Raw genomic sequence first — 72,089 nt, 5'->3', positions numbered from 1 at the left:
GGCAGATATGTAAATACGGGATTTACATACCATTTCTTGCGCATTACGGTTCGAACACTCGAACACCTATACGGATTCTCTTGCACAGTGGCAGATATGTAAATACGGGGTTTCCACACCATTTCTAGCGCATTACGGTTCGAACACTCGAACACCTATACGGATTCTCCTGCACAGTGGCAGATATGTAAATACGGGGTTTACATACCATTTCTTGCGCAATACGGTTCGAACACTCGAACACCTACACGGATTCTCCTGCAAAGTGGCAGATATGTAAATACAGGATTTACATACCATTTCTTGCGCATTACGGTTCGAACACTCGAACACCAGTACGGATTCTCCTGCACAGTGGCAGATACGTAAATACGGGGTTTACTTACCATTTCTCACGCATTACGGTTCGAACACTCGAACACCTATACGGATTCTCCTGCAGAGCGGCAGATATGTAAATACGGGGTTTCCACACCATTTCTCGCGCATTACGGTTCGAACACTCGAACACCTATACGGATTCTCCTGCACAGTGGCAGATATGTAAATACGGGGTTTACATACCATTTCTTGCGCAATACGGTTCGAACACTCGAACACCTACACGGATTCTCCTGCATATTGGCAGATATGTAAATACGGGATTTACATACCATTTCTTGCGCATTACGGTTCGAACACTTGAACACCAGTACGGATTCTCCTGCACAGTGGCAGAGATGTAAATACGGGGTTTCCATACCATTTCTTGCGCATTACGGTTCGAACACTCGAACACCTATACGGATTCTCCTGCACAGTGGCAGATATGTAAATACGGGGTTTACATACCATTTCTTGCGCATTACGGTTCGAACACTCGAACACCTATACGGATTCTCCTGCACAGTGGCAGATATGTAAATACGGGGTTTCCATACCATTTCTTGCGCATTACGGTTCGAACACTCGAACACCTATACGGATTCTCCTGCACAGTGGCAGATATGTAAATACGGGGTTTACATACCATTTCTTGCGCATTACGGTTCGAACACTCGAACACCTATACGGATTCTCCTGCACAGTGGCAGATATGTGACTACGGGGTTTCCATACCATTTCTTGCGCATTACGGTTCGAACGCTCGAACATCTATACGGATTCTCCTGCACAGTGGCAGATATGTAAATACGGGGTTTCCACACCATTTCTTGCGCATTACGGTTCGAACACTCGAACACCTATACGGATTCTCCTGCACAGTGGCAGATTTGTAAATACGGGGTTTACATACCATTTCTTGCGCAGTATGGTTTGAACACTCGAACACCTATACGGATTCTCCTGCATGGTGGCAGATATGTAAATACGGGGTTTACATACCATTTCTTGCGCATTACGGTTCGAACACTCGAACACCTATACGGATTCTCCTGCACAGTGGCAGATATGTAAATACGGGGTTTCCACACCATTTCTAGTGCATTACGGTTCAAACACTCGAACACCTATACGGATTCTCTTGCACAGTGGCAGATATGTAAATACGGCGTTTACATACCATTTCTTCGCATTACAATTCGAACACTCGAACACCTATACGGATTCTCCTGCACAGTGGCAGATATGTAAATACGGGGTTTACATACCATTTCTTGCGCAATACGGTTCGAACACTCGAACACCTACACGGATTCTCCTGCAAAGTGGCAGATATGTAAATACGGGATTTACATACCATTTCTTGCGCATTACGGTTCGAACACTCGAACACCAGTACGGATTCTCCTGCACAGTGGCAGATACGTAAATACGGGGTTTACTTACCATTTCTCACGCATTACGGTTCGAACACTCGAACACTTATACGGATTCTCCTGCACAGCGGCAGATATGTAAATACGGGGTTTCCACACCATTTCTCGCGCATTACGGTTCGAACACTCGAACACCTATACGGATTCTCCTGCACAGTGGCAGATATGTAAATACGGGGTTTACATACCATTTCTTGCGCAATACGGTTCGAACACTCGAACACCTACACGGATTCTCCTGCATATTGGCAGATATGTAAATACGGGATTTACATACCATTTCTTGCGCATTACGGTTCGAACACTTGAACACCAGTACGGATTCTCCTGCACAGTGGCAGAGATGTAAATACGGGGTTTCCATACCATTTCTTGCGCATTACGGTTCGAACACTCGAACACCTATACGGATTCTCCTGCACAGTGGCAGATATGTAAATACGGGGTTTACATACCATTTCTTGCGCATTACGGTTCGAACACTCGAACACCTATACGGATTCTCCTGCACAGTGGCAGATATGTAAATACGGGGTTTCCATACCATTTCTTGCGCATTACGGTTCGAAGACTCGAACACCTATACGGATTCTCCTGCACAGTGGCAGATATGTAAATATGGGGTTTCCATACCATTTCTTGCGCAATACGGTTCGAACACTCGAACACCTATACGGATTCTCCTGCAGAGTGGCAGATATGTAAATACGGGGTTTACACACCATTTCTTGCGCATTACGGTTCGAACACTCGAACACCTATACGGATTCTCCTGGACAGTGGCAGATACGTAAATACGGGGTTTACTTACCATTTCTCACGCATTACGGTTCGAACACTCGAACACCTATACGGATTCTCCTGCACAGTGGCAGATATGTAAATACTGCGTTTACTTACCATTTCTCACGCATTAGGGTTCGAAGACTCGAACACCTATACGGATTCTCCGGCACAGTGGCAGATATGTAAATACGGGGTTTACATACCATTTCTTGCGCAATACGGTTCGAACACTCGAACACCTACACGGATTCTCCTGCATAGTGGCAGATATGTAAATACGGGATTTACATACCATTTCTTGCGCATTACGGTTCGAACACTCGAACACCAGTACGGATTCTCCTGCACAGTGGCAGATATGTAAATACGGGGTTTCCATACCATTTCTTGCGCATTACGGTTCGAACACTCGAACACCAATACAGATTCTCCTGCACAGTGGCAGATATGTAAATACGGGGTTTACATACCATTTCTTGCGCATTACGGTTGGAACACTCGAACACCTAAACGGATTCTCCTGCACAGTGGCAGATATGTAAATACGGGGTTTCCGAACCATTTCTTGCGCATTACGGTTCGAACACACGAACACCTATACGGATTCTCCTACACAGTGGCAGATATGTAAATACGGGGTTTACATACCATTTCTTGCGCATTACGGTTCGAACACTCGAACACCTATACGGATTTTCCTGCACAGTGGCAGATATGTAACTACGGGGTTTCCATACCATTTCTTGCGCATTACGGTTCGAACACTCGAACACCTATACGGATTCTCCTGCATAGTGGCAGATATGTAAATATGGGGTTTACATACCATTTCTTGCGCATTACGGTTCGAACACTCGAACACCTATACGGATTCTCCAGCACAGTGGCAGATATGTAAATACGGGGTTTACATACCATTTCTTGCGCATTACGGTTCGAACACTCGAACACCTATACGGATTCTCCTGTACAGTGGCAGATATGTAAATACGGGGTTTCCATACCATTTCTTGCGCATTACGGTTCGAAGACTCGAACACCTATACGGATTCTCCTGCACAGTGGCAGATATGTAAATACGGGATTTACATACCATTTCTTGCGCATTACGGTTCGAACACTCGAACACCTATACGGATTCTCTTGCACAGTGGCAGATATGTAAATACGGGGTTTCCACACCATTTCTAGCGCATTACGGTTCGAACACTCGAACACCTATACGGATTCTCCTGCACAGTGGCAGATATGTAAATACGGGGTTTACATACCATTTCTTGCGCAATACGGTTCGAACACTCGAACACCTACACGGATTCTCCTGCAAAGTGGCAGATATGTAAATACGGGATTTACATACCATTTCTTGCGCATTACGGTTCGAACACTCGAACACCAGTACGGATTCTCCTGCACAGTGGCAGATACGTAAATACGGGGTTTACTTACCATTTCTCACGCATTACGGTTCGAACACTCGAACACCTATACGGATTCTCCTGCAGAGCGGCAGATATGTAAATACGGGGTTTCCACACCATTTCTCGCGCATTACGGTTCGAACACTCGAACACCTATACGGATTCTCCTGCATAGTGGCAGATATGTAAATACGGGGTTTACATACCATTTCTTGCGCAATACGGTTCGAACACTCGAACACCTACACGGATTCTCCTGCATATTGGCAGATATGTAAATACGGGATTTACATACCATTTCTTGCGCATTACGGTTCGAACACTTGAACACCAGTACGGATTCTCCTGCACAGTGGCAGAGATGTAAATACGGGGTTTCCATACCATTTCTTGCGCATTACGGTTCGAACACTCGAACACCTATACGGATTCTCCTGCACAGTGGCAGATATGTAAATACGGGGTTTACATACCATTTCTTGCGCATTACGGTTCGAACACTCGAACACCTATACGGATTCTCCTGCACAGTGGCAGATATGTAAATACGGGGTTTCCATACCATTTCTTGCGCATTACGGTTCGAACACTCGAACACCTATACGGATTCTCCTGCACAGTGGCAGATATGTAAATACGGGGTTTACATACCATTTCTTGCGCATTACGGTTCGAACACTCGAACACCTACACGGATTCTCCTGCAAAGTGGCAGATATGTAAATACGGGATTTACATACCATTTCTTGCGCATTACGGTTCGAACACTCGAACACCAGTACGGATTCTCCTGCACAGTGGCAGATACGTAAATACGGGGTTTACTTACCATTTCTCACGCATTACGGTTCGAACACTCGAACACCTATACGGATTCTCCTGCACAGTGGCAGATATGTAAATACTGCGTTTACTTACCATTTCTCACGCATTAGGGTTCGAAGACTCGAACACCTATACGGATTCTCCGGCACAGTGGCAGATATGTAAATACGGGGTTTCCATACCATTTCTTGCGCATTACGGTTCGAAGACTCGAACACCTATACGGATTCTCCTGCACAGTGGCAGATATGTAAATACGGGATTTACATACCATTTCTTGCGCATTACGGTTCGAACACTCGAACACCTATACGGATTCTCTTGCACAGTGGCAGATATGTAAATACGGGGTTTCCACACCATTTCTAGCGCATTACGGTTCGAACACTCGAACACCTATACGGATTCTCCTGCACAGTGGCAGATATGTAAATACGGGGTTTACATACCATTTCTTGCGCAATACGGTTCGAACACTCGAACACCTACACGGATTCTCCTGCAAAGTGGCAGATATGTAAATACAGGATTTACATACCATTTCTTGCGCATTACGGTTCGAACACTCGAACACCAGTACGGATTCTCCTGCACAGTGGCAGATACGTAAATACGGGGTTTACTTACCATTTCTCACGCATTACGGTTCGAACACTCGAACACCTATACGGATTCTCCTGCAGAGCGGCAGATATGTAAATACGGGGTTTCCACACCATTTCTCGCGCATTACGGTTCGAACACTCGAACACCTATACGGATTCTCCTGCACAGTGGCAGATATGTAAATACGGGGTTTACATACCATTTCTTGCGCAATACGGTTCGAACACTCGAACACCTACACGGATTCTCCTGCATATTGGCAGATATGTAAATACGGGATTTACATACCATTTCTTGCGCATTACGGTTCGAACACTTGAACACCAGTACGGATTCTCCTGCACAGTGGCAGAGATGTAAATACGGGGTTTCCATACCATTTCTTGCGCATTACGGTTCGAACACTCGAACACCTATACGGATTCTCCTGCACAGTGGCAGATATGTAAATACGGGGTTTACATACCATTTCTTGCGCATTACGGTTCGAACACTCGAACACCTATACGGATTCTCCTGCACAGTGGCAGATATGTAAATACGGGGTTTCCATACCATTTCTTGCGCATTACGGTTCGAACACTCGAACACCTATACGGATTCTCCTGCACAGTGGCAGATATGTAAATACGGGGTTTACATACCATTTCTTGCGCATTACGGTTCGAACACTCGAACACCTATACGGATTCTCCTGCACAGTGGCAGATATGTGACTACGGGGTTTCCATACCATTTCTTGCGCATTACGGTTCGAACGCTCGAACATCTATACGGATTCTCCTGCACAGTGGCAGATATGTAAATACGGGGTTTCCACACCATTTCTTGCGCATTACGGTTCGAACACTCGAACACCTATACGGATTCTCCTGCACAGTGGCAGATTTGTAAATACGGGGTTTACATACCATTTCTTGCGCAGTATGGTTTGAACACTCGAACACCTATACGGATTCTCCTGCATGGTGGCAGATATGTAAATACGGGGTTTACATACCATTTCTTGCGCATTACGGTTCGAACACTCGAACACCTATACGGATTCTCCTGCACAGTGGCAGATATGTAAATACGGGGTTTCCACACCATTTCTAGTGCATTACGGTTCAAACACTCGAACACCTATACGGATTCTCTTGCACAGTGGCAGATATGTAAATACGGCGTTTACATACCATTTCTTCGCATTACAATTCGAACACTCGAACACCTATACGGATTCTCCTGCACAGTGGCAGATATGTAAATACGGGGTTTACATACCATTTCTTGCGCAATACGGTTCGAACACTCGAACACCTACACGGATTCTCCTGCAAAGTGGCAGATATGTAAATACGGGATTTACATACCATTTCTTGCGCATTACGGTTCGAACACTCGAACACCAGTACGGATTCTCCTGCACAGTGGCAGATACGTAAATACGGGGTTTACTTACCATTTCTCACGCATTACGGTTCGAACACTCGAACACTTATACGGATTCTCCTGCACAGCGGCAGATATGTAAATACGGGGTTTCCACACCATTTCTCGCGCATTACGGTTCGAACACTCGAACACCTATACGGATTCTCCTGCACAGTGGCAGATATGTAAATACGGGGTTTACATACCATTTCTTGCGCAATACGGTTCGAACACTCGAACACCTACACGGATTCTCCTGCATATTGGCAGATATGTAAATACGGGATTTACATACCATTTCTTGCGCATTACGGTTCGAACACTTGAACACCAGTACGGATTCTCCTGCACAGTGGCAGAGATGTAAATACGGGGTTTCCATACCATTTCTTGCGCATTACGGTTCGAACACTCGAACACCTATACGGATTCTCCTGCACAGTGGCAGATATGTAAATACGGGGTTTACATACCATTTCTTGCGCATTACGGTTCGAACACTCGAACACCTATACGGATTCTCCTGCACAGTGGCAGATATGTAAATACGGGGTTTCCATACCATTTCTTGCGCATTACGGTTCGAAGACTCGAACACCTATACGGATTCTCCTGCACAGTGGCAGATATGTAAATATGGGGTTTCCATACCATTTCTTGCGCAATACGGTTCGAACACTCGAACACCTATACGGATTCTCCTGCAGAGTGGCAGATATGTAAATACGGGGTTTACACACCATTTCTTGCGCATTACGGTTCGAACACTCGAACACCTATACGGATTCTCCTGGACAGTGGCAGATACGTAAATACGGGGTTTACTTACCATTTCTCACGCATTACGGTTCGAACACTCGAACACCTATACGGATTCTCCTGCACAGTGGCAGATATGTAAATACTGCGTTTACTTACCATTTCTCACGCATTAGGGTTCGAAGACTCGAACACCTATACGGATTCTCCGGCACAGTGGCAGATATGTAAATACGGGGTTTACATACCATTTCTTGCGCAATACGGTTCGAACACTCGAACACCTACACGGATTCTCCTGCATAGTGGCAGATATGTAAATACGGGATTTACATACCATTTCTTGCGCATTACGGTTCGAACACTCGAACACCAGTACGGATTCTCCTGCACAGTGGCAGATATGTAAATACGGGGTTTCCATACCATTTCTTGCGCATTACGGTTCGAACACTCGAACACCAATACAGATTCTCCTGCACAGTGGCAGATATGTAAATACGGGGTTTACATACCATTTCTTGCGCATTACGGTTGGAACACTCGAACACCTAAACGGATTCTCCTGCACAGTGGCAGATATGTAAATACGGGGTTTCCGAACCATTTCTTGCGCATTACGGTTCGAACACACGAACACCTATACGGATTCTCCTACACAGTGGCAGATATGTAAATACGGGGTTTACATACCATTTCTTGCGCATTACGGTTCGAACACTCGAACACCTATACGGATTTTCCTGCACAGTGGCAGATATGTAACTACGGGGTTTCCATACCATTTCTTGCGCATTACGGTTCGAACACTCGAACACCTATACGGATTCTCCTGCATAGTGGCAGATATGTAAATATGGGGTTTACATACCATTTCTTGCGCATTACGGTTCGAACACTCGAACACCTATACGGATTCTCCAGCACAGTGGCAGATATGTAAATACGGGGTTTACATACCATTTCTTGCGCATTACGGTTCGAACACTCGAACACCTATACGGATTCTCCTGCACAGTGGCAGATATGTAAATACGGGGTTTCCATACCATTTCTTGCGCATTACGGTTCGAAGACTCGAACACCTATACGGATTCTCCTGCACAGTGGCAGATATGTAAATATGGGGTTTCCATACCATTTCTTGCGCAATACGGTTCGAACACTCGAACACCTATACGGATTCTCCTGCAGAGTGGCAGATATGTAAATACGGGGTTTACACACCATTTCTTGCGCATTACGGTTCGAACACTCGAACACCTATACGGATTCTCCTGGACAGTGGCAGATACGTAAATACGGGGTTTACTTACCATTTCTCACGCATTACGGTTCGAACACTCGAACACCTATACGGATTCTCCTGCACAGTGGCAGATATGTAAATACTGCGTTTACTTACCATTTCTCACGCATTAGGGTTCGAAGACTCGAACACCTATACGGATTCTCCGGCACAGTGGCAGATATGTAAATACGGGGTTTACATACCATTTCTTGCGCAATACGGTTCGAACACTCGAACACCTACACGGATTCTCCTGCATAGTGGCAGATATGTAAATACGGGATTTACATACCATTTCTTGCGCATTACGGTTCGAACACTCGAACACCAGTACGGATTCTCCTGCACAGTGGCAGATATGTAAATACGGGGTTTCCATACCATTTCTTGCGCATTACGGTTCGAACACTCGAACACCAATACAGATTCTCCTGCACAGTGGCAGATATGTAAATACGGGGTTTACATACCATTTCTTGCGCATTACGGTTGGAACACTCGAACACCTAAACGGATTCTCCTGCACAGTGGCAGATATGTAAATACGGGGTTTCCGAACCATTTCTTGCGCATTACGGTTCGAACACACGAACACCTATACGGATTCTCCTGCACAGTGGCAGATATGTAAATACGGGGTTTACATACCATTTCTTGCGCATTACGGTTCGAACACTCGAACACCTATACGGATTTTCCTGCACAGTGGCAGATATGTAACTACGGGGTTTCCATACCATTTCTTGCGCATTACGGTTCGAACACTCGAACACCTATACGGATTCTCCTGCATAGTGGCAGATATGTAAATATGGGGTTTACATACCATTTCTTGCGCATTACGGTTCGAACACTCGAACACCTATACGGATTCTCCAGCACAGTGGCAGATATGTAAATACGGGGTTTACATACCATTTCTTGCGCAGTATGGTTTGAACACTCGAACACCTATACGGATTCTCCTGCATAGTTGCAGATATGTAAATACGGGGTTTACATACCATTTCTTGCGCATTACGGTTCGAACACTCGAACACCTATACGGATTCTCCTGTACAGTGGCAGATATGTAAATACGGGGTTTCCATACCATTTCTTGCGCATTACGGTTCGAAGACTCGAACACCTATACGGATTCTCCTGCACAGTGGCAGATATGTAAATACGGGATTTACATACCATTTCTTGCGCATTACGGTTCGAACACTCGAACACCTATACGGATTCTCTTGCACAGTGGCAGATATGTAAATACGGGGTTTCCACACCATTTCTAACGCATTACGGTTCGAACACTCGAACACCTATACGGATTCTCCTGCACAGTGGCAGATATGTAAATACGGGGTTTACATACCATTTCTTGCGCAATACGGTTCGAACACTCGAACACCTACACGGATTCTCCTGCAAAGTGGCAGATATGTAAATACGGGATTTACATACCATTTCTTGCGCATTACGGTTCGAACACTCGAACACCAGTACGGATTCTCCTGCACAGTGGCAGATACGTAAATACGGGGTTTACTTACCATTTCTCACGCATTACGGTTCGAACACTCGAACACCTATACGGATTCTCCTGCACAGCGGCAGATATGTAAATACGGGGTTTCCACACCATTTCTCGCGCATTATGGTTCGAACACTCGAACACCTATACGGATTCTCCTGCACAGTGGCAGATATGTAAATACGGGGTTTACATACCATTTCTTGCGCAATACGGTTCGAACACTCGAACACCTACACAGATTCTCCTGCATATTGGCAGATATGTAAATACGGGATTTACATACCATTTCTTACGCATTACGGTTCGAACACTTGAACACCAGTACGGATTCTCCTGCACAGTGGCAGAGATGTAAATACGGGGTTTCCATACCATTTCTTGCGCATTACGGTTCGAACACTCGAACACCTATACGGATTCTCCTGCACAGTGGCAGATATGTAAATACGGGGTTTACATACCATTTCTTGCGCATTACGGTTCGAACACTCGAACACCTATACGGATTCTCCTGCACAGTGGCAGATATGTAAATACGGGGTTTCCATACCATTTCTTGCGCATTACGGTTCGAACACTCGAACACCTATACGGATTCTCCTGCACAGTGGCAGATATGTAAATACGGGGTTTACATACCATTTCTTGCGCATTACGGTTCGAACACTCGAACACCTATACGGATTCTCCTGCACAGTGGCAGATATGTGACTACGGGGTTTCCATACCATTTCTTGCGCATTACGGTTCGAACACTCGAACATCTATACGGATTCTCCTGCACAGTGGCAGATATGTAAATACGGGGTTTCCACACCATTTCTTGCGCATTACGGTTCGAACACTCGAACACCTATACGGATTCTCCTGCACAGTGGCAGATTTGTAAATACGGGGTTTACATACCATTTCTTGCGCAGTATGGTTTGAACACTCGAACACCTATACGGATTCTCCTGCATAGTGGCAGATATGTAAATACGGGGTTTACATAACATTTCTTGCGCATTACGGTTCGAACACTCGAACACCTATACGGATTCTCCTGCACAGTGGAAGATATGTAAATACGGGGTTTCCACACCATTTCTAGTGCATTACGGTTCGAACACTCGAACACCTATACGGATTCTCTTGCACAGTGGCAGATATGTAAATACGGCGTTTACATACCATTTCTTCGCATTACAATTCGAACACTCGAACACCTATACGGATTCTCCTGCACAGTGGCAGATATGTAAATACGGGGTTTACATAGCATTTCTTGCGCAATACGGTTCGAACACTCGAACACCTACACGGATTCTCCTGCAAAGTGGCAGATATGTAAATACGGGATTTACATACCATTTCTTGCGCATTACGGTTCGAACACTCGAACACCAGTACGGATTCTCCTGCACAGTGGCAGATACGTAAATACGGGGTTTACTTACCATTTCTCACGCATTACGGTTCGAACACTCGAACACCTATACGGATTCTCCTGCACAGTGGCAGATATGTAAATACGGGGTTTACATACCATTTCTTGCGCAATACGGTTCGAACACTCGAACACCTACACGGATTCTCCTGCATATTGGCAGATATGTAAATACGGGATTTACATACCATTTCTTGCGCATTACGGTTCGAACACTTGAACACCAGTACGGATTCTCCTGCACAGTGGCAGAGATGTAAATACGGGGTTTCCATACCATTTCTTGCGCATTACGGTTCGAACACTCGAACACCTATACGGATTCTCCTGCACAGTGGCAGATATGTAAATACGGGGTTTACATACCATTTCTTGCGCATTACGGTTCGAACACTCGAACACCTATACGGATTCTCCTGCACAGTGGCAGATATGTAAATACGGGGTTTCCATACCATTTCTTGCGCATTACGGTTCGAAGACTCGAACACCTATACGGATTCTCCTGCACAGTGGCAGATATGTAAATATGGGGTTTCCATACCATTTCTTGCGCAATACGGTTCGAACACTCGAACACCTATACGGATTCTCCTGCAGAGTGGCAGATATGTAAATACGGGGTTTACACACCATTTCTTGCGCATTACGGTTCGAACACTCGAACACCTATACGGATTCTCCTGGACAGTGGCAGATACGTAAATACGGGGTTTACTTACCATTTCTCACGCATTACGGTTCGAACACTCGAACACCTATACGGATTCTCCTGCACAGTGGCAGATATGTAAATACTGCGTTTACTTACCATTTCTCACGCATTAGGGTTCGAAGACTCGAACACCTATACGGATTCTCCGGCACAGTGGCAGATATGTAAATACGGGGTTTACATACCATTTCTTGCGCAATACGGTTCGAACACTCGAACACCTACACGGATTCTCCTGCATAGTGGCAGATATGTAAATACGGGATTTACATACCATTTCTTGCGCATTACGGTTCGAACACTCGAACACCTATACGGATTCTCCTGCACAGTGGCAGATATGTAAATACGGGGTTTCCATACCATTTCTTGCGCATTACGGTTCGAAGACTCGAACACCTATACGGATTCTCCTGCACAGTGGCAGATATGTAAATATGGGGTTTCCATACCATTTCTTGCGCAATACGGTTCGAACACTCGAACACCTATACGGATTCTCCTGCAGAGTGGCAGATATGTAAATACGGGGTTTACACACCATTTCTTGCGCATTACGGTTCGAACACTCGAACACCTATACGGATTCTCCTGGACAGTGGCAGATACGTAAATACGGGGTTTACTTACCATTTCTCACGCATTACGGTTCGAACACTCGAACACCTATACGGATTCTCCTGCACAGTGGCAGATATGTAAATACTGCGTTTACTTACCATTTCTCACGCATTAGGGTTCGAAGACTCGAACACCTATACGGATTCTCCGGCACAGTGGCAGATATGTAAATACGGGGTTTACATACCATTTCTTGCGCAATACGGTTCGAACACTCGAACACCTACACGGATTCTCCTGCATAGTGGCAGATATGTAAATACGGGATTTACATACCATTTCTTGCGCATTACGGTTCGAACACTCGAACACCAGTACGGATTCTCCTGCACAGTGGCAGATATGTAAATACCGGGTTTCCATACCATTTCTTGCGCATTACGGTTCGAACACTCGAACACCAATACAGATTCTCCTGCACAGTGGCAGATATATAAATACGGGGTTTACATACCATTTCTTGCGCATTACGGTTGGAACACTCGAACACCTAAACGGATTCTCCTGCACAGTGGCAGATATGTAAATACGGGGTTTCCGAACCATTTCTTGCGCATTACGGTTCGAACACACGAACACCTATACGGATTCTCCTGCACAGTGGCAGATATGTAAATACGGGGTTTACATACCATTTCTTGCGCATTACGGTTCGAACACTCGAACACCTATACGGATTTTCCTGCACAGTGGCAGATATGTAACTACGGGGTTTCCATACCATTTCTTGCGCATTACGGTTCGAACACTCGAACACCTATACGGATTCTCCTGCATAGTGGCAGATATGTAAATATGGGGTTTACATACCATTTCTTGCGCATTACGGTTCGAACACTCGAACACCTATACGGATTCTCCAGCACAGTGGCAGATATGTAAATACGGGGTTTACATACCATTTCTTGCGCAGTATGGTTTGAACACTCGAACACCTATACGGATTCTCCTGCATAGTTGCAGATATGTAAATACGGGGTTTACATACCATTTCTTGCGCATTACGGTTCGAACACTCGAACACCTATACGGATTCTCCTGTACAGTGGCAGATATGTAAATACGGGGTTTCCATACCATTTCTTGCGCATTACGGTTCGAAGACTCGAACACCTATACGGATTCTCCTGCACAGTGGCAGATATGTAAATACGGGATTTACATACCATTTCTTGCGCATTACGGTTCGAACACTCGAACACCTATACGGATTCTCTTGCATAGTGGCAGATATGTAAATACGGGGTTTCCACACCATTTCTAGCGCATTACGGTTCGAACACTCGAACACCTATACGGATTCTTCTGCACAGTGGCAGATATGTAAATACGGGGTTTACATACCATTTCTTGCGCAATACGGTTCGAACACTCGAACACCTACACGGATTCTCCTGCAAAGTGGCAGATATGTAAATACGGGATTTACATACCATTTCTTGCGCATTACGGTTCGAACACTCGAACACCAGTACGGATTCTCCTGCACAGTGGCAGATACGTAAATACGGGGTTTACTTACCATTTCTCACGCATTACGGTTCGAACACTCGAACACCTATACGGATTCTCCTGCACAGCGGCAGATATGTAAATACGGGGTTTCCACACCATTTCTCGCGCATTACGGTTCGAACACTCGAACACCTATACGGATTCTCCTGCACAGTGGCAGATATGTAAATACGGGGTTTACATACCATTTCTTGCGCAATACGGTTCGAACACTCGAACACCTACACGGATTCTCCTGCATATTGGCAGATATGTAAATACGGGATTTACATACCATTTCTTGCGCATTACGGTTCGAACACTTGAACACCAGTACGGATTCTCCTGCACAGTGCCAGAGATGTAAATACGGGGTTTCCATACCATTTCTTGCGCATTACGGTTCGAACACTCGAACACCTATACGGATTCTCCTGCACAGTGGCAGATATGTAAATACGGGGTTTACATACCATTTCTTGCGCATTACGGTTCGAACACTCGAACAGCTATACGGATTCTCCTGCACAGTGGCAGATATGTAAATACGGGGTTTCCATACCATTTCTTGCGCATTACGGTTCGAACACTCGAACACCTATACGGATTCTCCTGCACAGTGGCAGATATGTAAATACGGGGTTTACATACCATTTCTTGCGCATTACGGTTCGAACACTCGAACACCTATACGGATTCTCCTGTACAGTGGCAGATATGTAACTACGGGGTTTCCATACCATTTCTTGCGCATTACGGTTCGAACACTCGAACATCTATACGGATTCTCCTGCACAGTGGCAGATATGTAAATACGGGGTTTCCACACCATTTCTTGCGCATTACGGTTCGAACACTCGAACACCTATACGGATTCTCCTGCACAGCGGCAGATTTGTAAATACGGGGTTTACATACCATTTCTTGCGCAGTATGGTTTGAACACTCGAACACCTATACGGATTCTCCTGCATAGTGGCAGATATGTAAATACGGGGTTTACATACCATTTCTTGCGCATTACGGTTCGAACACTCGAACACCTATACGGATTCTCCTGCACAGTGGCAGATATGTAAATACGGGGTTTCCACACCATTTCTAGTGCATTACGGTTCGAACACTCGAACACCTATACGGATTCTCTTGCACAGTGGCAGATATGTAAATACGGCGTTTACATACCATTTCTTCGCATTACAATTCGAACACTCGAACACCTATACGGATTCTCCTGCACTGTGGCAGATATGTAAATACGGGGTTTCCATACCATTTCTTGCGCATTACGGTTCGAACACTCGAACACCTATACGGATTCTCCTGCACAGTGGCAGATATGTAAATACGGAGTTTACATTCCATTTCTTGCGCAAGACGGTTCGAACACTCGAACACCTATACGGATTCTCCTGCACAGTGACAGATATGTAAATACGGGGTTTACTTACCATTTCTTGCGCATTACGGTTCGAACACTCGAACACCTATACAGATTCTCCTGCACAGTGGCAGATATGTAAATACGGGGTTTAAATACCATTTCTTGCGTAATACGGTTCGAACACTCGAACACCTATACGGATTCTCCTGCACAGTGGCAGATATGTAAATACGGGGTTTACATACCATTTCTTGCGCATTACGGTTCGAACACTCGAACACCTATACGGATTTTCCTACACAGTGGCAGATATGTAACTACGGGGTTTCCATACCATTTCTTGCGCATTACGGTTCGAACACTCGAACACCTATACGGATTCTCCTGCACAGTTGCAGATATGTAAATACGGGGTTTCCACACCATTTCTTGCGCATTACGGTTCGAACACTCGAACACCTATACGGATTCTCCTGCACAGTGGCAGATATGTAAATACGGGATTTACAAACCATTTCTTGCGCATTACGGTTCGAACACTCGAACACCTATACGGATTCTCCTGCACAGTGGCAGATATGTAAATACGGGGTTTACATACCATTTCTTGCGCAGTATGGTTTAAACACTCGAACACCTATACGGATTCTCCTGCATAGTGGCAGATATGTAAATACGGGGTTTACATACCATTTCTTGCGCATTACGGTTCGAACACTCGAACACCTATACGGATTCTCCTGTACAGTGGCAGATATGTAAATACGGGGTTTCCATACCATTTCTTGCGCATTACGGTTCGAAGACTCGAACACCTATACGGATTCTCCGGCACAGTGGCAGATATGTAAATACGGGATTTACAAACCATTTCTTGCGCATTACGGTTCGAACACTCGAACACCTATACGGATTCTCCTGCACAGTGGCAGATACGTAAATACGGGGTTTACTTACCATTTCTCACGCATTACGGTTCGAACACTCGAACACCTATACGGATTCTCCTGCACAGTGGCAGATATGTAAATACGGGGTTTCCACACCATTTCTAGCGCATTACGGTTCGAACACTCGAACACCTATACGGATTCTCCTACATAGTGGCAGATATGTAAATACGGGGTTTACGTACCATTTCTTGCGCATTACGGTTCGAAGACTCGAACACCTATACGGATTCTCCTGCACAGTGGCAGATATGTAAATACGGGATTTACATACCATTTCTTGCGCATTACGGTTCGAACACTCGAACACCTATACGGATTCTCCTGCACAGTGGCAGATACGTAAATACGGGGTTTACTTACCATTTCTCACGCATTACGGTTCGAACACTCGAACACCTATACGGATTCTCCTGCACAGTGGCAGATATGTAAATACGGGGTTTCCACACCATTTCTAGCGCATTACGGTTCGAACACTCGAACACCTATACGGATTCTCCTGCACAGTGGCAGATATGTAAATACGGGGTTTACATACCATTTCTTGCGCAATACGGTTCGAACACTCGAACACCTACACGGATTCTCCTGCATAGTGGCAGATATGTAAATACGGGATTTACATACCATTTCTTGCGCATTACGGTTCGAACACTCGAACACCAGTACGGATTCTCCTGCACAGTGGCAGATATGTAAATACGGGGTTTCCATACCATTTCTTGCGCATTACGGTTCGAACACTCGAACACCTATACGGATTCTCCTGCACAGTGGCAGATATGTAAATACGGGGTTTACATACCATTTCTTGCGCATTACGGTTCGAACACTCGAACACCTATACGGATTCTCCTGCACAGTGGCAGATATGTAAATACGGGGTTTCCATACCATTTCTTGCGCATTACGGTTCGAACACTCGAACACCTATACGGATTCTCCTGCACAGTGGCAGATATGTAAATACGGGGTTTACATACCATTTCTTGCGCATTACGGTTCGAACACTCGAACACATATACGGATTTTCCTGCACAGTGGCAGATATGTAACTACGGGGTTTCCATACCATTTCTTGCGCATTACGGTTGGAACACTCGAACACCTATACGGATTCTCCTGCACAGTGGCAGGTATGTAAATACGAGGTTTCCACACCATTTCTTGCGCATTACGGTTCGAACACTCGAACACCTATACGGATTCTCCTGCACAGTGGCAGATATGTAAATACGGGGTTTACATACCATTTCTTGCGCATTACGGTTCGAACACTCGAACACCTATACGGATTTTCCTGCACAGTGGCAGATATGTAACTACGGGGTTTCCATACCATTTCTTGCGCATTACGGTTCGAACACTCGAACACCTATACGGATTCTCCTGCATAGTGGCAGATATGTAAATATGGGGTTTACATACCATTTCTTGCGCATTACGGTTCGAACACTCGAACACCTATACGGATTCTCCAGCACAGTGGCAGATATGTAAATACGGGGTTTACATACCATTTCTTGCGCAGTATGGTTTGAACACTCGAACACCTATACGGATTCTCCTGCATAGTTGCAGATATGTAAATACGGGGTTTACATACCATTTCTTGCGCATTACGGTTCGAACACTCGAACACCTATACGGATTCTCCTGTACAGTGGCAGATATGTAAATACGGGGTTTCCATACCATTTCTTGCGCATTACGGTTCGAAGACTCGAACACCTATACGGATTCTCCTGCACAGTGGCAGATATGTAAATACGGGATTTACATACCATTTCTTGCGCATTACGGTTCGAACACTCGAACACCTATACGGATTCTCTTGCATAGTGGCAGATATGTAAATACGGGGTTTCCACACCATTTCTAGCGCATTACGGTTCGAACACTCGAACACCTATACGGATTCTTCTGCACAGTGGCAGATATGTAAATACGGGGTTTACATACCATTTCTTGCGCAATACGGTTCGAACACTCGAACACCTACACGGATTCTCCTGCAAAGTGGCAGATATGTAAATACGGGATTTACATACCATTTCTTGCGCATTACGGTTCGAACACTCGAACACCAGTACGGATTCTCCTGCACAGTGGCAGATACGTAAATACGGGGTTTACTTACCATTTCTCACGCATTACGGTTCGAACACTCGAACACCTATACGGATTCTCCTGCACAGCGGCAGATATGTAAATACGGGGTTTCCACACCATTTCTCGCGCATTACGGTTCGAACACTCGAACACCTATACGGATTCTCCTACACAGTGGCAGATATGTAAATACGGGGTTTACATACCATTTCTTGCGCAATACGGTTCGAACACTCGAACACCTACACGGATTCTCCTGCATATTGGCAGATATGTAAATACGGGATTTACATACCATTTCTTGCGCATTACGGTTCGAACACTTGAACACCAGTACGGATTCTCCTGCACAGTGCCAGAGATGTAAATACGGGGTTTCCATACCATTTCTTGCGCATTACGGTTCGAACACTCGAACACCTATACGGATTCTCCTGCACAGTGGCAGATATGTAAATACGGGGTTTACATACCATTTCTTGCGCATTACGGTTCGAACACTCGAACACCTATACGGATTCTCCTGCACAGTGGCAGATATGTAAATACGGGGTTTCCATACCATTTCTTGCGCATTACGGTTCGAACACTCGAACACCTATACGGATTCTCCTGCACAGTGGCAGATATGTAAATACGGGGTTTACATACCATTTCTTGCGCATTACGGTTCGAACACTCGAACACCTATACGGATTCTCCTGCACAGTGGCAGATATGTAACTACGGGGTTTCCATACCATTTCTTGCGCATTACGGTTCGAACACTCGAACATCTATACGGATTCTCCTGCACAGTGGCAGATATGTAAATACGGGGTTTCCACACCATTTCTTGCGCATTACGGTTCGAACACTCGAACACCTATACGGATTCTCCTGCACAGCGGCAGATTTGTAAATACGGGGTTTACATACCATTTCTTGCGCAGTATGGTTTGAACACTCGAACACCTATACGGATTCTCCTGCATAGTGGCAGATATGTAAATACGGGGTTTACATACCATTTCTTGCGCATTACGGTTCGAACACTCGAACACCTATACGGATTCTCCTGCACAGTGGCAGATATGTAAATACGGGGTTTCCACACCATTTCTAGTGCATTACGGTTCGAACACTCGAATACCTATACGGATTCTCTTGCACAGTGGCAGATATGTAAATACGGCGTTTACATACCATTTCTTCGCATTACAATTCGAACACTCGAACACCTATACGGATTCTCCTGCACTGTGGCAGATATGTAAATACGGGGTTTCCATACCATTTCTTGCGCATTACGGTTCGAACACTCGAACACCTATACGGATTCTCCTGCACAGTGGCAGATATGTAAATACGGAGTTTACATTCCATTTCTTGCGCAAGACGGTTCGAACACTCGAACACCTATACGGATTCTCCTGCACAGTGACAGATATGTAAATACGGGGTTTACTTACCATTTCTTGCGCATTACGGTTCGAACACTCGAACACCTATACAGATTCTCCTGCACAGTGGCAGATATGTAAATACGGGGTTTAAATACCATTTCTTGCGTAATACGGTTCGAACACTCGAACACCTATACGGATTCTCCTGCACAGTGGCAGATATGTAAATACGGGGTTTACATACCATTTCTTGCGCATTACGGTTCGAACACTCGAACACCTATACGGATTTTCCTACACAGTGGCAGATATGTAACTACGGGGTTTCCATACCATTTCTTGCGCATTACGGTTCGAACACTCGAACACCTATACGGATTCTCCTGCACAGTGGCAGATATGTAAATACGGGGTTTCCACACCATTTCTTGCGCATTACGGTTCGAACACTCGAACACCTATACGGATTCTCCTGCACAGTGGCAGATATGTAAATACGGGATTTACAAACCATTTCTTGCGCATTACGGTTCGAACACTCGAACACCTATACGGATTCTCCTGCACAGTGGCAGATATGTAAATACGGGGTTTACATACCATTTCTTGCGCAGTATGGTTTAAACACTCGAACACCTATACGGATTCTCCTGCATAGTGGCAGATATGTAAATACGGGGTTTACATACCATTTCTTGCGCATTACGGTTCGAACACTCGAACACCTATACGGATTCTCCTGTACAGTGGCAGATATGTAAATACGGGGTTTCCATACCATTTCTTGCGCATTACGGTTCGAAGACTCGAACACCTATACGGATTCTCCGGCACAGTGGCAGATATGTAAATACGGGATTTACAAACCATTTCTTGCGCATTACGGTTCGAACACTCGAACACCTATACGGATTCTCCTGCACAGTGGCAGATACGTAAATACGGGGTTTACTTACCATTTCTCACGCATTACGGTTCGAACACTCGAACACCTATACGGATTCTCCTGCACAGTGGCAGATATGTAAATACGGGGTTTCCACACCATTTCTAGCGCATTACGGTTCGAACACTCGAACACCTATACGGATTCTCCTACATAGTGGCAGATATGTAAATACGGGGTTTACGTACCATTTCTTGCGCATTACGGTTCGAAGACTCGAACACCTATACGGATTCTCCTGCACAGTGGCAGATATGTAAATACGGGATTTACATACCATTTCTTGCGCATTACGGTTCGAACACTCGAACACCTATACGGATTCTCCTGCACAGTGGCAGATACGTAAATACGGGGTTTACTTACCATTTCTCACGCATTACGGTTCGAACACTCGAACACCTATACGGATTCTCCTGCACAGTGGCAGATATGTAAATACGGGGTTTCCACACCATTTCTAGCGCATTACGGTTCGAACACTCGAACACCTATACGGATTCTCCTGCACAGTGGCAGATATGTAAATACGGGGTTTACATACCATTTCTTGCGCAATACGGTTCGAACACTCGAACACCTACACGGATTCTCCTGCATAGTGGCAGATATGTAAATACGGGATTTACATACCATTTCTTGCGCATTACGGTTCGAACACTCGAACACCAGTACGGATTCTCCTGCACAGTGGCAGATATGTAAATACGGGGTTTCCATACCATTTCTTGCGCATTACGGTTCGAACACTCGAACACCTATACGGATTCTCCTGCACAGTGGCAGATATGTAAATACGGGGTTTACATACCATTTCTTGCGCATTACGGTTCGAACACTCGAACACCTATACGGATTCTCCTGCACAGTGGCAGATATGTAAATACGGGGTTTCCATACCATTTCTTGCGCATTACGGTTCGAACACTCGAACACCTATACGGATTCTCCTGCACAGTGGCAGATATGTAAATACGGGGTTTACATACTATTTCTTGCGCATTACGGTTCGAACACTCGAACACATATACGGATTTTCCTGCACAGTGGCAGATATGTAACTACGGGGTTTCCATACCATTTCTTGCGCATTACGGTTCGAACACTCGAACACCTATACGGATTCTCCTGCACAGTGGCAGGTATGTAAATACGAGGTTTCCACACCATTTCTTGCGCATTACGGTTCGAACACTCGAACACCTATACGGATTCTCCTGCACAGTGCAGATATGTAAATACGGGGTTTACATACCATTTCTTGCGCAGTATGGTTTGAACACTCGAACACCTATACGGATTCTCCTGCATAGTGGCAGATATGTAAATACGGGGTTTACATACCATTTCTTGCGCATTACGGTTCGAACACTCGAACACCTATACGGATTCTCCTGTACAGTGGCAGATATGTAAATACGGGGTTTAGATACCATTTCTTGCGCATTACGGTTCGAACACTAGAACACCTATACGGATTTTCCTGCACAGTGGCAGATATGTAACTACGTGGTTTCCATACCATTTCTTGCGCATTACGGTTCGAACACTCGAACACCTATACAGATTCTCCTGCACAGTGGCAGATATGTAAATACGGGGTTTAAATACCATTTCTTGCGTAATACGGTTCGAACACTCGAACACCTATACGGATTCTCCTGCACAGTGGCAGATATGTAAATACGGGGTTTACATACCATTTCTTGCGCATTACGGTTCGAACACTCGAACACCTATACGGATTTTCCTACACAGTGGCAGATATGTAACTACGGGGTTTCCATACCATTTCTTGCGCATTACGGTTCGAACACTCGAACACCTATACGGATTCTCCTGCACAGTGGCAGATATGTAAATACGGGGTTTCCACACCATTTCTTGCGCATTACGGTTCGAACACTCGAACACCTATACGGATTCTCCTGCACAGTGGCAGATATGTAAATACGGGATTTACAAACCATTTCTTGCGCATTACGGTTCGAACACTCGAACACCTATACGGATTCTCCTGCACAGTGGCAGATATGTAAATACGGGGTTTACATACCATTTCTTGCGCAGTATGGTTTAAACACTCGAACACCTATACGGATTCTCCTGCATAGTGGCAGATATGTAAATACGGGGTTTACATACCATTTCTTGCGCATTACGGTTCGAACACTCGAACACCTATACGGATTCTCCTGTACAGTGGCAGATATGTAAATACGGGGTTTCCATACCATTTCTTGCGCATTACGGTTCGAAGACTCGAACACCTATACGGATTCTCCGGCACAGTGGCAGATATGTAAATACGGGATTTACAAACCATTTCTTGCGCATTACGGTTCGAACACTCGAACACCTATACGGATTCTCCTGCACAGTGGCAGATACGTAAATACGGGGTTTACTTACCATTTCTCACGCATTACGGTTCGAACACTCGAACACCTATACGGATTCTCCTGCACAGTGGCAGATATGTAAATACGGGGTTTCCACACCATTTCTAGCGCATTACGGTTCGAACACTCGAACACCTATACGGATTCTCCTACATAGTGGCAGATATGTAAATACGGGGTTTACGTACCATTTCTTGCGCATTACGGTTCGAAGACTCGAACACCTATACGGATTCTCCTGCACAGTGGCAGATATGTAAATACGGGATTTACATACCATTTCTTGCGCATTACGGTTCGAACACTCGAACACCTATACGGATTCTCCTGCACAGTGGCAGATACGTAAATACGGGGTTTACTTACCATTTCTCACGCATTACGGTTCGAACACTCGAACACCTATACGGATTCTCCTGCACAGTGGCAGATATGTAAATACGGGGTTTCCACACCATTTCTAGCGCATTACGGTTCGAACACTCGAACACCTATACGGATTCTCCTGCACAGTGGCAGATATGTAAATACGGGGTTTACATACCATTTCTTGCGCAATACGGTTCGAACACTCGAACACCTACACGGATTCTCCTGCATAGTGGCAGATATGTAAATACGGGATTTACATACCATTTCTTGCGCATTACGGTTCGAACACTCGAACACCAGTACGGATTCTCCTGCACAGTGGCAGATATGTAAATACGGGGTTTCCATACCATTTCTTGCGCATTACGGTTCGAACACTCGAACACCTATACGGATTCTCCTGCACAGTGGCAGATATGTAAATACGGGGTTTACATACCATTTCTTGCGCATTACGGTTCGAACACTCGAACACCTATACGGATTCTCCTGCACAGTGGCAGATATGTAAATACGGGGTTTCCATACCATTTCTTGCGCATTACGGTTCGAACACTCGAACACCTATACGGATTCTCCTGCACAGTGGCAGATATGTAAATACGGGGTTTACATACCATTTCTTGCGCATTACGGTTCGAACACTCGAACACATATACGGATTTTCCTGCACAGTGGCAGATATGTAACTACGGGGTTTCCATACCATTTCTTGCGCATTACGGTTCGAACACTCGAACACCTATACGGATTCTCCTGCACAGTGGCAGGTATGTAAATACGAGGTTTCCACACCATTTCTTGCGCATTACGGTTCGAACACTCGAACACCTATACGGATTCTCCTGCACAGTGCAGATATGTAAATACGGGGTTTACATACCATTTCTTGCGCAGTATGGTTTGAACACTCGAACACCTATACGGATTCTCCTGCATAGTGGCAGATATGTAAATACGGGGTTTACATACCATTTCTTGCGCATTACGGTTCGAACACTCGAACACCTATACGGATTCTCCTGTACAGTGGCAGATATGTAAATACGGGGTTTAGATACCATTTCTTGCGCATTACGGTTCGAACACTAGAACACCTATACGGATTTTCCTGCACAGTGGCAGATATGTAACTACGTGGTTTCCATACCATTTCTTGCGCATTACGGTTCGAACACTCGAACACCTATACGGATTCTCCTGCACAGTGGCAGATATGTAAATACGGGGTTTCCACACCATTTCTTGCGCATTACGGTTCGAACACTCGAACACCTATACGGATTCTCCTGCACAGTGCAGATATGTAAATACGGGGTTTACATACCATTTCTTGCGCAGTATGGTTTGAACACTTGAACACCTATACGGATTCTCCTGCATAGTGGCAGATATGTAAATACGGGGTTTACATACCATTTCTTGCGCATTACGGTTCGAACACTCGAACACCTATACGGATTCTCCTGTACAGTGGCAGATATGTAAATACGGGGTTTCCATACCATTTCTTGCGCATTACGGTTCGAAGACTCGAACACCTATACGGATTCTCCTGCACAGTGGCAGATATGTAAATACGGGATTTACATACCATTTCTTGCGCATTACGGTTCGAACACTCGAACACCTATACGGATTCTCCTGCAAAGTGGCAGATACGTAAATACGGGGTTTACTTACCATTTCTCACGCATTACGGTTCGAACACTCGAACACCTATACGGATTCTCCTGCACAGTGGCAGATATGTAAATACGGGGTTTCCACACCATTTCTAGCGCATTACGGTTCGAACACTCGAACACCTAAACGGATTCTCCTGCACAGTGGCAGATATGTAAATACGGGGTTTACATACCATTTCTTGCGGAATACGGTTCGAACACTCGAACACCTACACGGATTCTCCTGCATAGTGGCAGATATGTAAATACGGGATTTACATACCATTTCTTGCGCATTGCGGTTCGAACACTCGAACACCAGTACGGATTCTCCTGCACAGTGGCAGATATGTAAATACGGGGTTTCCACACCATTTCTTGCGCATTACGGTTCGAACACTCGAACACCTATACGGATTCTCCTGCACAGTGGCAGATATGTAAATACGGGGTTTACATACCATTTCTTGCGCAATATGGTTTGAACACTAGAACACCTATACGGATTCTCCTGCATAGTGGCAGATATGTAAATACGGGGTTTACAGACCATTTCTTGCGCATTACGGTTCGAACACTCGAACACCTATACGGATTCTCCTGCACAGTGGCAGATATGTAAATACGGGGTTTCCATACCATTTCTTGCGCATTACGGTTCGAAGACTCGAACACCTATACGGATTCTCCTGCACAGTGGCAGATATGTAAATACGGGATTTACATACCATTTCTTGCGCATTACGGTTCGAACACTCGAACACCTATACGGATTCTCCTGCACAGTGGCAGATACGTAAATACGGGGTTTACTTACCATTTCTCACGCATTACGGTTCGAACACTCGAACACCTCTACGGATTCTCCTGCACAGCGGCAGATGTGTAAATACGGGGTTTCCACACCATTTCTAGCGCATTACGGTTCGAACACTCGAACACCTATACGGATTCTCCTGCACAGTGGCAGATATGTAAATACGGGGTTTACATACCATTTCTTGCGCAATACGGTTCGAACACTCGAACACCTACACGGATTCTCCTGCATAGTGGAAGATATGTAAATACGGGATTTACATACGATTTCTTGCGCATTACGGTTCGAACACTCGAACACCAGTACGGATTCTCCTGCACAGTGGCAGATATGTAAATACGGGGTTTCCATACCATTTCTTGCGCATTACGGTTCGAACACTCGAACACCTATACGGATTCTCCTGCACAGTGGCAGATATGTAAATACGGGGTTTACATACCATTTCTTGCGCAGTATGGTTTGAACACTCGAACACCTAGACGGATTCTCCTGCATAGTGGCAGATATGTAAATACGGGGTTTACATACCATTTCTTGCGCATTACGGTTCGAACACTCGAACACCTATACGGATTCTCCTGTACAGTGGCCGATATGTAAATACGGGGTTTCCATACCATTTCTTGCGCATTACGGTTCGAAGACTCGAACACCTATACGGATTCTCCTGCACAGTGGCAGATATGTAAATACGGGATTTACATACCATTTCTTGCGCATTACGGTTCGAACACCCGAGCACCTATACGGATTCTCCTGCACAGTGGCAGATACGTAAATACGGGGTTTACTTACCATTTCTCACGCATTACGGTTCGAACACTCGAACACCTATACGGATTCTCCTGCACAGTGGCAGATATGTAAATAAGGGGTTTCCACACCATTTCTAGCGCATCACGGTTCGAACACTCGAACACCTATACGGATTCTCCTGCACAGTAGCAGATATGTAAATACGGGGTTTACATACCATTTCTTGCGCAATACGGTTCGAACACTCGAACACCTACACGGATTCTCCTGCACAGTGGCAGATATGTAAATACGGGGTTTACATACCATTTCTTGCGCATTACGGTTCGAACACTCGAACACCAGTACGGATTCTCCTGCACAGTGGCAGATATGTAAATACGGGGTTTCCACACAATTTCTTGCGCATTACGGTTCGAACACTCGAACACCTATACGGATTCTCCTGCACAGTGGCAGATATGTAAATACGGGGTTTACATACCATTTCTTGCGCAATATGGTTTGAACACTAGAACACCTATACGGATTCTCCTGCATAGTGGCAGATATGTAAATACGGGGTTTACATACCATTTCTTGCGCATTACGGTTCGAACACTCGAACACCTATACGGATTCTCCTGCACAGTGGCAGATATGTAAATACGGGGTTTCCATACCATTTCTTGCGCATTACGGTTCGAAGACTCGAACACCTATACGGATTCTCCTGCACAGTGGCAGATATGTAAATACGGGATTTACATACCATTTCTTGCGCATTACGGTTCGAACACTCGAACACCTATACGGATTCTCCTGCACAGTGGCAGATACGTAAATACGGGGTTTACTTACCATTTCTCACGCATTACGGTTCGAACACTCGAACACCTATACGGATTCTCCTGCACAGTGGCAGATATGTAAATACGGGGTTTCCACACCGTTTCTAGCGCATTACGGTTCGAACACTCGAACACCTATACGGATTCTCCTGCACAGTGGCAGATATGTAAATACGGGGTTTACATACCATTTCTTGCGCAATACGGTTCGAACACTCGAACACCTACACGGATTCTCCTGCATAGTGGAAGATATGTAAATACGGGATTTACATACCATTTCTTGCGCTTTACGGTTCGAACACTCGAACACCAGTACGGATTCTCCTGCACAGTGGCAGATATGTAAATACGGGGTTTCCATACCATTTCTTGCGCATTACGGTTCGAACACTCGAACACCTATACGGATTCTCCTGCACAGTGGCAGATATGTAAATACGGGGTTTACATACCATTTCTTGCGCATTACGGTTCGAACACTCGAACACCTATACGGATTCTCCTGCACAGTGGCAGATATGTAACTACGGGGTTTCCATACCATTTCTTGCGCAATACGGTTCGAACACTCCAACACCTATACGGATTCTCCTGCACAGTGGCAGATATGTAAATACGGGGTTTACATACCATTTCTTGCGCATTACGGTTCGAACACTCGAACACCTATACGGATTTTCCTGCAGAGTGGCAGATATGTAACTACGGGGTTTCCATACCATTTCTTGCGCATTACGGTTCGAACACTCGAACACCTATACGGATTCTCCTGCACAGTGGCAGATATGTAAATACGGGGTTTCCACACCATTTCTTGCGCATTACGGTTCGAACACTCGAACACCTATACGGATTCTCCTGCACAGTGCAGATATGTAAATACGGGGTTTACATACTATTTCTTGCGCAGTATGGTTTGAACACTCGAACACCTATACGGATTCTCCTGCATAGTGGCAGATATGTAAATACGGGGTTTACATTCCATTTCTTGCGCATTACGGTTCGAACACTCGAACACCTATACGGATTCTCCTGTACAGTGGCAGATATGTAAATACGGGGTTTCCATACCATTTCTTGCGCATTACGGTTCGAAGACTCGAACAGCTATACGGATTCTCCTGCATAGTGGCAGATATGTAAATACGGGATTTACATACCATTTCTTGCGCATTACGGTTCGAACACTCGAACACCTATACGGATTCTCCTGCACAGTGGCAGATACGTAAATACGGGGTTTACTTACCATTTCTCACGCATTACGGTTCGAACACTCGAACACCTATACGGATTCTCCTGCACAGTGGCAGATATGTAAATACGGGGTTTCCACACCATTTCTAGCGCATTACGGTTCGAACACTCGAACACCTATACGGATTCTCCTGCACAGTGGCAGCTATGTAAATACGGGGTTTACATACCATTTCTTGCGGAATACGGTTCGAACACTCGAACACCTACACGGATTCTCCTGCATAGTGGCAGATATGTAAATACGGGATTTACATACCATTTCTTGCGCATTGCGGTTCGAACACTCGAACACCAGTACGGATTCTCCTGCACAGTGGCAGATATGTAAATACGGGGTTTCCACACCATTTCTTGCGCATTACGGTTCGAACACTCGAACACCTATACGGATTTTCCTGCACAGTGGCAGATATGTAAATACGGGGTTTACATACCATTTCTTGCGCAATATGGTTTGAACACTAGAACACCTATACGGATTCTCCTGCATAGTGACAGATATTTAAATACGGGGTTTACATACCATTTCTTGCGCATTACGGTTCGAACACTCGAACACCTATACGGATTCTCCTGCACAGTGGCAGATATATAAATACGGGGTTTCCATACCATTTCTTGCGCATTACGGTTCGAAGACTCGAACACCTATACGGATTCTCCTGCACAGTGGCAGATATGTAAATACGGGATTTACATACCATTTCTTGCGCATTACGGTTCGAACACTCGAACACCTATACGGATTCTCCTGCACAGTGGCAGATACGTAAATACGGGGTTTACTTACCATTTCTCACGCATTACGGTTCGAACACTCGAACACCTATACGGATTCTCCTGCACAGCGGCAGATATGTAAATACGGGGTTTCCACACCATTTCTAGCGCATTACGGTTCGAACACTCGAACACCTATACGGATTCTCCTGCACAGTGGCAGATATGTAAATACGGGGTTTACATACCATTTCTTGCGCAATACGGTTCGAACACTCGAACACCTACACGGATTCTCCTGCATAGTGGAAGATATGTAAATACGGGATTTACATACCATTTCTTGCGCATTACGGTTCGAACACTCGAACACCAGTACGGATTCTCCTGCACAGTGGCAGATATGTAAATACGGGGTTTCCATACCATTTCTTGCGCATTACGGTTCGAACACTCGAACACCTATACGGATTCTCCTGCACAGTGGCAGATATGTAAATACGGGGTTTACATACCATTTCTTGCGCATTACGGTTCGAACACTCGAACACCTATACGGATTCTCCTGCACAGTGGCAGATATGTAAATACGGGGTTTCCATACCATATCTTGCGCATTACGGTTCGAACACTCGAACACGTATACGGATTCTCCTGCACAGTGGCAGATATGTAAATACGGGGTTTACATACCATTTCTTGCGCATTACGGTTCGAACACTCGAACACCTATACGGATTTTCCTGCACAGTGGCAGATATGTAACTACGGGGTTTCCATACCATTTCTTGCGCATTACGGTTCGAACACTCGAACACCTATACGGATTCTCCTGCACAGTAGCAGATATGTAAATACGGGGTTTCCACACCATTTCTTGCGCATTACGGTTCGAACACTCGAACACCTATACGGATTCTCCTGCACAGTGGCAGATATGTAAATACGGGGTTTACATACCATTTCTTGCGCAGTATGGTTTGAACACTCGAACACCTAGACGGATTCTCCTGCATAGTGGCAGATAAGTAAATACGGGGTTTACATACCATTTCTTGCGCATTACGGTTCGAACACTCGAACACCTATACGGATTCCCCTGTACAGTGGCCGATATGTAAATACGGGGTTTCCATACCATTTCTTGCGCATTACGGTTCGAAGACTCGAACACCTATACGGATTCTCCTGCACAGTGGCAGATATGTAAATACGGGATTTACATACCATTTCTTGCGCATTACGGTTCGAACACTCGAGCACCTATACGGATTCTCCTGCACAGTGGCAGATACGTAAATACGTGGTTTACTTACCATTTCTCACGCATTACGGTTCGAACACTCGAACACCTATACGGATTCTCCTGCACAGTGGCAGATATGTAAATAAGGGGTTTCCACACCATTTCTAGCGCATCACGGTTCGAACACTCGAACACCTATACGGATTCTCCTGCACAGTGGCAGATATGTAAATACGGGGTTTACATACCATTTCTTGCGCAATACGGTTCGAACACTCGAACACCTACACGGATTCTCCTGCATAGTGGCAGATATATAAATACGGGATTTACATACCATTTCTTGCGCATTACGGTTCGAACACTCGAACACCAGTATGGATTCTCCTGCACAGTGGCAGATATGTAAATACGGGGTTTCCACACCATTTCTTGCGCATTACGGTTCGAACACTCGAACACCTATACGGATTCTCCTGCACAGTGGCAGATATGTAAATACGGGGTTTACATACCATTTCTTGCGCAATATGGTTTGAACACTAAAACACCTATACGGATTCTCCTGCATAGTGGGAGATATGTAAATACGGGGTTTACATACCATTTCTTGCGCATTGCGGTTCGAACACTCGAACACCTATACGGATTCTCCTGCACAGTGGCAGATATGTAAATACGGGGTTTCCATACCATTTCTTGCGCATTACGGTTCGAAGACTCGAACACCTATACGGATTCTCCTGCACAGTGGCAGATATGTAAATACGGGATTTACATACCATTTCCTGCGCATTACGGTTCGAACACTCGAACACCTATACGGATTCTCCTGAACAGTGGCAGATACGTAAATACGGGGTTTACTTACCATTTCTCACGCATTACGGTTCGAACACTCGAACACCTATACGGATTCTCCTGCACAGCGGCAGATATGTAAATACGGGGTTTCCACACCATTTCTAGCGCATTACGGTTCGAACACTCGAACACCAATACGGATTCTCCTGCACAGTGGCAGATATGTAAATACGGCGTTTACATACCGTTTCATGCGCAATACGGTTCGAACACTCGAACACCTACACGGATTCTCCTGCATAGTGGCAGATATGTAAATACGGGATTTACATACCATTTCTTGCGCATTACGGTTCGAACACTCGAACACCAGTACGGATTCTCCTGCACAGTGGCAGATATGTAAATACGGGGTTTCCATACCATTTCTTGCGCATTACGGTTCGAACACTCGAACACCTATACGGATTCTCCTGCACAGTGGCAGATATGTAAATACGGGGTTTACATACCATTTCTTGCGCATTACGGTTCGAACACTCGAACACCTATACGGATTCTCCTGCACAGTGGCAGATATGTAAATACGGGGTTTCCATACCATTTCTTGCGCATTACGGTTCGAACACTCGAACACCTATACGGATTCTCCTGCACAGTGGCAGATATGTAAATACGGGGTTTACATACCATTTCTTGCGCAATACGGTTCGAACACTCGAACACCAATACGGATTCTCCTGCATAGTGGCAGATATGTAAATACGGGGTTTACATACCATTTCTTGCGCATTACGGTTCGAACACTCGAACACCTATACGGATTCTCCTGCACAGTGGCAGATATGTAAATACGGGGTTTCCATACCATTTCTTGCGCATTATGGTTCTAACACTCGAACTCCTATACGGATTCTCCTGCACAGTGGCAGATACGTAAATACGGGGTTTACTTACCATTTCTCACGCATTACGGTTCGAACACTCGAACACCTATACGGATTCTCCTGCACAGTGGCAGATATGTAAATACGGAGTTTCCACACCATTTCTAGCGCATTACGGTTCGAACACTCGAACACCTATACGGATTCTCCTGCACAGTGGCAGATATGTAAATACGGGGTTTACATACCATTTCTTGCGCAATACGGTTCGAACACTCGAACACCTACACGGATTCTCCTGCATAGTGGCAGATATGTAAATACGGGATTTACATACCATTTCTTGCGCATTACGGTTCGAACACTCGAACACCAGTACGGATTCTCCTGCACAGAGGCAGATATGTAAATACGGGGTTTCCACACCATTTCTTGCGCATTACGGTTCGAACACTCGAACACCTATACGGATTCTCCTGCACAGTGGCAGATATGTAAATACGGGGTTTACATACCATTTCTTGCGCAGTACGGTTTGAACACTCGAACACCAGTACGGATTCTCCTGCACAGTGGCAGATATGTAAATACGGGGTTTCCATACCATTTCTTGCGCATTACGGTTCGAACACTCGAACACCTATACGGATTCTCCTGCACAGTGGCAGATATGTAAATACGGGGTTTACATACCATTTCTTGCGCAGTATGGTTTGAACACTCGAACACCTAGACGGATTCTCCTGCATAGTGGCAGATATGTAAATACGGGGTTTACATACCATTTCTTGCGCATTACGGTTCGAACACTCGAACACCTATACGGATTCTCCTGTACAGTGGCCGATATGTAAATACGGGGTTTCCATACCATTTCTTGCGCATTACGGTTCGAAGACTCGAACACCTATACGGATTCTCCTGCACAGTGGCAGATATGTAAATACGGGATTTACATACCATTTCTTGCGCATTACGGTTCGAACACCCGAGCACCTATACGGATTCTCCTGCACAGTGGCAGATACGTAAATACGGGGTTTACTTACCATTTCTCACGCATTACGGTTCGAACACTCGAACACCTATACGGATTCTCCTGCACAGTGGCAGATATGTAAATAAGGGGTTTCCACACCATTTCTAGCGCATCACGGTTCGAACACTCGAACACCTATACGGATTCTCCTGCACAGTAGCAGATATGTAAATACGGGGTTTACATACCATTTCTTGCGCAATACGGTTCGAACACTCGAACACCTACACGGATTCTCCTGCACAGTGGCAGATATGTAAATACGGGGTTTACATACCATTTCTTGCGCATTACGGTTCGAACACTCGAACACCAGTACGGATTCTCCTGCACAGTGGCAGATATGTAAATACGGGGTTTCCACACAATTTCTTGCGCATTACGGTTCGAACACTCGAACACCTATACGGATTCTCCTGCACAGTGGCAGATATGTAAATACGGGGTTTACATACCATTTCTTGCGCAATATGGTTTGAACACTAGAACACCTATACGGATTCTCCTGCATAGTGGCAGATATGTAAATACGGGGTTTACATACCATTTCTTGCGCATTACGGTTCGAACACTCGAACACCTATACGGATTCTCCTGCACAGTGGCAGATATGTAAATACGGGGTTTCCATACCATTTCTTGCGCATTACGGTTCGAAGACTCGAACACCTATACGGATTCTCCTGCACAGTGGCAGATATGTAAATACGGGATTTACATACCATTTCTTGCGCATTACGGTTCGAACACTCGAACACCTATACGGATTCTCCTGCACAGTGGCAGATACGTAAATACGGGGTTTACTTACCATTTCTCACGCATTACGGTTCGAACACTCGAACACCTATACGGATTCTCCTGCACAGTGGCAGATATGTAAATACGGGGTTTCCACACCGTTTCTAGCGCATTACGGTTCGAACACTCGAACACCTATACGGATTCTCCTGCACAGTGGCAGATATGTAAATACGGGGTTTACATACCATTTCTTGCGCAATACGGTTCGAACACTCGAACACCTACACGGATTCTCCTGCATAGTGGAAGATATGTAAATACGGGATTTACATACCATTTCTTGCGCTTTACGGTTCGAACACTCGAACACCAGTACGGATTCTCCTGCACAGTGGCAGATATGTAAATACGGGTTTCCATACCATTTCTTGCGCATTACGGTTCGAACACTCGAACACCTATACGGATTCTCCTGCACAGTGGCAGATATGTAAATACGGGGTTTACATACCATTTCTTGCGCATTACGGTTCGAACACTCGAACACCTATACGGATTCTCCTGCACAGTGGCAGATATGTAACTACGGGGTTTCCATACCATTTCTTGCGCAATACGGTTCGAACACTCCAACACCTATACGGATTCTCCTGCACAGTGGCAGATATGTAAATACGGGGTTTACATACCATTTCTTGCGCATTACGGTTCGAACACTCGAACACCTATACGGATTTTCCTGCAGAGTGGCAGATATGTAACTACGGGGTTTCCATACCATTTCTTGCGCATTACGGTTCGAACACTCGAACACCTATACGGATTCTCCTGCACAGTGGCAGATATGTAAATACGGGGTTTCCACACCATTTCTTGCGCATTACGGTTCGAACACTCGAACACCTATACGGATTCTCCTGCACAGTGCAGATATGTAAATACGGGGTTTACATACTATTTCTTGCGCAGTATGGTTTGAACACTCGAACACCTATACGGATTCTCCTGCATAGTGGCAGATATGTAAATACGGGGTTTACATTCCATTTCTTGCGCATTACGGTTCGAACACTCGAACACCTATACGGATTCTCCTGTACAGTGGCAGATATGTAAATACGGGGTTTCCATACCATTTCTTGCGCATTACGGTTCGAAGACTCGAACACCTATACGGATTCTCCTGCACAGTGGCAGATATGTAAATACGGGATTTACATACCATTTCTTGCGCATTACGGTTCGAACACTCGAACACCAATACGGATTCTCCTGCACAGTGGCAGATACGTAAATACGGGGTTTACTTACCATTTCTCACGCATTACGGTTCGAACACTCGAACACCTATACGGATTCTCCTGCACAGTGGCAGATATGTAAATACGGGGTTTCCACACCATTTCTAGCGCATTACGGTTCGAACACTCGAACACCTATACGGATTCTCCTGCACAGTGGCAGCTATGTAAATACGGGGTTTACATACCATTTCTTGCGGAATACGGTTCGAACACTCGAACACCTACACGGATTCTCCTGCATAGTGGCAGATATGTAAATACGGGATTTACATACCATTTCTTGCGCATTGCGGTTCGAACACTCGAACACCAGTACGGATTCTCCTGCACAGTGGCAGATATGTAAATACGGGGTTTCCACACCATTTCTTGCGCATTACGGTTCGAACACTCGAACACCTATACGGATTTTCCTGCACAGTGGCAGATATGTAAATACGGGGTTTACATACCATTTCTTGCGCAATATGGTTTGAACACTAGAACACCTATACGGATTCTCCTGCATAGTGGCAGATATTTAAATACGGGGTTTACATACCATTTCTTGCGCATTACGGTTCGAACACTCGAACACCTATACGGATTCTCCTGCACAGTGGCAGATATGTAAATACGGGGTTTCCATACCATTTCTTGCGCATTACGGTTCGAAGACTCGAACACCTATACGGATTCTCCTGCACAGTGGCAGATATGTAAATACGGGATTTACATACCATTTCTTGCGCATTACGGTTCGAACACTCGAACACCTATACGGATTCTCCTGCACAGTGGCAGATACGTAAATACGGGGTTTACTTACCATTTCTCACGCATTACGGTTCGAACACTCGAACACCTATACGGATTCTCCTGCACAGCGGCAGATATGTAAATACGGGGTTTCCACACCATTTCTAGCGCATTACGGTTCGAACACTCGAACACCTATACGGATTCTCCTGCACAGTGGCAGATATGTAAATACGGGGTTTACATACCATTTCTTGCGCAATACGGTTCGAACACTCGAACACCTACACGGATTCTCCTGCATAGTGGAAGATATGTAAATACGGGATTTACATACCATTTCTTGCGCATTACGGTTCGAACACTCGAACACCAGTACGGATTCTCCTGCACAGTGGCAGATATGTAAATACGGGGTTTCCATACCATTTCTTGCGCATTACGGTTCGAACACTCGAACACCTATACGGATTCTCCTGCACAGTGGCAGATATGTAAATACGGGGTTTACATACCATTTCTTGCGCATTACGGTTCGAACACTCGAACACCTATACGGATTCTCCTGCACAGTGGCAGATATGTAAATACGGGGTTTCCATACCATATCTTGCGCATTACGGTTCGAACACTCGAACACGTATACGGATTCTCCTGCACAGTGGCAGATATGTAAATACGGGGTTTACATACCATTTCTTGCGCATTACGGTTCGAACACTCGAACACCTATACGGATTTTCCTGCACAGTGGCAGATATGTAACTACGGGGTTTCCATACCATTTCTTGCGCATTACGGTTCGAACACTCGAACACCTATACGGATTCTCCTGCACAGTAGCAGATATGTAAATACGGGGTTTCCACACCATTTCTTGCGCATTACGGTTCGAACACTCGAACACCTATACGGATTCTCCTGCACAGTGGCAGATATGTAAATACGGGGTTTACATACCATTTCTTGCGCAGTATGGTTTGAACACTCGAACACCTAGACGGATTCTCCTGCATAGTGGCAGATAAGTAAATACGGGGTTTACATACCATTTCTTGCGCATTACGGTTCGAACACTCGAACACCTATACGGATTCCCCTGTACAGTGGCCGATATGTAAATACGGGGTTTCCATACCATTTCTTGCGCATTACGGTTCGAAGACTCGAACACCTATACGGATTCTCCTGCACAGTGGCAGATATGTAAATACGGGATTTACATAACATTTCTTGCGCATTACGGTTCGAACACTCGAGCACCTATACGGATTCTCCTGCACAGTGGCAGATACGTAAATACGTGGTTTACTTACCATTTCTCACGCATTACGGTTCGAACACTCGAACACCTATATGGATTCTCCTGCACAGTGGCAGATATGTAAATAAGGGGTTTCCACACCATTTCTAGCGCATCACGGTTCGAACACTCGAACACCTATACGGATTCTCCTGCACAGTGGCAGATATGTAAATACGGGGTTTACATACCATTTCTTGCGCAATACGGTTCGAACACTCGAACACCTACACGGATTCTCCTGCATAGTGGCAGATATATAAATACGGGATTTACATACCATTTCTTGCGCATTACGGTTCGAACACTCGAACACCAGTATGGATTCTCCTGCACAGTGGCAGATATGTAAATACGGGGTTTCCACACCATTTCTTGCGCATTACGGTTCGAACACTCGAACACCTATACGGATTCTCCTGCACAGTGGCAGATATGTAAATACGGGGTTTACATACCATTTCTTGCGCAATATGGTTTGAACACTAAAACACCTATACGGATTCTCCTGCATAGTGGGAGATATGTAAATACGGGGTTTACATACCATTTCTTGCGCATTGCGGTTCGAACACTCGAACACCTATACGGATTCTCCTGCACAGTGGCAGATATGTAAATACGGGGTTTCCATACCATTTCTTGCGCATTACGGTTCGAAGACTCGAACACCTATACGGATTCTCCTGCACAGTGGCAGATATGTAAATACGGGATTTACATACCATTTCCTGCGCATTACGGTTCGAACACTCGAACACCTATACGGATTCTCCTGAACAGTGGCAGATACGTAAATACGGGGTTTACTTACCATTTCTCACGCATTACGGTTCGAACACTCGAACACCTATACGGATTCTCCTGCACAGCGGCAGATATGTAAATACGGGGTTTCCACACCATTTCTAGCGCATTACGGTTCGAACACTCGAACACCAATACGGATTCTCCTGCACAGTGGCAGATATGTAAATACGGCGTTTACATACCGTTTCATGCGCAATACGGTTCGAACACTCGAACACCTACACGGATTCTCCTGCATAGTGGCAGATATGTAAATACGGGATTTACATACCATTTCTTGCGCATTACGGTTCGAACACTCGAACACCAGTACGGATTCTCCTGCACAGTGGCAGATATGTAAATACGGGGTTTCCATACCATTTCTTGCGCATTACGGTTCGAACACTCGAACACCTATACGGATTCTCCTGCACAGTGGCAGATATGTAAATACGGGGTTTACATACCATTTCTTGCGCATTACGGTTCGAACACTCGAACACCTATACGGATTCTCCTGCACAGTGGCAGATATGTAAATACGGGGTTTCCATACCATTTCTTGCGCATTACGGTTCGAACACTCGAACACCTATACGGATTCTCCTGCACAGTGGCAGATATGTAAATACGGGGTTTACATACCATTTCTTGCGCAATACGGTTCGAACACTCGAACACCAATACGGATTCTCCTGCATAGTGGCAGATATGTAAATACGGGGTTTACATACCATTTCTTGCGCAGTATGGTTTGAACACTCGAACACCTATACGGATTCTCCTGCATAGTGGCAGATATGTAAATACGGGGTTTACATTCCATTTCTTGCGCATTACGGTTCGAACACTCGAACACCTATACGGATTCTCCTGTACAGTGGCAGATATGTAAATACGGGGTTTCCATACCATTTCTTGCGCATTACGGTTCGAAGACTCGAACACCTATACGGATTCTCCTGCACAGTGGCAGATATGTAAATACGGGATTTACATACCATTTCTTGCGCATTACGGTTCGAACACTCGAACACCTATACGGATTCTCCTGCACAGTGGCAGATACGTAAATACGGGGTTTACTTACCATTTCTCACGCATTACGGTTCGAACACTCGAACACCTATACGGATTCTCCTGCACAGTGGCAGATATGTAAATACGGGGTTTCCACACCATTTCTAGCGCATTACGGTTCGAACACTCGAACACCTATACGGATTCTCCTGCACAGTGGCAGCTATGTAAATACGGGGTTTACATACCATTTCTTGCGGAATACGGTTCGAACACTCGAACACCTACACGGATTCTCCTGCATAGTGGCAGATATGTAAATACGGGATTTACATACCATTTCTTGCGCATTGCGGTTCGAACACTCGAACACCAGTACGGATTCTCCTGCACAGTGGCAGATATGTAAATACGGGGTTTCCACACCATTTCTTGCGCATTACGGTTCGAACACTCGAACACCTATACGGATTTTCCTGCACAGTGGCAGATATGTAAATACGGGGTTTACATACCATTTCTTGCGCAATATGGTTTGAACACTAGAACACCTATACGGATTCTCCTGCATAGTGGCAGATATTTAAATACGGGGTTTACATACCATTTCTTGCGCATTACGGTTCGAACACTCGAACACCTATACGGATTCTCCTGCACAGTGGCAGATATGTAAATACGGGGTTTCCATACCATTTCTTGCGCATTACGGTTCGAAGACTCGAACACCTATACGGATTCTCCTGCACAGTGGCAGATATGTAAATACGGGATTTACATACCATTTCTTGCGCATTACGGTTCGAACACTCGAACACCTATACGGATTCTCCTGCACAGTGGCAGATACGTAAATACGGGGTTTACTTACCATTTCTCACGCATTACGGTTCGAACACTCGAACACCTATACGGATTCTCCTGCACAACGGCAGATATGTAAATACGGGGTTTCCACACCATTTCTAGCGCATTACGGTTCGAACACTCGAACACCTATACGGATTCTCCTGCACAGTGGCAGATATGTAAATACGGGGTTTACATACCATTTCTTGCGCAATACGGTTCGAACACTCGAACACCTACACGGATTCTCCTGCATAGTGGAAGATATGTAAATACGGGATTTACATACCATTTCTTGCGCATTACGGTTCGAACACTCGAACACCAGTACGGATTCTCCTGCACAGTGGCAGATATGTAAATACGGGGTTTCCATACCATTTCTTGCGCATTACGGTTCGAACACTCGAACACCTATACGGATTCTCCTGCACAGTGGCAGATATGTAAATACGGGGTTTACATACCATTTCTTGCGCATTACGGTTCGAACACTCGAACACCTATACGGATTCTCCTGCACAGTGGCAGATATGTAAATACGGGGTTTCCATACCATATCTTGCGCATTACGGTTCGAACACTCGAACACGTATACGGATTCTCCTGCACAGTGGCAGATATGTAAATACGGGGTTTACATACCATTTCTTGCGCATTACGGTTCGAACACTCGAACACCTATACGGATTTTCCTGCACAGTGGCAGATATGTAACTACGGGGTTTCCATACCATTTCTTGCGCATTACGGTTCGAACACTCGAACACCAATACGGATTCTCCTGCACAGTAGCAGATATGTAAATACGGGGTTTCCACACCATTTCTTGCGCATTACGGTTCGAACACTGGAACACCTATACGGATTCTCCTGCACAGTGGCAGATATGTAAATACGGGGTTTACATACCATTTCTTGCGCAGTATGGTTTGAACACTCGAACACCTAGACGGATTCTCCTGCATAGTGGCAGATAAGTAAATACGGGGTTTACATACCATTTCTTGCGCATTACGGTTCGAACACTCGAACACCTATACGGATTCCCCTGTACAGTGGCCGATATGTAAATACGGGGTTTCCATACCATTTCTTGCGCATTACGGTTCGAAGACTCGAACACCTATACGGATTCTCCTGCACAGTGGCAGATATGTAAATACGGGATTTACATACCATTTCTTGCGCATTACGGTTCGAACACTCGAGCACCTATACGGATTCTCCTGCACAGTGGCAGATACGTAAATACGTGGTTTACTTACCATTTCTCACGCATTACGGTTCGAACACTCGAACACCTATACGGATTCTCCTGCACAGTGGCAGATATGTAAATAAGGGGTTTCCACACCATTTCTAGCGCATCACGGTTCGAACACTCGAACACCTATACGGATTCTCCTGCACAGTGGCAGATATGTAAATACGGGGTTTACATACCATTTCTTGCGCAATACGGTTCGAACACTCGAACACCTACACGGATTCTCCTGCATAGTGGCAGATATATAAATACGGGATTTACATACCATTTCTTGCGCATTACGGTTCGAACACTCGAACACCAGTATGGATTCTCCTGCACAGTGGCAGATATGTAAATACGGGGTTTCCACACCATTTCTTGCGCATTACGGTTCGAACACTCGAACACCTATACGGATTCTCCTGCACAGTGGCAGATATGTAAATACGGGGTTTACATACCATATCTTGCGCAATATGGTTTGAACACTAAAACACCTATACGGATTCTCCTGCATAGTGGGAGATATGTAAATACGGGGTTTACATACCATTTCTTGCGCATTGCGGTTCGAACACTCGAACACCTATACGGATTCTCCTGCACAGTGGCAGATATGTAAATACGGGGTTTCCATACCATTTCTTGCGCATTACGGTTCGAAGACTCGAACACCTATACGGATTCTCCTGGACAGTGGCAGATATGTAAATACGGGATTTACATACCATTTCCTGCGCATTACGGTTCGAACACTCGAACACCTATACGGATTCTCCTGAACAGTGGCAGATACGTAAATACGGGGTTTACTTACCATTTCTCACGCATTACGGTTCGAACACTCGAACACCTATACGGATTCTCCTGCACAGCGGCAGATATGTAAATACGGGGTTTCCACACCATTTCTAGCGCATTACGGTTCGAACACTCGAACACCAATACGGATTCTCCTGCACAGTGGCAGATATGTAAATACGGCGTTTACATACCGTTTCATGCGCAATACGGTTCGAACACTCGAACACCTACACGGATTCTCCTGCATAGTGGCAGATATGTAAATACGGGATTTACATACCATTTCTTGCGCATTACGGTTCGAACACTCGAACACCAGTACGGATTCTCCTGCACAGTGGCAGATATGTAAATACGGGGTTTCCATACCATTTCTTGCGCATTACGGTTCGAACACTCGAACACCTATACGGATTCTCCTGCACAGTGGCAGATATGTAAATACGGGGTTTACATACCATTTCTTGCGCATTACGGTTCGAACACTCGAACACCTATACGGATTCTCCTGCACAGTGGCAGATATGTAAATACGGGGTTTCCATACCATTTCTTGCGCATTACGGTTCGAACACTCGAACACCTATACGGATTCTCCTGCACAGTGGCAGATATGTAAATACGGGGTTTACATACCATTTCTTGCGCAATACGGTTCGAACACTCGAACACCAATACGGATTCTCCTGCATAGTGGCAGATATGTAAATACGGGGTTTACATACCATTTCTTGCGCATTACGGTTCGAACACTCGAACACCTATACGGATTCTCCTGCACAATGGCAGATATGTAAATACGGGGTTTCCATACCATTTCTTGCGCATTATGGTTCTAACACTCGAACTCCTATACGGATTCTCCTGCACAGTGGCAGATACGTAAATACGGGGTTTACTTACCATTTCTCACGCATTACGGTTCGAACACTCGAACACCTATACGGATTCTCCTGCACAGTGGCAGATATGTAAATACGGAGTTTCCACACCATTTCTAGCGCATTACGGTTCGAACACTCGAACACCTATACGGATTCTCCTGCACAGTGGCAGATATGTAAATACGGGGTTTACATACCATTTCTTGCGCAATACGGTTCGAACACTCGAACACCTACACGGATTCTCCTGCATAGTGGCAGATATGTAAATACGGGATTTACATACCATTTCTTGCGCATTACGGTTCGAACACTCGAACACCAGTACGGATTCTCCTGCAAAGAGGCAGATATGTAAATACGGGGTTTCCACACCATTTCTTGCGCATTACGGTTCGAACACTCGAACACCTATACGGATTCTCCTGCACAGTGGCAGATATGTAAATACGGGGTTTACATACCATTTCTTGCGCAGTACGGTTTGAACACTCGAACACCTATACGGATTCTCCTGCATAGTGGCAGATATGTAAATACGGGGTTTACATACCATTTCTTGCGCATTACGGTTCGAACACTCGAACACCTATACGGATTCTCCTGCACAGTGGCAAATATGTAAATACGGGGTTTCCATACCATTTCTTGCGCATTACGGTTCGAACACTCGAACACCTATACGGATTCTCCTGCACAGTGACAGATATGTAAATACGGGGTTTACATACCATTTCTTGCGCATTACGGTTCGAACACTCGAACACCTATACAGATTCTCCTGCACAGTGGCAGATATGTAAATACGGGGTTTAAATACCATTTCTTGCGCAATACGGTTCAAACACTCGAACACCTATACGGATTCTCCTGCACAGTGGCAGATATGTAAATACGGGGTTTACATACCATTTCTTGCGCATTACGGTTCGAACACTCGAACACCTATACGGATTCTCCTGCACAGTGGCAGATATGTAAATACGGGGTTTCCATACCATTTCTTGCGCATTACGGTTCGAACACTCGAACACCTATACGGATTCTCCTGCTCAGTGGCAGATATGTAAATACGGGGTTTCCACACCATTTCTTGCGCATTACGGTTCGAACACTCGAACACCTATACGGATTCTCCTGCACAGTGGCAGATATGTAAATACGGGGTTTACATACCATTTCTTGCGCATTACGGTTCGAACACTCGAACACCTATACGGATTCTACTGCACAGTGGCAGATATGTAAATACGGGGTTTCCATACCATTTCTTGCGCATTACGGTTCGAAGAATCGAACACCTATACGGATTCTCCTGCACAGTGGCAGATTTGTAAATACGGGATTTACATACCATTTCCTGCGCATTACGGTTCGAACACTCGAACACCTATACGGATTCTCCTGAACAGTGGCAGATACGTAAATACGGGGTTTACTTACCATTTCTCACGCATTACGGTTCGAACACTCGAACACCTATACGGATTCTCCTGCACAGCGGCAGATATGTAAATACGGGGTTTCCACACCATTTCTAGCGCATTACGGTTCGAACACTCGAACACCAATACGGATTCTCCTGCATAGTGGCAGATATGTAAATACGGGGTTTACATACCATTTCATGCGCAATACGGTTCGAACACTCGAACACCTACACGGATTCTCCTGCATAGTGGCAGATATGTAAATACGGGATTTACATACCATTTCTTGCGCATTACGGTTCGAACACTCGAACACCAGTACGGATTCTCCTGCACAGTGGCAGATATGTAACTACGGGGTTTCCATACCATTTCTTGCGCATTACGGTTCGAACACTCGAACACCTATACGGATTCTCCTGCACAGTGGCAGATATGTAAATACGGGGTTTACATACCATTTCTTGCGCATTACGGTTCGAACACTCGAACACCTATACGGATTCTCCTGCACAGTGGCAGATATGTAAATACGGGGTTTCCATACCATTTCTTGCGCATTACGGTTCGAACACTCGAACACCTATACGGATTCTCCTGCACAGTGGCAGATATGTAAATACGGGGTTTACATACCATTTCTTGCGCAATACGGTTCGAACACTCGAACACCAATACGGATTCTCCTGCATAGTGGCAGATATGTAAATACGGGGTTTACATACCATTTCTTGCGCATTACGGTTCGAACACTCGAACACCTATACGGATTCTCCTGCACAATGGCAGATATGTAAATACGGGGTTTCCATACCATTTCTTGCGCATTATGGTTCTAACACTCGAACACCTATACGGATTCTCCTGCACAGTGGCAGATACGTAAATGCGGGGTTTACTTACCATTTCTCACGCATTACGGTTCGAACACTCGAACACCTATACGGATTCTCCTGCACAGTGGCAGATATGTAAATACGGAGTTTCCACACCATTTCTAGCGCATTACGGTTCGAACACTCGAACACCTATACAGATTCTCCTGCACAGTGGCAGATATGTAAATACGGGGTTTACATACCATTTCTTGCGCAATACGGTTCGAACACTCGAACACCTACACGGATTCTCCTGCATAGTGGCAGATATGTAAATACGGGATTTACATACCATTTCTTGCGCATTACGGTTCGAACACTCGAACATCAGTACGGATTCTCCTGCACAGAGGCAGATATGTAAATACGGGGTTTCCACACCATTTCTTGCGCATTACGGTTCGAACACTTGAACACCTATACGGATTCTCCTGCACAGTGGCAGATATGTAAATACGGGGTTTACATACCATTTCTTGCGCAGTACAGTTTGAACACTCGAACACCTATACGGATTCTCCTGCATAGTGGCAGATATGTAAATACGGGGTTTACATACCATTTCTTGCGCATTACGGTTCGAACACTCGAACACCTATACGGATTCTCCTGCACAGTGGCAAATATGTAAATACGGGGTTTCCATACCATTTCTTGCGCATTACTGTTCGAACACTCGAACACCTATACGGATTCTCCTGCACAGTGACAGATATGTAAATACGGGGTTTACATACCATTTCTTGCGCATTACGGTTCGAACACTCGAACACCTATATAGATTCTCCTGCACAGTGGCAGATATGTAAATACGGGGTTTAAATACCATTTCTTGCGCAATACGGTTCAAACACTCGAACACCTATACGGATTCTCCTGCACAGTGGCAGATATGTAAATACGGGGTTTACATACCATTTCTTGCGCATTACGGTTCGAACACTCGAACACCTATACGGATTCTCCTGCACAGTGGCAGATATGTAAATACGGGGTTTCCATACCATTTCTTGCGCATTACGGTTTGAACACTCGAACACCTATACGGATTCTCCTGCACAGTGGCAGATATGTAAATACGGGGTTTCCACACCATTTCTTGCGCATTACGGTTCGAACACTCGAACACCTATACGGATTCTCCTGCACAGTGGCAGATATGTAAATACGGGGTTTACATACCATTTCTTGCGCATTACGGTTCGAACACTCGAACACCTATACGGATTCTACTGCACAGTGGCAGATATGTAAATACGGGGTTTCCATTCCATTTCTTGCGCATTACGGTTCGAAGAATCGAACACCTATACGGATTCTCCTGCACAGTGGCAGATATGTAAATACGGGATTTACATACCATTTCTTGCGCATTACGGTTCGAGCACTCGAACACCTATACGGATTCTCCTGCACAGTGGCAGATACGTAAATACGGGGTTTACTTACCATTTCTCACGCATTACGGTTCGAACACTCGAACACCTATACGGATTCTCCTGCACAGCGGCAGATATGTAAATACGGGGTTTCCACACCATTTCTAGCGCATTACGGTACGAACACTCGAACACCTATACGGATTCTCCTGCACAGTGGCAGATATGTAAATACGGGGTTTACATACCATTTCTTGTGCAATACGGTTCGAACACTCGAACACCTACACGGATTCTCCTGCATAGTGGCAGATATGTAAATACGGGATTTACATACCATTTCTTGCGCATTACGGTTCGAACACTAGAACACCAGTACGGATTCTCCTGCACAGTGGCAGATATGTAAATACGGGGTTTCCATACCATTTCTTGCGCATTACGGTTCGAAAACTCGAACACCTATACGGATTCTCCTGCACAGTGGCAGATATGTAAATACGGGGTTTACATACCATTTCTTGCGCATTACGGTTCGAACACTCGAACACCTATACGGATTCTCCTGCACAGTGGCAGATATGTAAATACGGGGTTTCCATACCATTTCTTGCGCATTACGGTTCGAACACACGAACACCTATACAGATTCTCCTGCACACTGACAGATATGTAAATACGGGGTTTACATACCATTTCTTGCGCAATACGGTTCGAACACTCGAACACCAATACGGATTCTCCTGCATAGTGGCAGATATGTAAATACGGGGTTTACATACCATTTCTTGCGCATTACGGTTCGAACACTCGAACACCTATACGGATTCTCCTGCACAGTGGCAGATATGTAAATACGGGGTTTCCATACCATTTCTTGCGCATTATGGTTCTAACACTCGAACACCTATACGGATTCTCCTGCACAGTGGCAGATATGTAAATACGGGGTTTACATACCATTTCTTGCGCATTACGGTTCGAACACTCGAACACCTATACGGATTCTCCTGCACAGTGGCAGATACGTAAAGACGGGGTTTACTTACCATTTCTCACGAATTACGGTTCGAACACTCGAACACCTAGACGGATTCTCCTGCACAGTGGCAGATATGTAAATACGGGGTTTACATACCATTTCTTGCGCATTACGGTTCGAACACTCGAACACCTATACGGATTCTCCTGCACAGTGGCAGATATGTAAATACGGGGTTTCCATACCATTTCTTGCGCATTATGGTTCTAACACTCGAACACCTATACGGATTCTCCTGCACAGTGGCAGATATGTAAATACGGGGTTTACATACCATTTCTTGCGCATTACGGTTCGAACACTCGAACACCTATACGGATTCTCCTGCACAGTGGCAGATACGTAAAGACGGGGTTTACTTACCATTTCTCACGAATTACGGTTCGAACACTCGAACACCTATACGGATTCTCCTGCACAGTGGCAGGTATGTAAATACGGGGTTTACATACCATTTCTTGCGCATTACGGTTCGAACACTCGAACACCTATACGGATTCTCCTGCACAGTGGCAGATATGTAAATACGGGGTTTCCATACCATTTCTTGCGCATTATGGTTCTAACACTCGAACACCTATACGAATTCTCCTGCACAGTGGCAGATACGAAAATACGGGGTTTACTTACCATTTCTCACGCATTACGGTTCGAACACTCGAACACCTATACGGATTCTCCTGCACAGTGGCAGATATGTAAATACGGAGTTTCCACACCATTTCTAGCGCATTACGGTTCGAACACTCGAACACCTATACGGATTCTCCTGCACAGTGGCAGATATGTAAATACGGGGTTTACATACCATTTCTTGCGCAATACGGTTCGAACACTCGAACACCTACACGGATTCTCCTGCATAGTGGCAGATATGTAAATACGGGATTTACATACCATTTCTTGCGCATTACGGTTCGAACACTCGAACACCAGTACGGATTCTCCTGCACAGAGGCAGATATGTAAATACGGGGTTTCCACACCATTTCTTGCGCATTACGGTTCGAACACTCGAACACCTATACGGATTCTCCTGCACAGTGGCAGATATGTAAATACGGGGTTTACATACCATTTCTTGCGCAGTACGGTTTGAACACTCGAACACCTATACGGATTCTCCTGCATAGTGGCAGATATGTAAATACGGGGTTTACATACCATTTCTTGCGCATTACGGTTCGAACACTCGAACACCTATACGGATTCTCCTGCACAGTGGCAAATATGTAAATACGGGGTTTCCATACCATTTCTTGCGCATTACGGTTCGAACACTCGAACACCTATACGGATTCTCCTGCACAGTGACAGATATGTAAATACGGGGTTTACATACCATTTCTTGCGCATTACGGTTCGAACACTCGAACACCTATACAGATTCTCCTGCACAGTGGCAGATATGTAAATACGGGGTTTAAATACCATTTCTTGCGCAATACGGTTCAAACACTCGAACACCTATACGGATTCTCCTGCATAGTGGCAGATATGTAAATACGGGGTTTACATACCATTTCTTGCGCATTACGGTTCGAACACTCGAACACCTATACAGATTATCCTGCACAGGGGCAGATATTTAAATACGGGGTTTAAATACCATTTCTTGCGCAATACGGTTCGAACACTCGAACACCTATACGGATTCTCCTGCACAGTGGCAGATATGTAAATACGGGGTTTACATACCATTTCTTGCGCATTACGGTTCGAACACTCGAACACCTATACGGATTCTCCTGCACAGTGGCAAATATGTAAATACGGGGTTTCCATACCATTTCTTGCGCATTACGGTTCGAACACTCGAACACCTATACGGATTCTCCTGCACAGTGACAGATATGTAAATACGGGGTTTACATACCATTTCTTGCGCATTACGGTTCGAACACTCGAACACCTATACAGATTCTCCTGCACAGTGGCAGATATGTAAATACGGGGTTTAAATACCATTTCTTGCGCAATACGGTTCAAACACTCGAACACCTATACGGATTCTCCTGCATAGTGGCAGATATGTAAATACGGGGTTTACATACCATTTCTTGCGCATTACGGTTCGAACACTCGAACACCTATACAGATTATCCTGCACAGGGGCAGATATTTAAATACGGGGTTTAAATACCATTTCTTGCGCAATACGGTTCGAACACTCGAACACCTATACGGATTCTCCAGCTCAGTGGCAGATATGTAAATACGGGGTTTCCACACCATTTCTTGCGCATTACGGTTCGAACACTCGAACACCTATACGGATTCTCCTGCACAGTGGCAGATATGTAAATACGGGGTTTACATACCATTTCTTGCGCATTACGGTTCGAACACTCGAACACCTATACGGATTCTACTGCACAGTGGCAGATATGTAAATACAGGGTTTCCATACCATTTCTTGCGCATTACGGTTCGAAGAATCGAACACCTATACGGATTCTCCTGCACAGTGGCAGATATGTAAATACGGGATTTACATACCATTTCCTGCGCATTACGGTTCGAACACTCGAACACCTATACGGATTCTCCTGAACAGTGGCAGATACGTAAATACGGGGTTTACTTACCATTTCTCACGCATTACGGTTCGAACACTCGAACACCTATACGGATTCTCCTGCACAGCGGCAGATATGTAAATACGGGGTTTCCACACCATTTCTAGCGCATTACGGTTCGAACACTCGAACACCAATACGGATTCTCCTGCATAGTGGCAGATATGTAAATACGGGGTTTACATACCATTTCATGCGCAATACGGTTCGAACACTCAAACACCTACACGGATTCTCCTGCATAGTGGCAGATATGTAAATACGGGATTTACATACCATTTCTTATGCATTACGGTTCGAACACTCGAACACCAGTACGGATTCTCCTGCACAGTGGCAGATATGTAAATACGGGGTTTCCATACCATTTCTTGCGCATTACGGTTCGAACACTCGAACACCTATACGGATTCTCCTGCACAGTGGCAGATATGTAAATACGGGGTTTACATACCATTTCTTGCGCATTACGGTTCGAACACTCGAACACCTATACGGATTCTCCTGCACAGTGGCAGATATGTAAATACGGGGTTTCCATACCATTTCTTGCGCATTACGGTTCGAACACTCGAACACCTATACGGATTCTCCTGCACAGTGGCAGATATGTAAATACGGGGTTTACATACCATTTCTTGCGCAATACGGTTCGAACACTCGAACACCAATACGGATTCTCCTGCATAGTGGCAGATATGTAAATACGGGGTTTACATACCATTTCTTGCGCATTACGGTTCGAACACTCGAACACCTATACGGATTCTCCTGCACAGTGGCAGATATGTAAATATGGGGTTTCCATACCATTTCTTGCGCATTATGGTTCTAACACTCGAACACCTATACGGATTCTCCTGCACAGTGGCAGATACGTAAATGCGGGGTTTACTTACCATTTCTCACGCATTACGGTTCGAACACTCGAACACCTATACGGATTCTCCTGCATAGTGGCAGATATGTAAATACGGAGTTTCCACACCATTTCTAGCGCATTACGGTTCGAACACTCGAACACCTATACGGATTCTCCTGCACAGTGGCAGATATGTAAATACGGGGTTTACATACCATTTCTTGCGCAATACGGTTCGAACACTCGAACACCTACACGGATTCTCCTGCATAGTGGCAGATATGTAAATACGGGATTTACATACCATTTCTTGCGCATTACGGTTCGAACACTCGAACACCAGTACGGATTCTCCTGCACAGAGGCAGATATGTAAATACGGGGTTTCCACACCATTTCTTGCGCATTACGGTTCGAACACTTGAACACCTATACGGATTCTCCTGCACAGTGGCAGATATGTAAATACGGGGTTTACATACCATTTCTTGCGCAGTACGGTTTGAACACTCGAACACCTATACGGATTCTCCTGCATAGTGGCAGATATGTAAATACGGGGTTTACATACCATTTCTTGCGCATTACGGTTCGAACACTCGAACACCTATACGGATTCTCCTGCACAGTGGCAGATATGTAAATACGGGGTTTCCATACCATTTCTTGCGCATTACGGTTCGAACACTCGAACACCTATACGGATTCTCCTGCACAGTGGCAGATATGTAAATACGGGGTTTCCATACCATTTCTTGCGCATTACGGTTCGAACACTCGAACACCTATACGGATTCTCCTGCACAGTGGCAGATATGTAAATACGGGGTTTCCATACCATTTCTTGCGCAATACGGTTCGAACACTCGAACACCTATACGGATTCTCCTGCAGAGTGGCAGATATGTAAATACGAGGTTTACATACCATTTCTTGCGCATTACGGTTCGAACACTCGAACACCTATACGGATTCTCCTGCACAGTGGCAGATATGTAAATACGGAGTTTACATACCATTTCTTGCGCAATACGGTTCGAACAGTCGAACACCTATACGGATTCTCCTACACAGTGACAGATATGTAAATACGGGGTTTACATACCATTTCTTGCGCATTACGGTTCGAACACTCGAACACCTATACAGATTATCCTGCACAGGGGCAGATATTTAAATACGGGGTTTAAATACCATTTCTTGCGCAATACGGTTCGAACACTCGAACACCTATACGGATTCTCCTGCACAGTGGCAGATATGTAAATACGGGGTTTACATACCATTTCTTGCGCATTACGGTTCGAACACTCGAACACCTATACGGATTCTCCTGCACAGTGGCAGATATGTAAATACGGGGTTTCCATACCATTTCTTGCGCATTACGGTTCGAACACTCGAACACCTATACGGATTCTCCTGCACAGTGGCAGATATGTAAATACGGGGTTTCCACACCATTTCTTTCGCATTACGGTTCGAACACTCGAACACCTATACGGATTCTCCTGCACAGTGGCAGATATGTAAATACGGGGTTTACAAACCATTTCTTGCGCAATATGGTTTGAACACTCGAACACCTATACGGATTCTCCTGCATAGTGGCAGATATTTAAATACGGGGTTTACATACCATTTCTTGCGCATTACGGTTCGAATACTCGATCACCTATACGGATTCTCCTGCACAGTGGCAGATATGTAAATACGGGGTTTCCATACCATTTCTTGCGCATTACGGTTCGAACACTCGAACACCTATACGGATTCTCCTGCACAGTGGCAGATATGTAAATACGGGGTTTCCATACCATTTCTTGCGCATTACGGTTCGAACACTCGAACACCTATACGGATTCTCCTGCACAGTGGCAGATATGTAAATACGGGGTTTCCATACCATTTCTTGCGCAATACGGTTCGAACACTCGAACACCTATACGGATTCTCCTGCAGAGTGGCAGATATGTAAATACGAGGTTTACATACCATTTCTTGCGCATTACGGTTCGAACACTCGAACACCTATACGGATTCTCCTGCACAGTGGCAGATATGTAAATACGGAGTTTACATACCATTTCTTGCGCAATACGGTTCGAACAGTCGAACACCTATACGGATTCTCCTGCACAGTGACAGATATGTAAATACGGGGTTTACATACCATTTCTTGCGCATTACGGTTCGAACACTCGAACACCTATACAGATTATCCTGCACAGGGGCAGATATTTAAATACGGGGTTTAAATACCATTTCTTGCGCAATACGGTTCGAACACTCGAACACCTATACGGATTCTCCTACACAGTGGCAGATATGTAAATACAGGGTTTCCATACCATTTCTTGCGCATTACGGTTCGAACACTCGAACACCTATACGGATTCTCCTACACAGTGGCAGATATGTAAATACGGGGTTTACATACCATTTCTTGGGCATTACGGTTCGAACACTCGAACACCTATACGGATTCTCCTGCACAGTGGCAGATATGTAAATACGGGGTTTCCATACCATTTCTTGCGCATTACGGTTCGAACACACGAACACCTATACAGATTCTCCTGCACACTGACAGATATGTAAATACGGGGTTTACATACCATTTCTTGCGCAATACGGTTCGAACACTCGAACACCAATACGGATTCTCCTGCATAGTGGCAGATATGTAAATACGGGGTTTACATACCATTTCTTGCGCATTACGGTTCGAACACTCGAACACCTATACGGATTCTCCTGCACAGTGGCAGATATGTAAATACGGGGTTTCCATACCATTTCTTGCGTATTATGGTTCTAACACTCGAACACCTATACGGATTCTCCTGCACAGTGGCAGATATGTAAATACAGGGTTTACATACCATTTCTTGCGCATTACGGTTCGAACACTCGAACACCTATACGGATTCTCCTACACAGTGGCAGATACGTAAAGACGGGGTTTACTTACCATTTCTCACGAATTACGGTTCGAACACTCGAACACCTATACGGATTCTCCTGCACAGTGGCAGATATGTAAATACTACGTTTACTTACCATTTCTCACGCATTAGGGTTCGAAGACTCGAACACCTATACGGATTCTCTTGCACAGTGGCAGATATGTAAATACGGGGTTTACATACCATTTCTTGCGTATTACGGTTCGAACACTCGAACGCCTATACGGATTTTCCTGCACAGTGGCAGATATGTAAATACGGGGTTTCCATACCATTTCTTGCGCATTACGGTTCGAACACTCGAACACCTATACGGATTCTCCTGGAGAGTGGCAGATATGTAAATACGGGGTTTCCATACCATTTCTTGCGCAATACGGTTCGAACACTCGAACACCTATACGGATTCTCCTGCACAGTGGCAGATATGTAAATACGGGGTTTCCACACCATTTCTTTCGCATTACGGTTCGAACACTCGAACACCTATACGGATTCTCCTGCACAGTGGCAGATATGTAAATACGGGGTTTACAAACCATTTCTTGCGCAATATGGTTTGAACACTCGAACACCTATACGGATTCTCCTGCATAGTGGCAGATATTTAAATACGGGGTTTACATACCATTTCTTGCGCATTACGGTTCGAATACTCGATCACCTATACGGATTCTCCTGCACAGTGGCAGATATGTAAATACGGGGTTTCCATACCATTTCTTGCGCATTACGGTTCGAACACTCGAACACCTATACGGATTCTCCTGCACAGTGGCAGATATGTAAATACGGGGTTTCCATACCATTTCTTGCGCATTACGGTTCGAACACTCGAACACCTATACGGATTCTCCTGCACAGGGGCAGATATTTAAATACGGGGTTTAAATACCATTTCTTGCGCAATACGGTTCGAACACTCGAACACCTATACGGATTCTCCTGCACAGTGGCAGATATGTAAATACGGGGTTTACATACCATTTCTTGCGCATTACGGTTCGAACACTCGAACACCTATACGGATTCTCCTGCACAGTGGCAGATATGTAAATACGGGGTTTCCATACCATTTCTTGCGCATTACGGTTCGAACACTCGAACACCTATACGGATTCTCCTGCACAGTGGCAGATATGTAAATACGGGGTTTCCACACCATTTCTTTCGCATTACGGTTCGAACACTCGAACACCTATACGGATTCTCCTGCACAGTGGCAGATATGTAAATACGGGTTTTCCATACCATTTCTTGCGCATTACGGTTCGAACACTCGAACACCTATACGGATTCTCCTCCACAGTGGCAGATATGTAAATACGGGGTTTCCATACCATTTCTTGCGCAATACGGTTCGAACACTCGAACACCTATACGGATTCTCCTGCAGAGTGGCAGATATGTAAATACGAGGTTTACATACCATTTCTTGCGCATTACGGATCGAACACTCGAACACCTATACGGATTCTCCTGCACAGTGGCAGATATGTAAATACGGAGTTTACATACCATTTCTTGCGCAATACGGTTCGAACAGTCGAACACCTATACGGATTCTCCTGCACAGTGACAGATATGTAAATACGGGGTTTACATACCATTTCTTGCGCATTACGGTTCGAACACTCGAACACCTATACAGATTATCCTGCACAGGGGCAGATATTTAAATACGGGGTTTAAATACCATTTCTTGCGCAATACGGTTCGAACACTCGAACACCTATACGGATTCTCCTGCACAGTGGCAGATATGTAAATACGGGGTTTACATACCATTTCTTGCGCATTACGGTTCGAACACTCGAACACCTATACGGATTCTCCTGCACAGTGGCAGATATGTAAATACGGGGTTTCCATACCATTTCTTGCGCATTACGGTTCGAACACTCGAACACCTATACGGATTCTCCTGCACAGTGGCAGATATGTAAATACGGGGTTTCCACACCATTTCTTTCGCATTACGGTTCGAACACTCGAACACCTATACGGATTCTCCTGCACAGTGGCAGATATGTAAATACGGGGTTTACAAACCATTTCTTGCGCAATATGGTTTGAACACTCGAACACCTATACGGATTCTCCTGCATAGTGGCAGATATTTAAATACGGGGTTTACATACCTTTTCTTGCGCATTACGGTTCGAATACTCGATCACCTATACGGATTCTCCTGCACAGTGGCAGATATGTAAATACGGGGTTTCCATACCATTTCTTGCGCATTACGGTTCGAACACTCGAACACCTATACGGATTCTCCTGCACAGTGGCAGATATGTAAATACGGGGTTTCCATACCATTTCTTGCGCATTACGGTTCGAACACTCGAACACCTGTACGGATTCTCCTGCACAGTGGCAGATATGTAAATACGGGGTTTCCATACCATTTCTTGCGCAATACGGTTCGAGCACTCGAACACCTATACGGATTTTCCTGCAGAGTGGCAGATATGGAAATACGAGGTTTACATACCATTTCTTGCGCATTACGGTTCGAACACTCGAACACCTATACGGATTCTCCTGCACAGTGGCAGATATGTAAATACGGAGTTTACATACCATTTCTTGCGCAATACGGTTCGAACAGTCGAACACCTATACGGATTCTCCTGCACAGTGACAGATATGTAAATACGGGGTTTACATACCATTTCTTGCGCATTACGGTTCGAACACTCGAACACCTATACAGATTATCCTGCACAGGGGCAGATATTTAAATACGGGGTTTAAATACCATTTCTTGCGCAATACGGTTCGAACACTCGAACACCTATACGGATTCTCCTGCACAGTGGCAGATATGTAAATACGGGGTTTACATACCATTTCTTGCGCATTACGGTTCGAACACTCGAACACCTATACGGTTCTCCTGCACAGTGGCAGATATGTAAATACGGGGTTTCCATACCATTTCTTGCGCATTACGGTTCGAACACTCGAACACCTATACGGATTCTCCTGCACAGTGGCAGATATGTAAATACGGGGTTTCCACACCATTTCTTTCGCATTACGGTTCGAACACTCGAACACCTATACGGATTCTCCTGCACAGTGGCAGATATGTAAATACGGGGTTTACAAACCATTTCTTGCGCAATATGGTTTGAACACTCGAACACCTATACGGATTCTCCTGCATAGTGGCAGATATTTAAATACGGGGTTTACATACCATTTCTTGCGCATTACGGTTCGAATACTCGATCACCTATACGGATTCTCCTGCACAGTGGCAGATATGTAAATACGGGGTTTCCATACCATTTCTTGCGCATTACGGTTCGAACACTCGAACACCTATACGGATTCTCCTGCATAGTGGCAGATATGTAAATACGGGGTTTCGGTACCATTTCTTGCGCATTACGGTTCGAACACTCGAACACCTATACGGATTCTCCTGCACAGTGGCAGATATGTAAATACGGGGTTTTCCATACCATTTCTTCCGCATTATGGTTCTAACACTCGAACACCTATACGGATTCTCCTGCACAGTGGCAGATATGTAAATACGGGGTTTACATACCATTTCTTGCGCATTACGGTTCGAACACTCGAACACCTATACGGATTCTCCTGCACAGTGGCAGATACGTAAATACGGGGTTTACTTACCATTTCTCACGAATTACGGTTCGAACACTCGAACACCTATACGGATTCTCCTGCACAGTGGCAGATATGTAAATACTGCGTTTACTTACCATTTCTCACGCATTAGGGTTCGAAGACTCGAACACCTATACGGATTCTCTTGCACAGTGGCAGATATGTAAATACGGGGTTTACATACCATTTCTTGCGTATTACGGTTCGAACACTCGAACACCTATACGGATATTCCTGCACAGTGGCAGATATGTAAATACGGGGTTTCCATACCATTTCTTGCGCATTACGGTTCGAACACTCGAACACCTATACGGATTCTCCTGGAGAGTGGCAGATACGTAAATACGGGGTTTCCATACCATTTCTTGCGCAATACGGTTCGAACACTCGAACACCTATACGGATTCTCCTGCAGAGTGGCAGATATGTAAATACGGGGTTTACATACCATTTCTTGCGCATTACGGTTTGAACACTCGAACACCTATACGGATTCTCCTGCACAGTGGCAGATACGTAAATACGGGGTTTACTTACCATTTCTCACGCATTACGGTTCGAACACTTGAACACCTATACGGATTCTCCTGCACAGTGGCAGATATGTAAATACTGCGTTTACTTACCATTTCTCACGCATTAGGGTTCGAAGACTCGAACACCTATACGGATTCTCCTGCACAGTGGCAGATATGTAAATACGGGGTTTACATACCATTTCTTGCGCATTACGGTTCGAACACTCGAACACCTATACGGATTCTCCTGCACAGTGGCAGATATGTAAATACGGGGTTTCCATACCATTTCTTGCGCATTACGGTTCGAACACTCGAACACCTATACGGATTCTCCTGCACAGTGGCAGATATGTAAATACGGAGTTTACATACCATTTCTTGCGCAATACGGTTCGAACAGTCGAACACCTATACGGATTCTCCTGCACAGTGACAGATATGTAAATACGGGGTTTACATACCATTTCTTGCGCATTACGGTTCGAACACTCGAACACCTATACGGATTCTCCTGCACAGTGGCAGATATGTAACTACGGGGTTTCCATACCATTTCTTGCGCAATACGGTTCGAACACTCGAACACCTATACGGATTCTCCTACACAGTGGCAGATATGTAAATACGGGGTTTCCATACCATTTCTTGCGCAATACGGTTCGAACACTCGAACACCTATATGGATTCTCCTGCAGAGTGGCAGATATGTAAATACGAGGTTTACATACCATTTCTTGCGCATTACGGTTCGAACACTCGAACACCTATACGGATTCTCCTGCACAGTGGCAGATATGTAAATACGGAGTTTACATACCATTTCTTGCGCAATACGGTTCGAACAGTCGAACACCTATACGGATTCTCCTGCATAGTGGCAGATATTTAAATACGGGGTTTACATACCATTTCTTGCGCATTACGGTTCGAATACTCAATCACCTATACGGATTCTCCTGCATAGTGGCAGATATGTAAATACGGGGTTTCCATACCATTTCTTGCGCATTACGGTTCGAAGACTCGAACACCTATACGGATTCTCCTGCACAGTGGCAAATATGTAAATACGGGATTTACATACCATTTCTTGCGCATTACGGTTCGAACACTCGAACACCTATACGGATTCTCCTGCACAGTGGCAGATACGTAAATGCGGGGTTTACTTACCATTTCTCACGCATTACGGTTCTAACACTCGAACACCTATACGGATTCTCCTGCACAGTGGCAGATATGTAAATACGGGGTTTCCACACCATTTCTAGCGCATTACGGTTCGAACACTCGAACACCTATACGGATTCTCCTGCACAGTGGCAGATATGTAAATACGGGGTTTACATACCATTTCTTGCGCAATACGGTTTGAACACTCGAACACCTACACGGATTCTCCTGCATAGTGGCAGATATGTAAATACGGGATTTACATACCATTTCTTGCGCATTACGGTTCGAACACTCGAACACCAGTACGGATTCTCCTGCATCGTGGCAGATATGTAAATACGGGGTTTCCATACCATTTCTTGCGCAATACGGTTCGAACACTCGAACACCTATACGGATTCTCCTGCAGAGTGGCAGATATGTAAATACGAGGTTTACATACCATTTCTTGCGCATTACGGTTCGAACACTCGAACACCTATACGGATTCTCCTACACAGTGGCAGATATGTAAATACGGAGTTTACATACCATTTCTTGCGCAATACGGTTCGAACAGTCCAACACCTATACGGATTCTCCTGCACAGTGACAGATATGTAAATACGGGGTTTACATACCATTTCTTGCGCATTACGGTTCGAACACTCGAACACCTATACAGATTATCCTGCACAGGGGCAGATATTTAAATACGGGGTTTAAATACCATTTCTTGCGCAATACGGTTCGAACACTCGAACACCTATACGGATTCTCCTGCACAGTGGCAGATATGTAAATACGAGGTTTACATACCATTTCTTGCGCATTACGGTTCGAACACTCGAACACCTATACGGATTCTCCTACACAGTGGCAGATATGTAAATACGGAGTTTACATACCATTTCTTGCGCAATACGGTTCGAACAGTCCAACACCTATACGGATTCTCCTGCACAGTGACAGATATGTAAATACGGGGTTTACATACCATTTCTTGCGCATTACGGTTCGAACACTCGAACACCTATACGGATTCTCCTGCACAGTGGCAGATATGTAAATACGGTTTGAACACTCGAACACCTACACGGATTCTCCTGCATAGTGGCAGATATGTAAATACAGGATTTACATACCATTTCTTGCGCATTACGGTTCGAACACTCGAACACCAGTACGGATTCTCCTGCACAGTGGCAGATATGTAAATACGGGGTTTCCATACCATTTCTTGCGCATTACGGTTCGAACACTCGAACACCTATACGGATTCTCCTGCACAGTGGCAGATATGTAAATACGGGGTTTACATACCATTTCTTGCGCATTACGGTTCGAACACTCGAACACCTATACGGATTCTCCTGCACAGTGGCAGATACGTAAATACGGGGTTTAGTTACCATTTCTCACGCATTACGGTTCGAACACTCGAACACCTATACGGATTCTCCTGCACAGTGGCAGATATGTAAATACGGGGTTTCCACAACATTTCTTGCGCATTACGGTTCGAACACTCGAACACCTATACGGATTCTCCAGCACGGTGGCAGATATGTAAATACGGGGTTTACATACCATTTCTTGCGCAATACGATTCGATCACTCGAACACCAATACGGATTCTCCTGCATAGTGGCAGATATGTAAATACGGGGTTTACATACCATTTCTTGCGCATTACGGTTCGAACACTCGAACGCCTATACGGATTCTCCTGCACAGTGGCAGATATGTAAATACGGGGTTTCCATACCATTTCTTGCGCATTACGGTTCGAACACTCGAACACCTATACGGATTCTCCTGCACAGTGGCAGATATGTAAATATGGGGTTTCCATACCATTTCTTGCGCAATACGGTTCGAACACTCGAACACCTATACGGATTCTCCTGCACAGTGGCAGATATGTAAATACGGGGTTTACATACCATTTCTTGCGCATTACGGTTCGAACACTCGAACACCTATACGGATTCTCCTGCACAGTGGCAGATACGTAAATACGGGGTTTAGTTACCATTTCTCACGCATTACGGTTCGAACACTCGAACACCTATACGGATTCTCCTGCACAGTGGCAGATATGTAAATACGGGGTTTCCACACCATTTCTTGCGCATTACGGTTCGAACACTCGAACACCTATACGGATTCTCCTGCACAGTGGCAGACATGTAAATACGGGGTTTACGTACCATTTCTTGCGCAATACGATTCGAACACTCGAACACCAATACAGATTCTCCTGCATAGTGGCAAATATGTAAATACGGGGTTTACATACCATTTCTTGCGCATTACGGTTCGAACACTCGAACGCCTATACGGATTCTCCTGCACAGTGGCAGATATGTAAATACGGGGTTTCCATACCATTTCTTGCGCATTACGGTTCGAACACTCGAACACCTATACGGATTCTCCTGCACAGTGGCAGATATGTAAATACGGGGTTTCCATACCATTTCTTGCGCAATACGGTTCGAACACTCGAACACCTATACGGATTCTCCTGCAGAGTGGCAGATATGTAAATACGAGGTTTACATACCATTTCTTGCGCATTACGGTTCGAACACTCGAACACCTATACGGATTCTCCTGCACAGTGGCAGATATGTAAATACGGAGTTTACATACCATTTCTTGCGCAATACGGTTCGAACAGTCGAACACCTATACGGATTCTCCTGCACAGTGACAGATATGTAAATACGGGGTTTACATACCATTTCTTGCGCATTACGGTTCGAACACTCGAACACCTATACAGATTATCCTGCACAGGGGCAGATATTTAAATACGGGGTTTAAATACCATTTCTTGCGCAGTACGGTTCGAACACTCGAACACCTATACGGATTCTCCTGCAGAGTGGCAGATATGTAAATACGGGGTTTACATACCATTTCTTGCGCATTACGGTTCGAACACTCGAGCACCTATACGGATTCTCCTGCACAGTGGCAGATATGTAAATACGGGGTTTCCATACCATTTCTTGCGCATTACGGTTCGAACACTCGAACACCTATACGGATTCTCCTAGGTAGTGGCAGATATGTAAATACGGGGTTTCCACACCATTTCTTTCGCATTACGGTTCGAACACTCGAACACCTATACGGATTCTCCTGCACAGTGGCAGATATGTAAATACGGGGTTTACAAACCATTTCTTGCGCAATATGGTTTGAACACTCGAACACCTATACGGATTCTCCTGCATAGTGGCAGATATTTAAATACGGGGTTTACATACCATTTCTTGCGCATTACGGTTCGAATACTCGAACACCTATACGGATTCTCCTGCACAGTGGCAGATATGTAAATACGGGGTTTCCATACCATTTCTTGCGCATTACGGTTCGAACACTCGAACACCTATACGGATTCTCCTGCACAGTGACAGATATGCAAATACGGGGTTTCCATACCATTTCTTGCGCATTACGGTTCGAACACTCAAACACCTATACGGATTCTCCTGCATAGTGGCAGATATGTAAATACGGGGTTTCCACACCATTTCTTTCGCATTACGGTTCGAAGACTCGAACACCTATACGGATTCTCCTGCACAGTGGCAAATATGTAAATACGGGGTTTACATACCATTTCTTGCGCAATATGGTTCGAACACTCGAACACCTATACTGATTCTCCGGCACAGTGGCAGATACGTAAATACGGGGTTTAGTTACCATTTCTTGCGCATTACGGTTCGAACACTCGAACACCTACACGGATTCTCCTGCATAGTGGCAGATATGTAAATACGGGATTTACATACCATTTCTTGCGCATTACGGTTCGAACACTCGAACACCAGTACGGATTCTCCTGCACAGTGGCAGATATGTAAATACGGGGTTTACATACCATTTCTTGCGCAATACGGTTCGAACACTCCAACACCTACACGGATTCTCCTGCATAGTGGCAGATATGTAAATACGGGATTTACATACCATTTCTTGCGCATTACGGTTCGAACACACGAACACCTATACGAATTCTCCTGCACAGTGGCAGATACGTAAATGCGGGGTTTACTTAGCATTTCTCACGCATTACGGTTCTAACACTCGAACACCTATACGGATTCTCCTGCACAGTGGCAGATATGTAAATACGGGGTTTCCACACCATTTCTAGCGCATTACGGTTCGAACACTCGAACACCTATACGGATTCTCCTGCACAGTGGCAGATATGTAAATACGGGGTTTACATACCATTTCTTGCGCAATACGGTTCGAACACTCGAACACCTACATGGATTCTCCTGCATAGTGGCAGATATGTAAATACGGGATTTACATACCATTTCTTGCGCATTACGGTTCGAACACTCGAACACCAGTACGGATTCTCCTGCATAGTGGCAGATATGTAAATACGGGGTTTCCATACCATTTCTTGCGCATTACGGTTCGAACACTCGAACACCTATACGGATTCTCATGCATAGTGGCAGATATGTAAATACGGGGTTTACATACCATTTCTTGCGCATTACGGTTCGAACACTCGAACACCTATACGGATTCTCCTGCACAGTGGCAGATACGTAAATACGGGGTTTAGTTACCATTTCTCACGCATTACGGTTCGAACACTCGAACACCTATACGGATTCTCCTGCACAGTGGCAGATATGTAAATACGGGGTTTCCACACCATTTCTTGCGCATTACGGTTCGAACACTCGAACACCTATACGGATTCTCCTGCACAGTGGCAGATATGTAAATACGGGGTTTACATACCATTTCTTGCGCATTACGGTTCGAACACTCGAACACCTATACGGATTCTCCTGCACAGTGGCAGATACGTAAATACGGGGTTTAGTTACCATTTCTCACGCATTACGGTTCGAACACTCGAACACCTATACGGATTCTCCTGCACAGTGGCAGATATGTAAATACGGGGTTTCCACACCATTTCTTGCGCATTACGGTTCGAACACTCGAACACCTATACGGATTCTCCTGCACAGTGGCAGATATGTAAATACGGGGTTTACATACCATTTCTTGCGCATTACGGTTCGAACACTCGAACACCTATACGGATTCTCCTGCACAGTGGCAGATACGTAAATACGGGGTTTAGTTACCATTTCTCACGCATTACGGTTCGAACACTCGAACTCCTATACGGATTCTCCTGCACAGTGGCAGATATGTAAATACGGGGTTTCCACAACATTTCTTGCGCATTACGGTTCGAACACTCGAACACCTATACGGATTCTCCTGCAGAGTGGCAGATATGTAAATACGGGGTTTACATACCATTTCTTGCGCAATACGGTTCGAACACTCGAACACCAATACGGATTCTCCTGCAAAGTGGCATATATGTAAATACGGGGTTTACATACCATTTCTTGCGCATTACGGTTCGAACACTCGAACGCCTATACAGATTATCCTGCACAGGGGCAGATATTTAAATACGGGGTTTAAATACCATTTCTTGCGCAATACGGTTCGAACACTCGAACACCTATACGGATTCTCCTACACAGTGGCAGATATGTAAATACGGGGTTTACATACCATTTCTTGCGCATTACGGTTCGAACACTCGAACACCTATACGGATTCTCCTGCACAGTGGCAGATATGTAAATACGGTTTGAACACTCGAACACCTACACGGATTCTCTTGCATAGTGGCAGATATGTAAATACGGGATTTACATACCATTTCTTGCGCATTACGGTTCGAACACTCGAACACCAGTACGGATTCTCCTGCACAGTGGCAGATATGTAAATACGGGGTTTCCGTACCATTTCTTGCGCATTACGGTTCGAACACTCGAACACCTATACGGATTCTCCTGCACAGTGGCGGATATGTAAATACGGGGTTTACATACCATTTCTTGCGCATTACGGTTCGAACACTCGAACACCTATACGGATTCTCCTGCACAGTGGCAGATACGTAAATACGGGGTTTAGTTACCATTTCTCACGCATTACGGTTCGAACACTCGAACACCTATACGGATTCTCCTGCACAGTGGCAGATATGTAAATACGGGGTTTCCACAAAATTTCTTGCGCATTACGGTTCGAACACTCGAACACCTATACGGATTCTCCTGCACAGTGGCAGATATGTAAATACGGGGTTTACATACCATTTCTTGCGCAATACGATTCGAACACTCGAACACCAATACGGATTCTCCTGCATAGTGGCAGATATGTAAATACGGGGTTTACATACCATTTCTTGCGCATTACGGTTCGAACACTCGAACGCCTACACGGATTCTCCTGCACAGTGGCATATATGTAAATACGGGGTTTCCATACCATTTCTTGCGCATTACGGTTCGAACACTCGAACACCTATACGGATTCTCCTGCACAGTGGCAGATATGTAAATACGGGGTTTCCATACCATTTCTTGCGCAATACGGTTCGAACACTCGAACACCTATACGGATTCTCCTGCACAGTGGCAGATATGTAAATACGGGGTTTACATACCATTTCTTGCGCATTACGGTTCGAACACTCGAACACCTATACGGATTCTCCTGCACAGTGGCAGATACGTAAATACGGGGTTTAGTTACCATTTCTCACGCATTACGGTTCGAACACTCGAACACCTATACGGATTCTCCTGCACAGTGGCAGATATGTAAATACGGGGTTTCCACACCATTTCTTGCGCATTACGGTTCGAACACTCGAACACCTATACGGATTCTCCTGCACAGTGGCAGACATGTAAATACGGGGTTTACGTACCATTTCTTGCGCAATACGATTCGAACACTCGAACACCAATACAGATTCTCCTGCATAGTGGCAGATATGTAAATACGGGGTTTACATACCATTTCTTGCGCATTACGGTTCGAACACTCGAACGCCTATACGGATTCTCCTGCACAGTGGCAGATATGTAAATACGGGGTTTCCATACCATTTCTTGCGCATTACGGTTCGAACACTCGAACACCTATACGGATTCTCCTGCACAGTGGCAGATATGTAAATACGGGGTTTCCATACCATTTCTTGCGCAATACGGTTCGAACACTCGAACACCTATACGGATTCTCCTGCAGAGTGGCAGATATGTAAATACGAGGTTTACATACCATTTCTTGCGCATTACGGTTCGAACACTCGAACACCTATACGGATTCTCCTGCACAGTGGCAGATATGTAAATACGGAGTTTACATACCATTTCTTGCGCAATACGGTTCGAACAGTCGAACACCTATACGGATTCTCCTGCACAGTGACAGATATGTAAATACGGGGTTTACATACCATTTCTTGCGCATTACGGTTCGAACACTCGAACACCTATACAGATTATCCTGCACAGGGGCAGATATTTAAATACGGGGTTTAAATACCATTTCTTGCGCAATACGGTTCGAACACTCGAACACCTATACGGATTCTCCTGCACAGTGGCAGATATGTAAATACGGGGTTTACATACCATTTCTTGCGCATTACGGTTCGAATACTCGAACACCTATACGGATTCTCCTGCACAGTGGCAGATATGTAAATACGGGGTTTCCATACCATTTCTTGCGCATTACGGTTCGAACACTCGAACACCTATACGGATTCTCCTGGAAAGTGGCAGATATGTAAATCCGGGGTTTCCACACCATTTCTTTCGCATTACGGTTCGAACACTCGAACACGTATACGGATTCTCCTGCACAGTGGCAGATATGTAAATACGGGGTTGACAAACCATTTCTTGCGCAATATGGTTTGAACACTCGAACACCTATACGGATTCTCCTGCATAGTGGCAGATATTTAAATACGGGGTTTAAATACCATTTCTTGCGCAATACGGTTCGAACACTCGAACACCTATACGGATTCTCCTGCAGAGTGGCAGATATGTAAATACGGGGTTTACATACCATTTCTTGCGCATTACGGTTCGAACACTCGAACACCTATACGGATTCTCCTGCACAGTGACAGATATGCAAATACGGGGTTTCCATACCATTTCTTGCGCATTACGGTTCGAACACTCAAACACCTATACGGATTCTCCTGCATAGTGGCAGATATGTAAATACGGGGTTTCCACACCATTTCTTTCGCATTACGGTTCGAAGACTCGAACACCTATACGGATTCTCCTGCACAGTGGCAAATATGTAAATACGGGGTTTACATACCATTTCTTGCGCAATATGGTTCGAACACTCGAACACCTATACTGATTCTCCGGCACAGTGGCAGATACGTAAATACGGGGTTTAGTTACCATTTCTTGCGCATTACGGTTCGAACACTCGAACACCTACACGGATTCTCCTGCATAGTGGCAGATATGTAAATACGGGATTTACATACCATTTCTTGCGCATTACGGTTCGAACACTCGAACACCAGTACGGATTCTCCTGCACAGTGGCAGATATGTAAATACGGGGTTTACATACCATTTCTTGCGCAATACGGTTCGAACACTCCAACACCTACACGGATTCTCCTGCATAGTGGCAGATATGTAAATACGGGATTTACATACCATTTCTTGCGCATTACGGTTCGAACACTCGAACACCAGTACAGATTCTCCTGCATAGTGGCAGATATGTAAATACGGGGTTTCCATACCATTTCTTGCGCATTACGGTTCGAACACTCGAACACCTATACGAATTCTCATGCATAGTGGCAGATATGTAAATACGGGGTTTACATACCATTTCTTGCGCATTACGGTTCGAACACTCGAACACCTATACGGATTCTCCTGCACAGTGGCAGATACGTAAATACGGGGTTTAGTTACCATTTCTCACGCATTACGGTTCGAACACTCGAACACCTATACGGATTCTCCTGCACAGTGGCAGATATGTAAATACGGGGTTTTCACACCATTTCTTGCGCATTACGGTTCGAACACTCGAACACCTATACGGATTCTCCTGCACAGTGGCAGATATGTAAATACGGGGTTTACATACCATTTCTTGCGCATTACGGTTCGAACACTCGAACACCTATACGGATTCTCCTGCACAGTGGCAGATACGTAAATACGGGGTTTAGTTACCATTTCTCACGCATTACGGTTCGAACACTCGAACACCTATACGGATTCTCCTGCACAGCGGCAGATATGTAAATACGGGGTTTCCACACCATTTCTTGCGCATTACGGTTCGAACACTCGAACACCTATACGGATTCTCCTGCACAGTGGCAGATATGTAAATACGGGGTTTACATACCATTTCTTGCGCATTACGGTTCGAACACTCGAACACCTATACGGATTCTCCTGCACAGTGGCAGATACGTAAATACGGGGTTTAGTTACCATTTCTCACGCATTACGGTTCGAACACTCGAACTCCTATACGGATTCTCCTGCACAGTGGCAGATATGTAAATACGGGGTTTCCACAACATTTCTTGCGCATTACGGTTCGAACACTCGAACACCTATACGGATTCTCCTGCACAGTGGCAGATATGTAAATACGGGGTTTACATACCATTTCTTGCGCAATACGATTCGAACACTCGAACACCAATACGGATTCTCCTGCATAGTGGCAGATATGTAAATACGGGGTTTACATACCATTTCTTGCGCATTACGGTTCGAACACTCGAACGGCTATACGGATTCTCCTGCACAGTGGCAGATATGTAAATACGGGGTTTCCATACCATTTCTTGCGCATTACGGTTCGAACACTCGAACACCTATACGGATTCTCCTGCACAGTGGCAGATATGTAAATACGGGGTTTCCATACCATTTCTTGCGCAATACGGTTCGAACACTCGAACACCTATACGGATTCTCCTGCACAGTGGCAGATATGTAAATACGGGGTTTACATACCATTTCTTGCGCATTACGGTTCGAACACTCGAACACCTATACGGATTCTCCTGCACAGTGGCAGATACGTAAATACGGGGTTTAGTTACCATTTCTCACGCATTACGGTTCGAACACTCGAACACCTATACGGATTCTCCTGCACAGTGGCAGATATGTAAATACGGGGTTTCCACACCATTTCTTGCGCATTACGGTTCGAACACTCGAACACCTATACGGATTCTCCTGCACAGTGGCAGATATGTAAATACGGGGTTTACATACCATTTCTTGCGCAATACGATTCGAACACTCGAACACCAATACAGATTCTCCTGCATAGTGGCAGATATGTAAATACGGGGTTTACATACCATTTCTTGCGCATTACGGTTCGAACACTCGAACGCCTATACGGATTCTCCTGCACAGTGGCAGATGTGTAAATACGGGGTTTCCATACCATTTCTTGCGCATTACGGTTCGAACACTCGAACACCTATACGGATTCTCCTGCACAGTGGCAGATATGTAAATACGGGGTTTCCATACCATTTCTTGCGCAATACGGTTCGAACACTCGAACACCTATACGGATTCTCCTGCAGAGTGGCAGATATGTAAATACGAGGTTTACATACCATTTCTTGCGCATTACGGTTCGAACACTCGAACACCTATACGGATTCTCCTGCACAGTGGCAGATATGTAAATACGGAGTTTACATACCATTTCTTGCGCAATACGGTTCGAACAGTCGAACACCTATACGGATTCTCCTGCACAGTGACAGATATGTAAATACGGGGTTTACATACCATTTCTTGCGCATTACGGTTCGAACACTCGAACACCTATACAGATTATCCTGCACAGGGGCAGATATTTAAATACGGGGTTTAAATACCATTTCCTGCGCAATACGGTTCGAACACTCGAACACCTATACGGATTCTCCTGCACAGTGGCAGATATGTAAATACGGGGTTTACATACCATTTCTTGCGCATTACGGTTCGAACACTCGAACACCTATACGGATTCTCCTGCATAGTGGCAGATATGCAAATACGGGGTTTCCATACCATTTCTTGCGCATTACGGTTCGAACACTCGAACACCTATACGGATTCTCCTGCATAGTGGCAGATATGTAAATACAGGGTTTCCACACCATTTCTTTCGCATTACGGTTCGAACACTCGAACACCTATACGGATTCTCCTGCACAGTGGCAGATATGTAAATACGGGGTTTACAAACCATTTCTTGCGCAATATGGTTTGAACACTCGAACACCTATACGGATTCTCCTGCATAGTGGCAGATATTTAAATACGGGGTTTACATACCATTTCTTGCGCATTACGGTTCGAATACTCGAACACCTATACGGATTCTCCTGCACAGTGGCAGATATGTAAATACGGGGTTTCCTTACCATTTCTTGCGCATTACGGTTCGAAGACTCGAACACCTATACGGATTCTCCTGCACAGTGGCAGATATGTAAATACGGGGTTTACAAACCATTTCTTGCGCAATATGGTTTGAACACTCGAACACCTATACGGATTCTCCTGCATAGTGGCAGATATTTAAATACGGGGTTTACATACCATTTCTTGCGCATTACGGTTCGAATACTCGAACACCTATACGGATTCTCCTGCACAGTGGCAGATTTGTAAATACGGGGTTTCCATACCATTTCTTGCGCATTACGGTTCGAAGACTCGAACACCTAT

Source organism: Camellia sinensis, chromosome 5 (genome assembly GCF_055761805.1).
Source record: "Camellia sinensis isolate YWXY chromosome 5, ASM5576180v1, whole genome shotgun sequence".
Taxonomy (NCBI): Eukaryota; Viridiplantae; Streptophyta; class Magnoliopsida; order Ericales; family Theaceae; genus Camellia; species Camellia sinensis.
Note: the sequence above shows the minus strand (reverse complement) of the source record.